Here is a 72,089-nt window from a genome sequence, read left to right as displayed (position 1 = left end):
TCATTGATTCAACGAGCTAGTCAAGTAGAGGCAAACTAGTGACACTCTGTTTGTCTATGTATTCACATATGTACTAAGTTTCCGGTTAATACAATTCTAGCATGAATAATAAACATTTATCATGATATAAGGAAATATAAACAATAACTTTATTATTGTCTCTAGGGCATATTTCCTTCAGAGTCCTCCTCCAATTCCGACCAAGCTAGGGGCACCCTTAATGGGCCTCTAGGCCCATGTGGCTGCCGCCCCTAATAGGCTTTAGGCTATTTGGCCATCCCATGGCACCTACAATAATCCGGAGGTGGGGGTCTCCCAATAAATACCGAAGCCCTCACGTATTATTATTAGGTCCTTCGGAACTTTTCCACCTTCCCTTTATAACTTGGTTTTCTCTAAAACGCTTCCGGTTTTCCTGAAACACTTCCGGTTTTCTCTCGAAACAATCTCTATTATCTCCAAAACTTTTCTGGCGATATAGTGTCAAACTCCTAACTCTAATAGAACTCAACATATCGTAAACCCTTAAGTGTGTGACCCTGCATGTTTGTTGACTATATACATCAACAAAAATACATTTCATTCAGTGATCAATAGCGCAACTGTGGACATCCATATTGATCCCTATACTCATTTGAATAATTACCGAGTGAACATCTGGTTACCATATATTGTTCCTTTTGCTTTGCAATATGTTACAAAACCTGATGTGTGGTATATCGGCTTCCCCATGACTCAAACACATTGTCACTATGCCAGTCCCCTAATTTATGGGTTTGTTCTATTTTCTCGTTCTCGTGTTCCGGCAACCTCGTGAGCAATTCATGTTGTGTCTGGCCAGACGATGATAGATGCAGTCATACCGAGAGGGCCGTAAGAATGTCTCTCCATCCTCGAGGAGCAAATCCCAGTCTCGAGCTCTCTAGTCCCTTGGCCTACATTTCCAATAAACTTGTAAGTCGCCGTTATGATCACCATAGTGTATCATCCAGTATTAAGTGACTCGATACTCTGATGATCTAAGGAATTGTGCATACGTTAACATCCTATGTTATGGAGTATAGACTTGAGGCAAAATCATCTCTAAGTATAACATTCAACATGGGTCAATTCAACACAAGTGTTCTTCTAACTTCGTGCCCGCAATGTTGCCAACAATATAATTACTCTTAACTCATGCCTATGACCAGGAAAACAGAACCATCATGCAACACTTGAGCTACTCCTAGAGGTAATACTAGGAATATATTTTACCATTATAACACGTGCATATGAGTTTCTTGAGCCTCTTGGTTATCACAGACTCAAGAGCCATAGCAGTTATAACATAAAACATAAACATTAATCATATATTTGGAAATAAATATTACAATTATTATTGCCTCTAGGGCATATTTCCAAACAATTCACATGTAGCATTGATAATAACATGATAGACTTTCTTTTCATCCAGATAAGTATATCTAACTGTTTTCGATGGAGGTGTTAAATCAGACATCAACTCTCCGTTTGGAGAAGGTGGTGGCTTCCCCAAAGTACCAGGTGGAATATTTCCAACAATTCACATGTAGCATTGATAATAATAGGATAGACTTTCTTTTCATCCAGATAAGTACATCTAAGTTTCCTTTGGGTAGAGGTGTTAAATCGAACACCATGTCTCCCTTTCGAGGAGGTGGCTTCCCCAAAGTATCGGGTGGAATATTAACTTTCAAGAGTGGTGATTGAAAGTGAAAAATTTCATCAATTTGTCTCCTACCTTTATCAGTAATAAGACTCTCATGATCTATCAAAAATTACTCCAGGTGGTCATCTACAAGAATTCCTATTGAAGCAATTTGCGCAAAATCATCTTTCATATTGGTATCAAGAGTATTTGGTTCCTTAACAAACCTAGAAAAATTGAATTCAACTTGATCACCACATAATTTAGCATCAACCTTTTTCTTGAAACAATCAACTACAACACTAGCAGTACGTAAAAAAGTTTTACCGAATACAACAATACAAAAGTTCTCTTGGTTCAAACCAAGAACAAGGAAATCTTAGGGTACTTAGTTATACCACATAAGACTTCAACATCTTTCAGAATTCTAACAGGGTACACTTAGGATCTATCAGCAAGCTGTATAACAGTGTCAATTTTTCCTATGCTCAAGGGTGTTACGTCCTTAGAAATTAAGTTCTATAAAGAGAAGGGAAAAACATACTCGGCAGCAAATTCCACCTGTTTAACAATGCTCACACAGATTTCTTTCTCAATAAAACTATTACTCTGAGGAACATCTTTAGATTTGCAAACAAGATGCACCACCAGATGTGTTTCATGAGCTTGCCCACAGATCAATAGGAGATCCACCACAGACGCTATCCACTGCCTCCGGTAGCGATAGTAACCCAAATAACCATGTAACGAGATTTACTGGGCATCGGTGTGGATCCGGTCACTAGTATGGCACCACATGTCTACTGATAACCAAGATAAGACCCATACCTCTCACCCACCAAACTCAGCACCATTGTCGTCGCCACAACACCGGCGCAGCTGGCGATGGGAGGAAATGGGTTGGACGGAATGGGAGAAGGAGGCAGTGGATGGCCGTTCGCCCAAGTAGGCGATGAAACATAGAGGCTAAGTTCAGGAGAGACACTAAATATGCCTCTGGTTGATTATAGTTCCCTTTAGAGTGTTGTATAATCCTTTTGTGGAACAAGGCTCCCCCTCTTTTCATTACTTATCATACCGAAAATACAACAGTTTGGCAAAACGTTACATACATACAGGGTGCGGAAAAGGGAAAGAGAACCATCCAGATTACCAAAAAGCCCACTGCGCGCACCCGCAATCGGTATCGGCTCCTTGCACTACCTGGCGAAAACCTGGTAAAGTGTTTCGTATATGCATAAACTCGTGGATCATAGAAATAGAACAAGTTGCACATATTGATCTCAGGATTCACGGTCTTTGCTCGCTCCACATATAATGTCGATCGATCAATCGATGAATCCTCTAGTACGAACTGATGGCATATACAAGGCCTGATCATGGACTCATAGATGGATAGGTCGATCAGGAGGATGCCCTGCCGACGTACTCGACGTCGAAGAGGAGCGTGGAGTTGGGCGGGATGACGCACGAGGTGGGCTCCCACCCCCTGCACCCGGCCCCCTTCTCCCCGTAGGCCAGCTCCGGCGGCAGCCTCAGGCTCCGTTTCCCACCTGAAAAACCACACCAGAGCACCGACTCACACCGGGGAATTCAGTTCAGAGCAGAACGACGTGAGCTCGGCTGAGGCGTCGCGTACCGACTCTCATCGGCGGGATCCCTTCGCCGCCGGCGAGGCACAGGTCCCACCCCTTGATCACCTCCCCCACGCCCACCATGATGGTCAGCGGCCTCCCGCGGCCATAGCTACTGTCGAACACCGTGCCGTCCTCCAGCATCCCCCGGTAGTGCGCCTGCAGTGCGCGCGCCACGCCATGGCCAAACCACGACGAAACCGGTCAGCGTGCAGCCCGCGACTACTACCGGAACTACGCTAAGCCAGCGCGTGCATCAAGAACTTAATTAATCACTGTGGCGGAGGTTGGGCTCGAATTCGACTGACCTTGATGAGCTGGCCTTTGACGGCCTCGGCGCCGGTGCCGACGACGCGGTCGCAGAAGGCGAGGCCCGAGGGGGTCGCCTCGAGCGCGCACTCATCTGCCGCGGCCGCTGCGGGGAGGACGCGTGTGAGGAGAGCGGCGGATAGGACGGCTGCCGCGGCCTCGCGCCGGCGGAGGACGAGGTTCTTGCTGGTGGCGCCCGCGCCGGAGTCCGCGCTCGGCGGATTGGCGCAGAGGGGCGGCTGGGCGTTGGGCTTCGGGAGGCTGAGCAGGAGGCGGGATAGCGGCGAGGTGGAAGTGGCGGGAGCCATGGCTGCTGTGGCTCCTTCGCCTCCTTGCTTCCTCCCGGTCACGGCAGCTCACTCGAACGAGAAGGCGCCGCGTCACTAATGGATAAGGAGGGTCACGTGTTTGTCAACTGCGCTCTGCCGTGTGATTCTCAGACCATGCGCATCTGGGCCGTCAGTGCCAGATCCAATGGTCCTGAAGAGATACCAGTTGCAAGCGTCATTCGGTTGCTTGAAGACATCCTCAGAACCTAGCGGGCGAAATATACACCAGACTGTGTGTGTGTTGTGTAGCAAAAAGAAATATCAGCTTTTTTTTTGTTGTGAAATTACAGAATTTTTTTAGCAGTAAACCACACTTTATTAGATTGCCTCAAGGTTTACAGGGATAATTAGGTGATCATGGGGAGCCCCTAGCCACACATGGCGACCAACATCTAAAGAATTAGAAATTTTTGCTAAATTATGAGTTCCCAATTAAGGGCTCGGCCTTCAAAAATGATATCACATGTGGAGAGCTCCCTTGCCCATAAACTTTGGTTGAGTCATAGTCTTCCAGAAAACCCAGCTTGGTTTATGTTTACCTTCCTTGCTTCCCCATCAGAATTGCCTGGTAAGCTTGTTCAAATATTCACATAACCCTCTTGGTAGCTTAAAACAAGACATTGAGAATACTGACACTACTTGAGTTACAAATTTAACCAAAACTTCCTTACCTTGATAGGAAATGTTTTTCTCAATCCAACATTTTACCTTGTTCCGTAATCTGTCCTTCAAATGTTTGAACGCTCCATATTTGGAAGTACCTATATCAAATGGCATACCTAGCTACTTGTCATTCAAAGACTCACTGGGGACATTCAAAACTCCTTTGATCTCCTCCTTAATATTTGTTGGGCACCCTTTGCTAAAAAACTGATTTGCTTGAGTTAATTCTCTGACCTGAAGCTTGACAGTACTTTTCTAACAGGTTTGATATCTCTCTTGCCCCATCACCACTAGCTTTGAAGAACATTAGGATATCATCCGCAAACAAAAGATGATTAATAGGCGGTGTCGACGGCGCCACTTGTATCCCATAAATTTGAGATGACTGGTCTAAAAATTTTAGGAGGCAGGAAAGGCCCTTCGCTGCCAACAAAAACAAGTAACGAGAAATCGGATCTTCCTGCCGAATGCCTCTGCTCGGCTTAAACTCCTCAAATTTCTACCCATTGAATAAAACATAATAGGAAACAAAAGTGACTAGGTTCATGACATTGTTTACCCACCTCTGAGAAAACCCCATCTTGGTCATAATTGCTATTAGATAGTCCCACTCGACCCTGTCATAGGCCTTCTGAAGGAAATATGCCCTAAAGGAAATAATAAAGTTGTTATTTATATTTCCTTATATCATGATAAATGTTTATTATTCATGCTAGAATTGCATTAATTGGTAACTTAGTACATGTGTGAATATATAGACAAACAGAGCGTCACTAGTATGTCTCTACTTGACTAGCTTGTTAATCAAAGATGGTTAAGTTTCCTAACCATGGACAAGAGTTGTCATTTGATGAACCGGATCACATCATTAGATAATGATGTGATTGACTTGACCCATCCATTAGCTTAGCACGACGATCGTTTAGTTTGTTGATATTGCTTTCTTCATAACTTATACATGTTCCTATGACTATGGGATTATGCAACTTCCGAATACCGAAGGAACACTTAGTGTGCTATCAAACATCACAATGTACCTGGGTGACTATAAAGATGCTCTACAGGTGTCTCCGATAGTGTTTGTTGAGTTGGCATAGATCGAGATTAGGATTTGTCACTCCGTGTACCGAAGAGGTATCTCTGGGCCCTCTCGGTAATGCACATCACTTTAAGCCTTGCAAGCATTGTGACTAATGAGTTAGTTACGGGATGTTTCATTACGGAACGAGTAAAGATACTTGCCGGTAACAGGATTGAACTAGGTATTGAGATACCGATGATCGAATCTCGGGCAAGTAACATACCGATGACAAAGGGAACAATGTATGTTGTTATTCGGTTTGACCGATAAAGATCTTCGTAGAATATGTAGAAACCAATATGAGCATCCAGTTTCCGCTATTGGTTATTGACCGAAAGTGAGTCTCGGTCATGTCTACATAGTTCTCGAACCCGTAGGGTCCGCACGCTTAACGTTCAGTGACGATCGGTATTATGAGTTTATGTGTTTTGATGTACCGAAGGTAGTTCGGAGTCCCAGTTATGATCGCGGACATGAAGAGGAGTCTCGAAATGGTCGAGACATAAAAATCGATATATTGGAAGGCTATGTTTGGACATCGGAATGGTTTCGGGTGAGTTCGGGCATTTACCGGAGTACCAGGGAGTTACCGGAACCCCCCGGGGAGTCATTGGGCCTTAATGGGCCTTAGTGGGAGAGAGGAGAAGGCGGCCAAGGTGGGGGTGCCCCCCCCCAAGCCCAATCCGAATTGGGGTGGTGGGCCGGCCCCCCTTTCCTCCTCCCTCTCCCCCCCTTCCTTCTTCTCCTACTCCTACTAGGAAAGGGGGAATCCTACTCCCACCAGGAGTAGGACTCCCCCCTTGGGCACGTCATGAGAGGGCCAGCCCTCCCCTCCTCCGCTCCTTTATATACGGGGGAGGGGGCACCCCATAGACACACAAGTTGATTGTTTAGCCATGTGCGGTGCCCCCACTCCACAGATTTCCACCTCGGTCATATCGTTGTAGAGCTTAGGCGAAGCCCTGTGCCGGTAACTTCATCATCACCGTCATCACGCTGTCATGGTAACGAAACTCTCCCTCGACCTTAGCTGGATCTAGAGTTCGTGGGACGTCATTGAGCTAAACGTGTGCAGACCGCGGAGGTGTCGTACCTTCGGTGCTAGGATCCGTCGGATCGTGAAGACATACGACTACATCAACCGTGTTGTCATAACGCTTCCGCTTATGGTCTACGAGGGTATGTGTACAACACTCTCCCCTCTCGTTGCTATGCATCACCTAGATGTATCTTGCGTGTGCGTAGGAATTTTTTTGAAATTACTGCGTTCCCCAACAGTGGCATCTGAACCAGGTCTATGCATAGATGTTATATGCACGAGTAGAACACAAAGGAGTTGTGGGCGTGGGTATATACATATTGCTTGCCGTCACTAGTTGATTTTTGATTCAGCGGTATTGCTGGATGAAGCGGCTCAGACCGACATTACGCGTACGCGTACGCGAGGTTGGTTCTACCGACGTGCTTCGCACACAGGTGGCTAGTGGGTGTCTGTTTCTCCAACTTTAGTTGAATCGGATTCAACGAACAGGGTTCTTTCTGAAGATCAAAAAGCAATCACTATACCGCGTTGTGGTTTTTGATGCGTAGGTAAGAACGGTTCTTGCTAAGCCCGTAGTAGCCACGTAAAACTTGCAACAACAAAGTAGAGGACGTCTAACTTGTTTTTGCAGGGCATATTGTGATGTGATATGGTCAAGTTGTGATTATGTAAATTGTTGTATGAGATGATCATGTTTTGTAACACAGTTATCGGCAACTGGCACGAGCCATATGGTTGTCGCTTTATTGTATGAAATGCGATCGCCATGTAATTGTTTTACTTTATCATTAAGAGGTAGTGATAGTCGTAGAAGCAATAGTTGGCGAGACGACAATGATGCTACGATGGAGATCAAGGTGTCAAGCCGGTGACGATGGTGATCATGACGGTGCTTTGGATATGGAGATCAAAGGCACAAGATGATGATGACCATATCATATCACTTATATTGATTGCATGTGATGTTTATCCTTTATGCATCTTGTTTTGCTGAGTTCGGTGGTAGCATTATAAGATGATCTCTCACTAAATTTGAAGGTACAAGTGTTCTCCTTGAGTATGCACCGTTGCTACAGTTCGTCGTGCCGAGACACCACGTGATGATCGGGTGTGATAAGGTCTACGTTCACATACAACGAGTCCAAGCCAGATTTGCACATGCAGAATACTCGGGTTAAACTTGATGAGCTTAGCATATGCAGATATGGCCTCGGAACACTGAGATCGAAAGGTCGAGCGTGAATCATATAGTAGATATGATCAACATAGTGATGTTCACCATTGAAAACTACTCCATCTCACATGATGATCGTGAAGGAAATATGCCCTAGAGGCAATAATAAAGTTGTTATTTATATTTCCTTATATCATGATGAATGTTTATTATTCATGCTAGAATTGTATTAACCGGAAACTTAGTACATGTGTGAATACATACACAAATAGTATGTCACTAGTATGCCTCTACTTGACTAGCTCGTTGAATCAATGATGGTTATGTTTCCTAACCATAGACATGAGTTGTCATTTGATTAACGATATCACATCATTAGAGAATGATGTGATTGACTTGACCCATATGTTAGCTTAGCACGATGATCGTTTAGTTTGTTGCTATTGCTTTCTCGATAACTTATACATGTTCCTATGACTATGAGATCATGCAACTCCCGAATACCGGAGGAACACTTAGTGTGCTATCAAACGTCACAACGTAACTGGGTGACTATAAAGATGCTCTACATGTGTCTCCAATGGTGTTTGTTGAGTTGGCATAGATCGAGATTAGGATTTGTCACTCCGAGTATCGGAGAGGTATCTCTGGGCCCTCTCGGTAATGCACATCACTATAAGCCTTGCAAGCAATGAGACTAATGAGTTAGTTACGAGATGATGCGTTACGGAACGAGTAAAGAGACTTGCCGGTAACGAGATTGAACTAGGTATTGAGATACCGACGATCGAATCTCGGGCAAGTAACATACCGATGACAAACGGAACAACTTATATCGTTATGTGGTCTGACCGATAAAGATCTTCATAGAATATGTGGGAGCCAATATGAACATCCAGGTTCCGCTATTTGTTATTGACCGGAAATGTGTCTCGGTCATGTCTACATAGTTCTCGAACCTGTAGGGTCCGCACGCTTAACGTTCAGTGACAATCGGTATTATGAGTTTATGTGTTTTGATGTACCAAAGGTAGTTCAGAATCCCGAATATGATCATGGACATGACGAGGAGTCTCGAAATGGTAGAGACATAAAGATTGATATATTGGACGGCTATATTCGAACACCGGAAGTGTTTCGGGTGATTTCGGAGAAAACCGGAGTGCCGGAGGGTTACCAGAACCCCCCACCCCCCACCCCCCGCCCAGGGAACTAATGGGCCACATGGGCCTTAGTGGAGAGAGAGAGAGAGGACCGGCCAGGGCCAGCCGCGCGCCCCTCCCCCTCTGGTCCGAATTGGACTAGGGAGGGGGGCGGCGCCCCCCTTTCCTTCTCCCTTCTCTTCCTTCCTTTCCCCCTCCTAGTAGGACTAGGAAAGGGGAGTCCTACTCCTACTAGGAGGAGGAATCCTCCTCTCGAGGCACGCCACAAGGGCTGGCCGGCCTCCCCCCTTGCTCCTTTATATACGGGGGCAAGGGGCACCCTAGGACACACAAGTTGATCATTGATCCCTTAGCCGTGTGCAGTGCCCCCCTCCACCATAATCCACCTCGGTCATATCATCGTAGTGCTTAGGCGAAGCCCTGTGACGGTAGCTTCATCATCACTGTCATCACGCCGTCATGCTGACGAAGCTCTCCCTCGACACTCACCTGGATCGAGAGTTTGTGGGACGTCACCGAACCGAACATGTGCAGATCATGGAGGTGCCGTACTTTCGGTACTAGCATTGTTCGGATCGTGAAGACGTACAACTACATCAACCGCGTTGACATAACGATTCCGCTTACAGTCTACGAGGGTACGTGGACAACACTCTTTCCCTCTCATTGCTATGCATCACCATGATAGATCTTGCGTGTGCATAGGAAGTTTTTTGAAATTACTGCGTTCCCCAACAGTGGAATCCGAGCTAGGTCTATGCGTAGATGTTATATGCATGAGTAGAACACAAAGGGCTTGTGGGCGTGGGTATATACATATTGCTTGCTGTCACTAGTTGATTCTTGATTCGGCGGTATTGTTGGATGAAGCGGCTCATACTAACATTACGCGTACGCTTACGCGAGACTGGTTCTACCGACGTGCTTCGCACACAGGTGTCTAGTGGGTGTCTATTTCTCCAACTTTAGTTGAATCGGTTTCAATGAACAGGGTTCTTTCTAAAGATCAAAAAGCAATCACTATGCCGCGTTGTGGTTTTTGATGCGTAGGTAAGAACGGTTCTTGCTAAGCCCATAGCAGCCACGTAAAACTTGCAACAACAAAGTAGAGGACGTCTAACTTGTTTTTGCGGGGCATGTTGTGATGTGATATGGTCAAGACATGATGAGATATAAATTGTTGTATGAGATGATCATGTTTTGTTGAAGTTATCGGCAACTGGCAGGAGCCTTATGGTTGTCTCTTTATTGCATAAGATGCAAGCGCCATATAATTGTTTTACTTTATCGCTATGCGATAGCAATAGTTGCAAAAGCAATAGTTGGAGAGACAACCATGTGACGACACATTGATAAAGATCAAGATGATGGAGATCATGGTGTCATGCCGGTGATGATGGAGATCATGACAGTACTTTGGAGATGGAGATCAAAGGCACAAAATGATGATGGCCATATCATGTCACATATTTTGATTACATGTGATGTTTATCTTTTATGCTTCTTATTTTGCTTAGTATGGCGGTAGCATTATAAGATGATCTCTCACTAAATTTCGAGGTATAAGTGTTCTCCCTGAGTATGCACCGTTGCTACAGTTCGTCGTGCCAAGACACCACGTGATGATCGGGTGTGATAAGCTCTACGTTCACATACAACGGGTGCAAGCCAGTTTTGCACACGCCGAATACTCCGGTTAAACTTGAGGAGCCTAGCATATGCAGATATGACCTCGGAACACTGAGACCGAAAGGTCGAGCGTGAATCATATAGTAGATATGATCAACATAGTGATGTTCACCATTGAAAACTACTCCATCTCACGTGATGATCGGACATGGTTTAGTTGATATGGATCACGTGATCACTTAGATTATTAGAGGATGTCTATCTAAGTGGGTGTTCTTAAGTAATTTGATTAATTGAACTTTAATTTATCATGAACTTAGTACCCGATAGTATTTTGCATGTCTATGTTGTTGTAGATAGATGGCCCGTGTTGTTGTTCTGTTGAATTTTAATGCGTTCCTAGAGAAAGCTAAGTTGAAAGATGATGGTAGCAACACATGGACTGGGTCTGTAACTTGAGGATTATCCTCATTGATGCACAGAAGAATTATGTCCTAAAAGCACCGCTAGGTGACAAACCCGCTGCGGGAGCAACGCCAGATGTTGTGAACACCTGGCAGAGCAAAGTTGATGACTACTCGATAGTTCAATGTGCCATGCTTTACAGCTTAGAACCGGGACTTCAACGATGTATTGAACGTCATGGAGCATATGAGATGTTTCAGGAGTTGAAGTTAATATTTCAAGAAAATGCCCGGATTGAGAGATATGAAGTCTCCAATAAGTTCTACAGCTGCAAAATGCAGGAGAATAGTTTTGTCAGTGAACATATACTCAGAATGTTTGGGTACCACAACCACTTGACTCAGCTAGGAGTTAATCTTTCTGATGATAGTGTCATTGACCGAGTTCTTCAATCACTGCCACCAAGCTACAAGAGCTTCGTGATGAACTATAATATGCAAGGGATGGATAAGACAATTCATGAGCTCTTCGCAATGCTAAAAGTTGCGGAGGTAGAAATCAAGAAGGAGCATCAAGTGTTGATGGTCAACAAGACCACCAGTTTCAAGAAAAAGGGTATAGGGAAGAAGGGGGACTTCAAGAAGAAAAACAAGCCAGTTGCTGCTCAAGTGAAGAAACCCAAGTCTGGACCTAAGCCTGAGACTGAGTGCTTCTACTACAAAGGGACTGGTCACTGGAAGTGGAACTATCCCAAGTATTTGGCGGAGAAGAAGGATGGCAAAGTGAAAGGTATATTTGATATACATGTTATTAATGTGTACCTTACTAATGCTTGCAATAGTGCCTGGGTATTTGATACTGGTTATGTTGTTAATATTTGCAACTCGAAATAGGGGCTACGGATTAAGAGAATATTGGCTAAGGACGAGGTCATGATGCGCATGGGAAATGGTTCCAAAGTCGATGTGATCGCCGTCGGCACGCTACCTCTACATCTACCTTCGGGGTTAGGTTTAGACCTAAATAATTGTTATTTGGTGCCAGCGTTGAGAATGAACATTATATCTGGATCCTGTTTGATGCGAGACGGTTATTCATTTAAATCAGAGAATAATGGTTGTTCTATTTATATGAGTAATATCATTTATGGTCATGCACCCTTGATGAGTGGTCTGTTTTTACTAAATCTTGATAGTAGTGATACACATGTTCATAGTATTGAAGCGAAAAGATGCAGAGTTGATAATGATAGTGCAACTTATTTGTGGCACTACTGTTTGGGTCATATTGGTGTAAAGCGCATGAAGAAACTCCATTCTGATGGACTTCTGAAATCACTTGATTATGAATCACTTGGTACTTGCAAACTATGCCTCATGGGCAAGATGACTAAAACTTTGTTCTCCGAAACAGTGGAGCGAGCAATGGAGTTATTGGAAATCATACATACTGATGTATGTGGTCCAATGAACATTGAGGCTCGTGGCGGATATCGTTATTTTCTCACCTTCATAGATAATTTGAGCAGATATGGGTATATCTACTTAATGAAACATAAGTCTGAAACATTTGAGAAGTTCAAAGAATTTCAGAGTGAAGTGGAAAATCATCGTAACAAGTAAATAAAGTTTCTACGATCTGGTCGTGGAGGAGAATATTTGAGTTACGAGTTTGGTATTCATTTGAAACAATGCGGAATAGTTTCGCAACTCACGCCTGATACGTCCATTTTGCATCATGCTTTTATATCGATATTTATTGCATTATGGGTTGTTATTACACATTATGTCACAATACTTATGAATATTCTCTCTTATTTTACAAGGTTTACATAAAGAGGGAGAATGCCGGCAGCTGGGATTCTAGGCTGGAAAAGGAGCAAATATTAGAGACCTATCCTGCACAGCTCCAAAAGTCCAAAAACTTCACGGAAGTCATTTTCAGAATATATAAAAAATACTGAGCGCAAGAAGTTCACCAGGGGGGCCACACCCTGCCCACGGGGGTGGGGGCGCACCCTACCCCCCTGGGCGCGCCCCCCTACCTCGTGGGCCCCCTGGTGGCCCTCCGATGTCCATCTTCTGTTATATGGAGTCTTTCAATGAGGAAAAATCATAAGCCATCTTTCCAGATGAGACTCCGCCACCACGAGGCGGAACCTTGGCGGAACCAATCCAGGGCTCTAGCGGAGCTGTTCTGCCAGGGAAACTTCTCTCCGGGAGGGGGAAATCATCGCCATCGTCATCACCAACGCTCCTCTCATCGGGAGAGGGGAATCTCCATCGACATGTTCATCAGCACCATCTCCTCTCAAAACCCTAGTTCATCTCTTGTATCCAATTCTTGTCTCCAAGTCTGGGATTGGTACCTGTGTGTTGCTAGTAGTGTTAATTACTCCTTGTAGTTGATACTAGTTGGTTTATTTGGTGGAAGATCATATGTTCAGATCCTTTATGCATATTAATACCCCTCTGATTATGAACATTAATATGCTTTGTGAGTAGTTACGTTTGTTCCTGAGGACATGGGAGAAGTCTTGCTATTAGTAGTCATGTGAATTTGGTATTCGTTCGATATTTTGATGAGATGTATGTTGTCTCTCCACTAGTGGTGTTATGTGAACGTTGACTACATGACACTTCACCATTCCTTGGGCCTAGAGGAAGGCATTGGGAAGTAATAAGTAGATGATGGGTTGCTAGAGTGACAAAAGCTTAAACCCTAGTTTATGTGTTGCTTTGTAAGGGGCTGATTTGGATCCATATGTTTCATGCTATGGTTAGGTTTACCTTAATACTTTTGTTGTAGTTGCGGATACTTGCAATAGAGGTTAATCATAAGTGGGATGCTTGTCCAAGTAAGGACAGTACCCAAGCACCGGTCCACCCACATACCAAATTATCAAAGTACTGAACGTGAATCATATGAACGTGATGAAAACTAGCTTGACGATATTCCCATATGTCCTCGGGGGCGCTTTACATCATATAAGAGTTTGTCCAGGCTTGTCCTTTGCTACAAAAAGGATTGGTCCACCTTGCTGCACTTTATTTACTTTTGTTACTTGTTACTCATTACAAATTATCCTATTACAAAACTATATGTTACCTATTATTTCAGTGCTTGCAGAGAATACCTTGCTGAAAACCACTTATCATTTCCTTCTGCTCCTCGTTGGGTTCGACACTCTTACTTATCGAAAGGACTACGATAGATCCCCTATATTTGTGGGTCATCAACACCACCCGGAACACCACAGCGTAATGGTGTGTCCGAACGCCGTAATCGTACTTTACTAGATATGGTGCGATCTATGATGTCTCTTACTGATTTACCGTTATCATTTTGGGTTTATGCTTTAGAGATGGCTGCATTCACATTCAATAGGGTACCATCTAAATCCGTTGAGACGACACCTTATGAACTATGGTTTGGCAAGAAACCCAAGTTGTCGTTTCTTAAAGTTTGGGGTTGTGATGCTTATGTGAAAAAGCTTCAACCTGATAAGCTCGAACCCAAATCGGAGAAATGTGTCTTCATAGGATACCCAAAGGAGACTGTTGGGTACACCTTATATCACAGATCCGAAGGCAAGATATTCGTTGCTAACAATGGATCCTATCTAGAGAAGGAGTTTCTCTCGAAAGAAGTGAGTGGGAGGAAAGTATAACTTGATGAGGTAATTGTACCAGCTCCCTTATTGGAAAGTAGTTCGTCACTGATATCAGTTCCAGTGATTCCTACGCCAGTAAGTGAGGAAGCTAATGATGATGATCATGAAACTTCTGATCAAGTTACTACCGAACCTCGTAGGTCAACCAGAGTAAGATCCGCACGAGAGTGGTACGGTAATCCTGTTCTGGAGGTCATGTTACTTGACCATGACGAACCTACGAACTATGAGGAAGCGATGATGAGCCCAGATTCCGCAAAATGGCTTGAGGCCATGAAATCTAAGATGGGATCCATGTATGAGAACAAAGTGTGGACTTTGGTTGACTTGCCCGATGATCGGCAGGCCATAGAGAATAAATGGATCTTCAAGAAGAAGACTGACGCTGACGGTAATGTTATTGTCTACAAAGCTTGACTTGTTGCAAAAGGTTTTCGACAAGTTCAAGGAGTTGACTATGATGAGACCTTCTCACCCATAGCGATGCTTAAGTCCGTCCGAATCATGTTAGCAATTGCTGCATTTTATGATTATAAAATCTGGCAAATGGATGTCAAAACTGCATTCCTTAATGGATATCTTAAAGAAGAGTTGTATATGATGCAACCAGAAGGTTTTGTCGATCCAAAAGGTGCTAACAAAGTGTGCAAGCTCCAGCGATCGATTTATGGACTGGTGCAAGCCTCTCGGAGTTGGAATATACACTTTGATAGTGTGATCAAAGCTTATGGTTTTATAAAGACTTTTGGAGAAGCCTGTATTTACAAGAAAGTGAGTGGGAGCTCTGTAGCATTTCTGATATTATATGTAGATGACATATTGTTGATCGGAAATGATACTGAATTTCTAAATAGCATAAAAGTATACTTGAATAAGAATTTTTCAGTGAAAGACCTCGGTGAAGCTGCTTATATATTGGGCATCAAGATCTATAGAGATAGATCAAGACGCTTAATTGGACTTTCACAAAGCACATACCTTGATAAAGTTTTGAAGAAGTTCAAAATGGATCAGGCAAAGAAAGGGTTCTTACCTGTGTTACAAGGTGTGAAGTTGAGTCAGACTCAATGCCCAACCACTACAGAAGATAGAGAGAAAGTGAAAGTTATTCCCTATGCTTCAGCCATAGGTTCTATCATGTATGCAATGTTGTGTACCAGACCTGATGTGTGCCTTGCTATTAGTTTAGCAGGGAGGTACCAAAGTAATCCAGGAGTGGATCACTGGACAATGGTCAAGAACATCCTGAAATACCTGAAAAGTACTAAGGATATGTTTCTCGTATATGGAGGTGACAAAGAGCTCGTCGTAAATGGCTACGTTCATGCATGCTTTGACACTGATCCGGATGACTCTAAGTCACAAACCGGATACGTGTTTTTATTAAATGGTGGAGCTGTCAGTTGGTACAGTTCCAAGGAGAGTGTCGTGGTGGGATCTTCGTGTGAAGCGGAGTACATAGCTGCTTCGGAAGCAGCAAATGAAGGAGTCTGGATGAAGGAATTCATATCCGATCTAGGTGTCATACCTAGAGCATCGGGTCCAATGAAAATCTTTTGTGACAACACGGGTGCAATTGCCTTGGCAAAGGAATCCAGATTTCACAAAAGAACCAAGCACATCAAGAGACGCTTCAATTCCATTCACGATCAAGTCAAGGAGGGAGACATAGAGATTTGCAAGATATATACGGATCTGAATGTCGCAGATCCGTTGACTAAGCCTCTCTCACGAGCAAAACATGATCAACACGAAGACTCCATGGGTGTTAGAATCATTACAATGTAATCTAGATTATAGACTCTAGTGCAAGTGGGAGCCTGAAGTAAATATGCCCTAGAGGCAATAATAAAGTTGTTATTTATATTTCCTCATATCATGATGAATTTTTATTATTCATGCTAGAATTGTATTAATCGGAAACTTAGTACATGTGTGAATACATAGACAAACAGTATGTCACTAGTATGCATCTACTTGACTAGCTCGTTGAATAAATGATGGTTATGTTTCCTAACCATAGACATGAGTTGTCATTTGATTAACGAGATCACAACATTAGAGAATGATATGATTGACTTGACCCATCCGTTAGCTTAGCACGATGATCGTTTAGTTTGTTGATATTGCTTTCTCCATAACTTATACATGTTCCTATGACTATGAGATCATGCAACTCCCGAATACCGGAGGAACACTTAGTGTGCTATCAGACGTCACAACGTAACTGGGTGACTATAAAGATGCTCTACAGGTGTCTCCAATGGTGTTTGTTGAGTTGGCATAGATCAAGATTAGGATTTGTCACTCCGAGTATCGGAGAGGTATCTCCGGGCCCTCTCGGTAATGCACATCACCATAAGCCTTGCAAGCAATGTGACTAATGAGTTAGTTAGGGGATGATGCATTATGGAACGAGTAAAGAGAATTGCCAGTAACGAGATTGAACTAGGTATTGAGATACCGACGATCGAATCTCGGGCAAATAACATACCGATGACAAAGGGAACAACGTATATCATTATGCGGTTTGACCGATAAAGATCTTCGTAGAATATGTGGGAGCCAATATGAACATCCAGGTTCCGCTATTGGTTATTGACCGGAGACGTGTCTCGGTCATGTCTAGATAGTTCTCGAACCCGTAGGGTCCGCATGGTAAACGTTCGGTGATGATCGGTATTATGAGTTTATGTGTTTTGATGTACCGAAGGTAGTACGGAGACCCGGATATGATCCCGGACATGAAGAGGAGTCTCAAAATGGTCGAGACATAAAGATTCATATATTGGACGGCTATATTCGGACATCGGAAGTGTTCCGGGTGATTTCGGAGAAAACCGGAGTGCCGGAGGGTTACCGGAACCCCCCGGGGAACTAATGGTCCACATGGGCCTTAGTGGACAGAGAGAGGGTCGGCTAGGGCAGGCCGCGCGCCCCCTCCCCCTCTGGTCCGAATTGGACTAGGGAAGGGGGGGCGCCCCCCTTCCCTTCTCCCTTCTCCCTTCTCCTCCTTCCTTTCCCGCTCCTAGTAGGACTAGGAAAAGGGAGTCCTACTCCTACTAGGAGGAGGACTCCTCCTCTCCACACGCGCCACAAGGGCCGGCCGGCCTCCCCCTTGCTCCTTTACATACGGGGGCAAGGGGTCACCCTAGGACACACAAGTTGATCACTGATCCCTTAGCCGTGTGCGGTGCCCCCACCATAATCCACCTCGGTCATATCATCGTAGTGCTTAGGCGAAGCCCTGCGACGGTAGCTTCATCATCACCGTCATCACGCCATCGTGCTGACGAAGCTCTCCCTCGACACTCAGCTGGATCGAGAGTTCGTGGGACGTCACCGAGCCGAACGTGTGCAGATCGCGGAGGTGCCGTACTTTCGGTACTAGGATCGGTCGGATCGTGAAGACGTACGACTACATCAACCGCGTTGTCATGTCTATGTTGTTGTAGATAGATGGCCCGTGCTGTTGTTCCGTTGAATTTTAACGCGTTCCTAGAGAAAGCTAAGTTGAAAGATTATGGTAGCAACTACACGGACTGGGTCCGTAACTTGAGGATTATCCTCATTGCTGCACAGAAGAATTACGTCCTGGAAGCACCGCTGGGTGACAAACCTGTTGCAGATGATGCTGACGACGTTAAGAACGTCTAGCAAAGCAAAGCTGATGAATACTCGATAGTTTAGTGTGCCATGCTTTACGTCTTAGAACCAGGACTTTAAGGACGTTTTGAACGTCATGGAGCATATGAGATGTGCCATGCTTTACTGCTTCATTTTCTTCAACTTATAATTTAAATTTTTTACTATTGTACTAGCGTGTCCCCTACCATGCAAGAGTTTTTGTCTTGGATAAGATAGGTTTCAGTCCTATGAAAACTACTATGGAGGTAAAGAGAGTTTACTTGAAGACCGAGCATGGTTATACTTTCCATGCAAAATTATACAACACAGACACGTACACCTATTTTGAATGCAAAACTTGGCAAGCACTATGTAACACCCTCGATGAGACTATAGCTCCCACGTGTCGAGGCACGACTTAGAGACATAATCGCATTGAAGGCATATGTCGCAAGTTAGGCAATCTTCACAACATCCCATGTAATATGATAATAAAAGGGGAGATAACATAGTTGGCTTACACTCGCCACGTCAATCAAGTACATAAATAACATTGCATCATTCAAACACTCATGGCCCGGCTACGGCGCCAAAACAAAAGAGAACCCAACATGCGACAACGGTCCCGTTCACCCCCAACTGGGCACCACTACTGATCATCGGGAAAGGAAACATAGTATCGCTGAGAATCTTCGTCGAACTCCCACTACAACTCACACGCGTCTCCCGGAGCGGAATCATCAGGCCCTGCATCTGGTGTAATAGTAATCTGTGAGCCACAGGGACTCAGCAATCTCGCACCCTCGCGATCAAGACTATTTAAGCTTATAGGTTTGGCAAGGTAAACATGTAAGTGGAGCTGCAGCAAGCGACTAGCAAGTATGGTGGCTACCTTATTCGCAAAGGAGAGAGAGAAGAGGAGGCAAAGCACGAGCGAGAAACTAGAGTACAACCTGCGCAAACATTACTCCAACACCGTGTCCACTTCCCGGACTCCGCCGAGAAGAGGCCATCACGGTAACACACTCAGTTGATTCATTTTAATTAATTAAGGTTCAAGTTATCTACAACCGGACATTAACAAATTCCCATCTGCCCATAACCGCGGGCACGGCTTTCGAAAGTTCAATCCCTGCAGGGGAGTCCCAACTTAGCCCATGACAAGCTCTCACGGTCAACGAAGGAATAGACCTCCTCCCAAGACGTTCCGATCAGACTCGGTATCTCGGTAATTCAAGACACTTCGACAGGTTAAAACAAGACCAGCAACACCGCCCGAATGTGCCGACAAATCCCGATAGGAGCTGCACATATCTCTTTCTCAGGGCACACTCAGATTGTCCTAGGTACGGGTAGGCCAGCCCAGAGTTGCCCCTGGTGGCCACCGGTAGCTGACAGGTGGACCAACACTCAGAGGAGCACTGGCCCGGGGGGGTTAAAATAAGATGACCCTTGAGTCTGCAGAACCCAAGGGAAAGAAAAAAAAAGGCTAGGTGGAAAATGGTAAAACCAAGGTTGGGCATTGCTGGAAAAGCTTTAATCAAGGCGAACTATCAAGGGGTTCCCATTATAACCCAACCGTGTAAGGAACGCAAATATCCGGGAACATAACACCGATATGACGGAAACTAGGGCGGCAAGAGTGGAACAAAACACTAGGCGAGAGGCCGAGCCTTCCACCCTTTACCAAGTATATAGATGCATTAAGATAACATGGCAATATAATGATAGCCCAACAAGTAAATAAATGATGTTCCAACAAGGAACGGCCTCCAATCTTCACCTGCAACTAGCAACGCTATAAGAGGGGCTGAGCAAAGCGGTAACATAGCCAATCAACGGTTTGCTAGGACAATGGTGGGTTAGAGGTTTGACATGGAAATTTGGGAGGCTTGCAAGCTAGTGGTAGGCATCGTAGCAATGGCATAGCAAAAGAGCGAGCAGACTAGCATAGCAAAGATAGTAGTGATTTCGAGGGTATGATCATCTTGCCTGCACAGTTGTCAGAGTTGACTGGATCCTCGAAAGCAAACTCAACGGGCTCCTCATTAGCGAACTCGTCTCCCGGCTCTACCCAAACAAGACAAACAAGCAACAAGGATACAATCAACCACGTGCAAACTCAAACAACACAATGCAAGGACGATATGCTATGCGGGATGCGATGCGGGATGCAAAATGCAAGATATGATAGGAAATGCATGAACCTGGCCTCAACTTGGAATTCCAAGGGTGCCACTGGAAGGATGGGATGAAATCTCTTGAAAACGATATAAAGAACGCCGGAATCGGAGTTACGGTTTGGAAATGACAAGCGATTCAAAAATGACACTGGTCTGCGGTTTACAGCAAGTAGGTGTCTAAATGCAAAGAGATGAACATGCTACAGCACCCAAACAAGACAACAAAATACATGGCAGGGATGCACACAAGATGCTTAACAAAAGTCTAGCACTGAGCTACGGCCAATTCATCCATTAGGAGGTTCAAACAAGCATGGCAAAAACGCAAATGGTAAAACAGATCTCAGACTTTGTGAAATTAACACTTGTCTGGAATTTCAGATCATATAGCCCTCTTCGGAGCAACAAAACAACATGCCACAGGACCTGAACATGGTAAAGAAAGAGATGGCATGGAGCTACTCAACAAGCTTAACAAAAGTCCCTTAGTGACCTTGAGCCAAAAGGGATCACAAAATATATACTAACAAGCACACGAACATAGCAAAAACATAATCAGTTTTTAGACAGTGAAAACTGGGACATGCTGAAATATAACTCATGAAGGCATGTTTACGAGCTCGATGCACTCACCACGGTGCAAGTCATGGCTATACAAGCATACATCCCTTAAGAAGGCACAAAATGCAAGCTATACATGGCAAGAACAAAGGCATAGCATGCACGGATCAACTACAATAACATCGGCAAAATCGCAAACAAGTTGACGATCTGCCCAGATTCACAACGAAGCAAAAGTAGAGCTCGATTGACTCAAGCTAGGGTGCTCCATAATTGCAAAAAAAGACATTGATGGATAGATCACTACAAGATTAACAAAACTCCCTTATTGATCATCCTCAAAAGAGGCACGGATCACTAGGAAACAACACAAACATATGGCATCGTGAACTAAACAATCCCAGGACTTAGTGAAATTACTAAGTCCCTGAAAACAGAATTACCGGGTGCCTCACTTTGCAAGCTTGCACAAGTCACCACACACACCCTGAAAATGCATGGGTTGCACCTCTGGATAGATGGCAAAACCCTTAACAAAACATATGAAGAACTCACGGGCATAGCATGCACACATTAATCATGGCAAAAAAGACAAAAGTGCTAAATGAAGTAACAGATCTGACAATTAACTCAAGTAGCCCTCTTCTGACAGCATTTCGGGCATCAAGATGAGCTCAAATGAAAATGATGCAATGGAATGAAATGATGTACTCTCTAAGATGAACATTTTGATATGCTATATGCATGAATCGGAGCTATGGATGCAAAGTTATGGAGCCGCGAACATGAGCATATGGATCAAGAATTCTGGGACTTGGTGAAAAAAACGACCTAGGGTTAGGATTTCAGATCTGAGATCCGGGCACGGATCCCGAGGCGGCGCTGCACTGTAGCTGTTCATCGGGGAAGAAGAAGAACAGCGGCCGGCGGGAGGAGGCGGTGGCCGGCGGCCGGGTCCGGTGGCCGGCGGCCGGATCTGGCCGGGCTGGAGTCGCCGGGCGGCGAGGTGGCCGCGGGCGGCCGGTGGCTCCCCGGGGCGGCTCGGGCGGCGCCAAGGCGTGCGGCAGCGGGGGCGGGGGCCCGCGGTGGCGTGCGGCGGCGGGCGCGGTGGCGGCGGGCGGCGGGGCGCGGGGCGGAGCAGGCGGCGGCGCGGGGCGGAGCAGGCGGCGAGGCGGCTTCGGGCCGGGGAGGGCCCGCGGCGGGCTTGCGGGCCGGCGGCGGGGAGATGCGGCCGGACCAGTGGGAGGCGGACACGTGGCGGCGGCGGGCCGTCCGGACAATGTCCGTCGGTGCAAAATTTGTCCGGCGGGCGCGGTGAGAGTGGATCTAGGGTTTCGGGGAGGGGGATCCGGAATTTGGAATGGGGGTGTATATATAGGCATAGAGGGAGCTAGGAGAGTCCAAATGAGGTGCGGTTTTCGGCCACGCGATCGTGATCGAACGCTCTAGGACATGGAGCAGAGTTTGGTGGGTTTTGGGCCAAATTGGAGGGGTGTTGGGCTGCAACACACACGAGGCCTTTTCGGTCCCTCGGTTAACCGTTGGAGTATCAAACGAAGTCCAAATGATACGAAACTTGACAGGCGGTCTACCGGTAGTAAACCAAGGCTGCTTGACAAGTCTCGGTCCAATCCGGAAATTTTTAATCCCCACACACGAAAGAAATCTAGAAATGACCATCGGAGGAGAACGAAGCGCCGGAATGCAAAACGGACAACGGGGAAAATGCTCGAATGCACGAGACGAACACGTATGCAAATGCAATGCACATGATGACATGATATGAGATGCATGACAAAGACAACAACACACAGAGACAAAGACCCGAACCCGAGGAAATAAAATAACTTAACGCCGGAAACGGCAAGAGTTGGAGTACAAATAGGGAAAGTTACATCCGGGGTGTTACAACACTCCACCACTACGAAAGGATCTCGTCCTGAGATCTAGGACTGAAAGAACTCCGGGTACTCAGAACGGAGGTGATCCTCGCGTTCCCAGGTAGCTTCACAGTCGGAATGGTGTGACCACTTGACTTTGAGAAATTTGATTGACTTGTTGCGAGTCTTGCGTTCAGTCTCTTCAAGAATAGCAACTGGGTGCTCACGATAAGAGAGATCTTCTTGGAGCTCAATGTCCTCGAAGTTGACGGTGCGGTCAGGAGTCTTGAAGCACTTTCGAAGCTGAGAGACATGGAACACGTCATGAACATTTGCAAAGTTTGAAGGAAGCTCGAGTTGATAGGCGAGGTCGCCTCTCTTGCTGACAATCTTGAAAGGTCCCACGTATCTGGGGGCAAGCTTCCCTTTGATACCGAAGCGACGAGTACCTTTCATAGGAGAGACGCGGAGGTAAACATGATCTCTGATCTCAAAAGCCAAATCACGGTGCTTACTATCATAGTAGCTCTTCTGACGGGATTGAGCTTCTTTGAGGTTATCACGAATGACTTTGCACATTTCTTCTGCTTCTGTGATTAAGTCATTACCCAAAAGCTGACGTTCACCGGTTTCAGACCAGTTGAGAGGGGTACGGCACTTCCTGCCATACAGAATTTCAAAAGGGGCCTTGCCCGAACTTGCTTGAAAACTGTTGTTGTATGAGAATTCAGCATAAGGAAGACAATCCTCCCACTTCATGCCGAAGGAGATCACACAAGCCCTGAGCATATCTTCAAGAATCTGGTTGACACGCTCGACTTAACCGCTTGTTTGAGGATGGAAAGCTGTGCTGAAGCGGATGTTGGTGCCCATGGCCTTCTGAAAAGAATCCCAAAACTTCGAGGTAAAGATGCTGCCACGGTCTGAAGAGATCACTTGAGGAACACCGTGCAGAGAGACAATGCGAGAGGTATAGAGTTCCGCCAATTGAGCTGCAGTGATCGACTCTTTGATAGGCAGAAAATGAGCCACTTTGGTGAGTTTGTCGATGAGAACGAATATAGCATCATTGCCATGCTTGGACTTTGGAAACCCAGTCACGAAGTCCATTTCAATGTGGTCAAACTTCCATTCTGGAATGGCAAGAGGTTGGAGGAGACCTGCTGGCCTTTGGTGTTCTGCCTTCACTCTTCTGCAGACATCACATTCATTCACGAATTGAGCGATCTCGCGCTTCATTCGAGTCCACCAATAAGCTTGCTTAAGGTCCTGATACATCTTCGTGCTCCCAGGGTGGATGGAGAGGAGAGAATTGTGAGCCTCGTTCATGATCACTTTACGAAGTTCACCTTTGGGCACAACAATACGATCCTCGAAGAAGAGAGTGTCCTTGTCATCAAGGCGGTAGCACTTGTACTTGGACTGACTCTTGGCAATCCCAATCTTCACCTTTTTCACCATAGCATCAAGAAGCTGGGGTTGGCGAATCTGGTCTTCTAAGGTAAGAGACTTGAAGGTTGGCGAGGAAACCTTGAGGAACAACTTGCAGATTAAGTTTGCGGAAAGCTTCACAAAGCTCGGGTTGATAAGGCTTAAGAATCAGACTGTTGCAGTAAGCTTTCCTGCTCAAAACGTCAGCAATCACATTAGCCTTGCCTGGAGTGTACTCGATACTCGGATTATACTCTTGAATCATTTTGACCCATCGAGTTTGCCTGAGGTTGAGATTAGGCTGAGTGAAGATGTACTTGAGACTCTTGTGATCAGTGAAAATGTCCACTTTTCTTCCCAATAGAAGATGTCTCCAAGTCAAAAGAGCATGCACAACTGCCGCCAACTCGAGATCATGAGTGGGTAGTTCTTCTCATTAGGCTTCAACTGGCGAGATGTATAAGCAACAACTTTCTTCTCTTGCATCAATACTGCGCCAAGACCTTGGAGAGAGGCATCACAAAAGACCTCGTACGGTTTAGATTCATCAGGCGGAGTAAGAACTGGAGCAGTGATCAATTTCTCTTTCAAAGTGTTGAAAGCAATATCACACTCCGGAGACCAAACGTACTTGACGTGCTTCTGGAGAAGATTAGAGAGAGGCTTCGCAATCTTAGAAAAGTTTTCAATGAATCTTCGGCAATAGCTTGCGAGACCGAGAAAACTGCGGAGTTGCTTCACGTTCTGAGGAGGTTCCCAATTCACAATTGCGGACACCTTCTCGGGATTCATGGCAATGCCCTTGGTAGAGATGATATGACCAAGATAAAGAACCTCATCAAGCCAAAATTCACACTTGGAGAACTTGGCGTAGAACTGATGTTCTCTGAGCTTATCGAGAACCAAACGCAAATGCTTGGCATGATCTTCCTTGTTCTTGGAGAAAACCAGAATGTCGTCGAGATAGACCAAAACGAAGTCATTGGTGTAGGCATTGAAGATGAAGTTCATCATGCGAGAGAACGTCGGAGGAGCGTTGGCGAGGCCAAAAGACATGACAGTGTATTCATATGAACCAAAGCTTGTTCTGAATGCTGTCTTGGGAATATCTTCTTCACGAATGTGAATCTGGTGATAACCCATACGGAGATCAAGCTTGGAGAATAATTGAGCACCTTTGAGTTGTTCGACCAGCTCATTGATGTTGGGAAGTGGGTATTTGTTCTTGATGGTCTTCTTGTTCACTGGACGGTAATCAACACAAAGTCGGTCCGTTCCATCCTTCTTCTTCACAAAAAGAACACCACAACCCCACGGAGAAGAACTAGGCCGGATGAGACCCATTCTCTCTTGCTCATCGAGTTGCTTCTTCAGCTCCTTCAACTCTTCAGGTCCGAGCTTGTAAGGACGTTTGCACACAGGTTCCGTGCCAGGCTCAAGATCAATAACGAATTCAACTGGCCGGTGCAGAGGCATTCCTGGGAGCTCTTCTGGAAAGACGCCTTGATATTCGCAAACGACTGGAATTTGAGAGATGGCATCCAATTCACCCTTCTCATTGAGAGAAAATAGACGAATGGTATCATCACGAGCGGCAAAGACAATTACATCCTCAGACGAATGAGTCAATTGAATCTGCCTGGCCGCACAATCAAGCTGAGCCTTGTGCTTAGAAAGCCAATCCATTCCAAGAATAAGATCAATATCCGAGTCACCGAGAACCGTAGGAGAAGCCAAGAACTTGTAGTCCCCCAAAGTGATAGAAACATCCGGAACGATGGAGTTAGCCTGCATGCGCTTACCGGGAGAGACAACTGCTAAAGGACTAGGCAAAACTTGCGAAACCAATTCATGCCTATTTGTAAACGGTCTCGAGATGAAGCAATGCGATGCACTAGTGTCAAAAAGAACTTTTGCAGGAATATCATTAACAGGAAGGTTACCCATGATCACATCTGACGAGTCCTCTGCCTGAGCTGCATTCATCAAATTGACCTTGGCATGCTTGGGGTTATGCTTGACCACAGCTGTACTTGCCGATCTCACAGGAGGAGGAGGAGGAAGACGCCTCTGGTTGAGACACTTGTTGGCATAGTGACCCTTCTGTTGGCACTTGTTGCACGTGACCTCTGAAAGCAGACGGTGATATGGAGCACTCGATCTTGGAGCTTGAGACGAAGTCTTGTTCTGAAAGCCAGGGTTGGGTGGGTGGGAAGAACCACTGCCACCTTTGCTCTTCTGCTGATACGGCTAACGGAACGGAGGAGGAGGAAGCCAAAACTTCTGCTGCTTGGCCACTTGAGTAGAGGAAGAAGGAGTGACATCTCTGACTCGCTTCTTGGAAGCATCACACCTCAACTGAGCAGCCTCTTGCTTCAGTGCCATGTTGTCGAACTCATCGTATCTCAAGGGCTCGAAGAGAACAAGAGCGAGCTGAATTTCTTCTCTGAGACCACCCCTGAACTGATATATCATGCTCTTCTCATCAGGGACGTCCTGCTTGGCAAAGCGGGCGAGCTTCTAAAACAACTTGTTGTAGTCATAGACAGACAAAGAGCCTTGTTTCAGATTGCGGAATTCCTCACGCTTGCTTTCAACCACGCTCTGCGGAATATGATGAGCCCGGAAATCTCGACGGAAATCATCCCAAGTGATAACACGTCCACCTCTGGAATCCTTGTACTGCTGGAACCATTCTGCAGCTTGATCTTTGAGTTGGAAGGAAGCGAACTTAACAAAGTCCTCAGGCCTGACGTTACTGCACTCGAAATGCTTATACAGATCCACAAGCCAATCGTCAGCATCGGTTGCCTCAACACAATTGCTGAAAGTCTTTGGCCCGTTAGCAAGGAACTGGTTGAGTGTAGCAAAGTGACTCTGATTGCTGCCTTGATTCCCATGACTGCCTTGATTGCGCTCTTGAAGAATTTGCATGATTAGCTGAGTGTTTGCATTGGTTGCGGCCATCACAGCTTTCCAAGCCTCTGGAGGAGGTGGAGGTGGTGGCGGATCAGGATTCGGAGTCGTGCGCGTTGGAGGAGCCATCCTGAAGAGGTTGCCCACCATTAGCACATTGACAGATAAATATTGAAGATGAATCCAACGGAATGAAAATTGCAACATATAGTCTTCACATCCGAACAAAATGAACGAATGCATTCCTCTTAAAATGGTCGCATATCCATAAATTGAGAAGCCACGCAGAATTAAGGTAGAGAAATAAATCAACAAGGTACGGATCAAGAACGAATAATCAGTAAGAAATCCCAATCTCAAACCAATATCCGTGGAAGAAGAACTAGAGCTACTAGAATTCACACCTATGAAACTTCCGAATCTTTTCGGTTATGCAATCAGGTGTTGGGGATACAGGGGAAGCATAATATCTCACCCAAACTAGCAAATCCTACATCCAACTGTATCCATCCTTCAACACATAACCAAGAAACCTTCGGAAACCATCTACCTCAACCTTCGAAAAGCATCCGTTATACAAGTCATGGCGATACTCCCGAACTCCCACCCCAGTACTGGGTGGCGTCGAGGTTATCTCACCAACGAACTGCATAAAAGAGATTTTCGATGTCGGCGTACTAGACTCAGGTATTCCAGAACTGCAACGATAAAATTATGATGACAACACCTCAGAGCTCAACTCCCCGGGACACTTCCACTAAACCCCTGACAGGAGGCACCAAGACAGTGTTCTCATCATAAAACCATCGGAACGATTCCAAGATACCCGCGTGATCCTAAAAAAAATTTAGTGAAATTTGAGAAGAGAAGAGTCAAAACTCTACGTCAGGATGCCTTACCAGAGCGATGAGGAGACTGGGAAGTAAAAAGAATTCCTAATCTCTCCGATATATAATTCCTAAATGACTCAAAACATTTTTTTCTAGACACAACTCGGCCGCTAAAAACGATCAAGCAATGGGGCTCCTAAGGTCGGGGAAGGCTCTGATTACCAACTTGTAACACCCTCGATGCGACTATAGCTCCCACGTGTCGAGGCACGACTTAGAGACATAATCGCATTGAAGGCATATGTCGCAAGTTAGGCAATCTTCACAACATCCCATGTAATATGATAATAAAAGGGGAGATAACATAGTTGGCTTACACTCGCCACGTCAATCAAGTACATAAATAACATTACATCATCCAAACACTCATGGCCCGGCTATGGCGCCAAAATAAAAGAGAACCCAACATGCGACAACGGTCCCGTTCACCCCCAACTGGGCACCACTACTGATCGTCGGGAAAGGAAACATAGTATCGTTGAGAATCTTCGTCGAACTCCCACTTGAGCTCACACGCGTCTCCCGGAGCGGAATCATCAGGCCCTGCATCTGGTGTAATAGTAATCTGTGAGCCACAGGGACTCAGCAATCTCGCACCCTCGCGATCAAGACTATTTAAGCTTATAGGTTTGGCAAGGTAAACATGTAAGTGGAGCTGCAGCAAGCGACTAGCAAGTATGGTGGCTACCTTATTCGCAAAGGAGAGAGAGAAGAGGAGGCAAAGCACGAGCGAGAAACTAGAGTACAACCTGCGCAAACATTACTCCAACACCGTGTCCACTTCCCGGACTCCGCCGAGAAGAGGCCATCACGGTAACACACTCAGTTGATTCATTTTAATTAATTAAGGTTCAAGTTATCTACAACCGGACATTAACAAATTCCCATCTGCCCATAACCGCGGGCACGGCTTTCGAAAGTTCAATCCCTGCAGGGGAGTCCCAACTTAGCCCATGACAAGCTCTCACGGTCAACGAAGGAATAGACCTCCTCCCAAGACGTTCCGATCAGACTCGGTATCTCGGTAATTCAAGACACTTCGACAGGTTAAAACAAGACCAGCAACACCGCCCGAATGTGCCGACAAATCCCGATAGGAGCTGCACATATCTCTTTCTCAGGGCACACTCAGATTGTCCTAGGTACGGGTAGGCCAGCCCAGAGTTGCCCCTGGTGGCCACCGGTAGCTGACAGGTGGACCAACACTCAGAGGAGCACTGGCCCGGGGGGGTTAAAATAAGATGACCCTTGAGTCTGCAGAACCCAAGGGAAAGAAAAAAAAAGGCTAGGTGGAAAATGGTAAAACCAAGGTTGGGCATTGCTGGAAAAGCTTTAATCAAGGCGAACTATCAAGGGGTTCCCATTATAACCCAACCGTGTAAGGAACGCAAATATCCGGGAACATAACACCGATATGACGGAAACTAGGGCGGCAAGAGTGGAACAAAACACTAGGCGAGAGGCCGAGCCTTCCACCCTTTACCAAGTATATAGATGCATTAAGATAACATGGCAATATAATGATAGCCCAACAAGTAAATAAATGATGTTCCAACAAGGAACGGCCTCCAATCTTCACCTGCAACTAGCAACGCTATAAGAGGGGCTGAGCAAAGCGGTAACATAGCCAATCAACGGTTTGCTAGGACAATGGTGGGTTAGAGGTTTGACATGGAAATTTGGGAGGCTTGCAAGCAAGTGGTAGGCATCGTAGCAATGGCATAGCAAAAGAGCGAGCAGACTAGCATAGCAAAGATAGTAGTGATTTCGAGGGTATGATCATCTTGCCTGCACAGTTGTCAGAGTTGACTGGATCCTCGAAAGCAAACTCAACGGGCTCCTCATTAGCGAACTCGTCTCCCGGCTCTACCCAAACAAGACAAACAAGCAACAAGGATACAATCAACCACGTGCAAACTCAAACAACACAATGCAAGGACGATATGCTATGCGGGATGCGATGCGGGATGCAAAATGCAAGATATGATAGGAAATGCATGAACCTGGCCTCAACTTGGAATTCCAAGGGTGCCACTGGAAGGATGGGATGAAATCTCTTGAAAACGATATAAAGAACGCCGGAATCGGAGTTACGGTTTGGAAATGACAAGCGATTCAAAAATGACACTGGTCTGCGGTTTACAGCAAGTAGGTGTCTAAATGCAAAGAGATGAACATGCTACAGCACCCAAACAAGACAACAAAATACATGGCAGGGATGCACACAAGATGCTTAACAAAAGTCTAGCACTGAGCTACGGCCAATTCATCCATTAGGAGGTTCAAACAAGCATGGCAAAAACGCAAATGGTAAAACAGATCTCAGACTTTGTGAAATTAACACTTGTCTGGAATTTCAGATCATATAGCCCTCTTCGGAGCAACAAAACAACATGCCACAGGACCTGAACATGGTAAAGAAAGAGATGGCATGGAGCTACTCAACAAGCTTAACAAAAGTCCCTTAGTGACCTTGAGCCAAAAGGGATCACAAAATATATACTAACAAGCACACGAACATAGCAAAAACATAATCAGTTTTTAGACAGTGAAAACTGGGACATGCTGAAATATAACTCATGAAGGCATGTTTACGAGCTCGATGCACTCACCACGGTGCAAGTCATGGCTATACAAGCATACATCCCTTAAGAAGGCACAAAATGCAAGCTATACATGGCAAGAACAAAGGCATAGCATGCACGGATCAACTACAATAACATCGGCAAAATCGCAAACAAGTTGACGATCTGCCCAGATTCACAACGAAGCAAAAGTAGAGCTCGATTGACTCAAGCTAGGGTGCTCCATAATTGCAAAAAAAGACATGGATGGATAGATCACTACAAGATTAACAAAACTCCCTTATTGATCATCCTCAAAAGAGGCACGGATCACTAGGAAACAACACAAACATATGGCATCGTGAACTAAACAATCCCAGGACTTAGTGAAATTACTAAGTCCCTGAAAACAGAATTACCGGGTGCCTCACTTTGCAAGCTTGCACAAGTCACCACACACCCTAAAAATGCATGGGTTGTACCTCTGGATAGATGGCAAAACCCTTAACAAAACATATGAAGAACTCACGGGCATAGCATGCACACAATAATCATGGCAAAAAAGACAAAAGTGCTAAATGAAGTAACAGATCTGACAATTAACTCAAGTAGCCCTCTTCTGACAGCATTTCGGGCATCAAGATGAGCTCAAATGAAAATGATGCAATGGAATGAAATGATGTACTCTCTAAGATGAACATTCTGATATGCTATATGCATGAATCGGAGCTATGGATGCAAAGTTATGGAGCCGCGAACATGAGCATATGGATCAAGAATTCTAGGACTTGGTGAAAAAAACGACCTAGGGTTAGGATTTCAGATCTGAGATCCGGGCACGGATCCCGAGGCGGCGCTGCACTGTAGCTGTTCATCGGGGAAGAAGAAGAACAGCGGCCGGCGGGAGGAGGCGGTGGCCGGCGGCCGGGTCCGGTGGCCGGCGGCCGGGTCCGGTGGCCGGCGGCCGGATCTGGCCGGGCTGGAGTCGCCGGGCGGCAAGGTGGCCGCGGGCGGCCGGTGGCTCCCCGGGGCGGCGAGGGCGGCGCCAAGGCGTGCGGCGGCGGGGGCGCGCGGTGGCGTGTGGCGGCGGCGGGGGCCCGCAGTGGCGCGCGGCGGCCGGCGCGGTGGCGGCGGGCGGCGGGGCGCGGGGTGGAGCAGGCGGCGGCGCGGGGCGGAGCAGGCGGCGAGGCGGCTTCGGGCCGGGGAGGGCCCGCGGCGGGCTTGCGGCGGGCTTGCGGGCCGGCGGCGGGGAGATGTGGCCGGACCAGTGGGAGGCGGACACATGGCGGCGGCGGGGCGTCCGGACAATGTCCGTCGGTGCAAAATTTGTCCGGCGGGTGCGGTGAGAGTGGATCTAGGGTTTCGGGGAGGGGGATCCGGAATTTGGAATGGGGGTGTATATATAGGCATAGAGGGAGCTAGGAGAGTCCAAATGAGGTGCGGTTTTCGGCCATGCGATCGTGATCGAACGCTCTAGGACATGGAGCAGAGTTTGGTGGGTTTTGGGCCAAATTGGAGGGGTGTTGGGCTGCAACACACACGAGGCCTTTTCGGTCCCTCGGTTAACCGTTGGAGTATCAAACGAAGTCCAAATGATACGAAACTTGACAGGCGGTCTACCGGTAGTAAACCAAGGCCGCTTGACAAGTCTCGGTCCAATCCGGAAATTTTTAATCCCCACACATGAAAGAAAGCTAGAAATGACCACCGGAGGAGAACGAAGCGCCGGAATGCAAAACGGACAACGGGAAAAATGCTCGAATGCACGAGACGAACACGTATGCAAATGCAATGCACATGATGATATGATATGAGATGCATGACAAAGACAACAACACACGGAGACAAAGACCCGAACCCGAGGAAATAAAATAACTTAACACCGGAAACGGCAAGAGTTGGAGTACAAATAGGGAAAGTTACATCCGGGGTGTTACACACTATGCAAGACTTATGCATTTGAGCCTGATATGGTTATCACCTTTGATATTCGTCCGGAAGATGATATTGAAGGTAATATCGACATCTAGGTCGATGTGCAGACGCCTCCAGTTATACCATTATGTGAGTTTCTCAACCATATTTATGTCTTCGATATTGTTTATTCAAAAATAGTTGACAACTAATTTTCTATTAACAGCTTATTTCCGTTCAAGCAAACATGTCCAGCGCTTGCTAGACAGGACCTACTATTGTCCCAGGGCTGAACTAAATTGCGAGGAGATAAGTCATTATGTTTCATGGCTTGAGGATCTTCATACTGTCAAGACAAATTGTTTTTCTGGACTTAAAAATCTTAGTACTCAAAACGTGCGACCAATAGTGTTCCTACTGAACTACGGTCACATCTATTTAGGAAAGATTCTAAGATTTTTACTATTTGACATCAGTGCATCTTTTGCATACACTATTTTTAAGCTAAACTTCATTGCCAAGTATGTTACTATACGATGTTCTTCAATATGGACTCCCGATGAATGTTGTGCCTCATTGGATCGAGACTAAAGGCCGCATGAGAATTGTTAGCTTAAGGCCAAGACATCCTACAATGCACTTTAGTGCATTCCAGATTTCTAATAGCAAGGAATGCTTAATAGTGAAAGACTGGAGCAAAATTGTGAACGATCGCAGAGAAGTACTAGGGGGAAGCAATCAGAAGCGAAGCCCACGATTAGGAGACAGGTTCATCTTCATGCTCCAACTTGATGAAGCGGGAGTGCTACACATGTTTTATGCTATTTTACCTGAGAGAGAGCAGCAGGAGTGATTAGCTAGCTAGAAATGAGTTATGATGATCAAATAGCTAGTGTTGGTGGTAATGACTATGATTATTATTATTACCTAGTGTTGGTGGAGATTAGATATAGCTACCGCAGCTAGTGTTGGTGGTGATTAGCTAGCTAGAATAAGTTTGAAGATGATGATGTGTTCTACACTATGACTATGATGATTAAATAGCTACTGTTGGTGGTAATGACTATGATGATGATTAAATAGCTTGTGTTGGCGGATTAGATTCATGTGGAGGCAACATGTGGTGCACATCGAAAGTACTACTAGTCCAAACTAGATCAAGTTTGGATTAGTAGTATACTTTTGACATGCACCACATGTTGCCTCCACTTAAACCTAATCCACCTTTATTTGACACACTGTTATGGACATACTGATATAACAACCTCATAATTGGTATTATACCAAAATTTATATAACGGCGTATAAATACACTAAAAATAAAAAAATACTAGTAGCGATGAACAGGAAACACGCTACTACTAGTTAGATTAGCAATAGCGCCAGGATAACACGCGATGCGGCTATATGTCTTAGCAGTAGCGTGTGCCACACGCGCTACTACTAAGTAATAGTTGTAGCGCCTTACTAGTAGTGCGGTTCCACGCGCTACTAATAGGCATGAAACTCACGCTACTACTAGGTTTTTCCCTAATAGTGTATGATTGAAATAACAAAACTCAAAGCTGACAAAATATATTCAATATTGACCTTGTTTTAAAGATCTCCGCGCCAGGAGTTCAAATATATAAGAAGTTTCAAAATTGAATTTTTATTTAAAAGATATAAATAAATGATTCAAAATAACAAAGATAAATAAAAAGGTGAATTTTTTGTGTAAGAGAGGAGAGAGACTGCACCAGTACTTTTGCTGTCATGCATGTGTACTGTTGTACGTGAGAGAGGGAAGAGCATGCATGCATCTGATTAAACAATAGTTTCAGTGGGGTCCATTCACTGTATTTGGCCAGGTATAGATGTTGTATAGCAGAAACTGAAAATTAATGTGTGGCGCTACCATCCCCATCTCCCTCCCGGGTCGCCCCCGCTCGGGCGGCTCCGAAGGCTCCCCAAACCCCAGCCAAAAAGCACCCCAGTGCTAGAGATCTCCGGCCGCTGCCGCCGCCGACCTCGGCGGCGGTGGCGGCACCCTGCCTGTCAAAGACGGAGGGCTGAGGGCGGGCCGGCGGGGCAGGGACGCTCGTCTCAGTCGCCGGTCGCGCGGAGCGGAGCTGCGCCTAGCGGCGGGATCCTAGGAGCGGTGGGGCGCCGTCGGCATGGAAGAGCAGGGCTAGGCGGAGGGGCTGCGGCACCAAGAACACCGGCGGCGGCGCCCTGGATCTGGGCATGAGGCGGCGCATCTGGGCCTGATCTGGGCTCAGCGGGCCTGCTCGTCCAAGATGCCGACCGAGCTTTGCCGCTGCTCGGCAGGGCACGCTCGGCGCAGGTGGTTGTGCTGCTGCTTCAAGGGAGCAGAGGGTTCGAGGTGGTGGTGGTCGGTGGGGTGAGGATTGGTGCCACCGTCTGGTGGTCATTGCATCCTCCGGTTGTTAGGCCGGCACGACGTGCTGTGGTAGGTGATGACGCGAGGGAATGGTGGTCGGCGGGTGACGAATGGCGCCGTCGATGGGCGTTGCATCTTCCCGTCCGATGTGGGGAAGCGGAAGTAGGATTGGCAGCATGTCAGTCTGTCCTGGGTGTTGCTTGAGGTGGCCAACGTCCCCCTGCCGGCGGCATGGAATGGCCTCTCGTCGGTGGTGTGCTCTCGCTACTGGCTCTCAATGGCCTGTGTGTGGATGTGGGAATGGTGTTGGGCTGGGAGAAATCCCGTGTTGTTGCGGACGACGGCGACGCTTACGGGCGCCGTCACCTTCTTGAAGGCGTCGTTTAGGCCCTTATCACATCCCCTCCCGTGCAACGGGGGAAACCTCAGATCCAGCTTACTGGTTCAGGCAGTGACGGCGCTATGGCGTCGTTACCTCCTTGGAGGCGCTGTTCAGGTTGCTCGAGTCCTACAACAGTGCTTGGTGCTAGGATTGGCCTCCATTTGGAGCGTGGGCCCTTAGGGCGCAATGTACACTGATGCGGCATCTCTTTGACGACGCTCTCCTCAGGTCCAGTCGGGTCCTGTTGTCCACTCGCAACTTTCCTTTTGGCGTAAGGGTGGGCTGTACGTTGACACGTGCTTACCTTGAGTTTGGGTTGTGCTTCGAGTTGTTTGCTTCGGTTGTGAAGCGGTCTTGAGGCTCTGTGTCCTGACCTCTCGCCATCTTGGCATGTGTTAGGCAAGGCGTGCCATTGTTGTTGTGCGTGTGGTTGTGCGTTGTAAGCCGATTAGCATCACTTGTATGGTTTTCGGGTTCGGTTTTCCTCATAAACTGGACCAACCTTCTATCTATTCAATGAATTTAGCACTGATCCTGCTAACATTCAAAAAAAATGCGTGACAGTCACATGGATCTTGGCATAGTCAATGGACGATGGATTCCTGACCGGTAGGTACCGGCTCCGGTAAAAAAGCTTTGCGAGTGGGGGTGGGCCTTTTCTCATGCATATTATGCGATGTGGCATGCATGTTGTGTGAAGATTTCTTCCAATCTGAATCCCACCTCCAGCTCCATCCGCATCGAGGACCAGGCGGCCCAGATTCATATAGAGGAAAGCACACCAAGCATGAGAAGGAGGTGGCTAGATCCACCACAACCCGCATCACCTGCCGCCGCCAGGATCCAGATCCAGCCACCACCTGATCTGAAGCCGTCCCACCACCTTACCCGGCGCCCCTGCTGGCTAGCAGCAACCCGCGCCACCGCCACCTGGCGAGGAGGGCAAAAGAGCCCGCCGACGCCCACACCAGTCGGGCTCTGCCCGGCGACGCGCCCAGGCGACAACGGGGGAGGGGGAGGGGATCGAGGGGAGGAGTGGAAGGAGGCCGGGGGAGAGAGGCCCGTCCAGCCACCGCGCGGGGGCGGCGCGGACGAGCAGGAGGAGAGCGGTCGTTGGTCGTAAGTTCATATAGCAGCACCGATGCATTGATGGCCTAACTTGCCAGGAGGGCCTGGCTTTGGACGAAGACCTACATCTTAGGGCATCTCCAGGCAGCCCCCCAAGACGCCCTCCCAGGCCACTTTTTTTGCGTCGGTGGTAAAAAATCGCCCCAGCCATGCACCCCAAGACCACATTTTTCGCCGGATTTGAGGAAAGTTACGGCCAGCGCTGGCATGAGAAACCCAACGCGCTGGGGGCGAGCTGGGGGCGCCGGCACTACTTTTTGGCATGCATCTGGCCCACAGTCAGCCACCTTTTCCCTCTCTCTCCTCTCTTTCCACCTACCCCACGCCTCCCTGCTCCCCTCTCGATCCTCGCAGCGCCCCACCTTCTCCTCGCAACGCCCCACCTTCTCGTTTCTCCTCACCGAGCTCTCCCGCGCCGCCGCCGAGCTCTCTCCTTTGCCTGCTCCGGGTGGCCGGCCGGCCATCCCGCCTCCGCACGCCAGTCCGCGCCACTGCGACTGCTGGAGGGCGCGCGCGCGCGCCTACACCATGGAGACGGCGGGCCGAGGACCAGGAGGGCGGCAGTCGACGGGGGCGGAGGTCGGATGGGCCTGGTCGTGGGCGTGCTGCGCCGTGGCGGCGTGCGTGGCGGCGGTGGGGCTGGCGGGCGCCGGCGTGCTGGTGTGGTGGGCGGTGGCGTTCCACCCGGCGCGGGAGCAGCTCTGGATGGTGCCCGTCGGGCTCGTCCTCCTCGGCACGCCGCTCGTCGCCTGGCTCTCCCTCTTCGCCTCCGGCGCATGCCGCCGCCTCGGAACCAGCCTCCTCTGCACGCCGAGCTGCACGGGGAGGAGCCATGGCCGGAGCTCGCAGTCGCCGCGCGTGGCCGGGGCGGAGCTCGCCTGCGCCCGCCTGTGCGTGGCCAGGGCGGCCCGCACCCGCGCCCGCCTGTGCTTGGCCAGGGCGGCCCGCACCCGCGCCCTCCTGTGCGTGGCGGAGCTCGGCCGCGCCTGTCCGCCTGGGAGCCGCCCTACTCCGGGTTGCGGACGACGTCTCCGTTAAGGCCGAAGCTGAACGCAACAAGGCCCGGCGCGGAGCTCGCGCTTGCGCGGCCTGAGCGAGCACGCATGGCTCGGTGCGGAGAGTGCGCGTGCCCGGCGCGGAGCTCGAGCTCGCGCGGCCATGGCGGAGCTCGCGCTCGCGCGAAGTTGGAGCGGAGCTCGCGCTTGCGCGAAGTTGGAGCGGAGCACGCATGGCTGGCGCGGAGCGGAGAGCGTGCACGGCCGTGGCGGAGCTGGCTCGCGTGGAGGAGGGAGGTGGACGGAGGACACGAGGACGGAGGGCTGGTGGTGCGTGGCGGACGGTGGCGGGCGTTCTCGATGGTGCTAGAGACGGTGTGGGGGGGCCGGAACGAGTGGATATTTTCTCGATCGCAGGCAAAAAAATTCGCCGGCAGCCCCCCAAGGGGCGATAAAAATGCCTCCTGGAGGGCTCTATGGTTGGAGATGCCCTTAGTAGCGTGGATATTGCATTCAACATCTCAGTTGTTGTGAAAGATATCAACCAACGATCCCAAGGAGACTATGGTGCAATTATCAAGCATATCGTCAAACATAAATCCTTGTTACATAGTTGCTTTTTCATTCATGAACTTAGGAACTTTAATTTTAAGGCTCATAGCTTTGCGAAGCACGCGACAACTCTAGGTATAGGACGCAAAATCTGGCTTGGTCATCCTTATGGCCATATATATGTATCTGTAAATATTCCTTTTTTAACATTAGTACAGACACAAGCGCTCATATACATGTACATATACTCATCTTTATGAACGCACACATGCACACCCTACCCTTATGAGCACCTCCGAAAGATTGAGCCTGGATATCATCTTGAGATTTACGAAGTCACCGTAGGCGTCTCGTCGTCAACGAGAACATCTCCTCCCACTGAATAGGCATCGTTGAAAATTCTGAAATAAATCCAAAAATAAATGTGAGCACCAGGATTTGAACCCTGATGGGCTAAGATATCAAATATTCTTGAGCAATAAAGTTTCGTGTGATTGCCTCAAAAAAAAAAAGCACCCAGGGTGGTACATCATGTGCTATTTGAGGTGTGGTCCGTTGCCTATATGTGTTTGGTTTACGTGTAAATCTTTATCTTTTCTTTACCTAATAATAAAAGGACTATTGCTTCTTACCATCGTAATTTTGTCTGTTTTTGATCTGTCCGGCGTTCGTCCACCTATCATTTTCTATATTCAAGATGGTACTAATATATAAACAAAAGTTTCGTCTCTTTGTTCCATGTTTGTTCCGCTGCCTGCATGCATGCCTGGCTCGTGTGTGTGCGGTGCGCGTGCATGCTGTTGACGCTGATTGCTACTCCTCCGGCTGGCTGCTGCTTAGTACTTCCCAATACAATAGCTTGATAGAATATGATCCGTATTTTAAAGTTCTTACAAATTGAACTGGCTATTTGTTATTTCTTCTGTACAATAGAAGAGATATCGATATGTTTTTCTAGAAAAAGGAGAGTATGAATTCAAGGACTGTGCTTCATCTATTCTGTGATACGCCGTCGTACAACACGAGTACTTTTTTTTTGAAATGGTGGAAAAAGATTTACCTCATCGATTAATTACAACATGAGTACTATATTCTATGCGATCATATTATAAATAACTTTGAAGTAGCATGCTCTGTTGTAACTCTCAACATGGACTTTTACCATTGTACTTTCTGTTCAACTGTAGTGTGCTAGCAGCCTCACTGTTATGATTTTTATGTGACTTGTGCATCCATGGCCACTTCTTTCAATGTTCTTTAGTTCTTTCATGGTTTTCTTTTGGAAGTCTGGGATTTAGGACAACTTATTTCAGGAGCACTAAACCGTTGTTTGGACATCATTCATGGCCCTTGATACTTTTGAGTGCTTTTAATATTCTTTTGCTTCTTGCGAAATTGTTTGAATGATAAATTATTTTTCAGGTTACTCGGCATATATTTATTTATTTTCTTTCGTTGTAATGCACAGATATGTTTGCTTTGTTTTAATAATAAATGGAGCCGAGTTTCTCTTTTTTTTTCATCTGTCATGGTATTTACCCAACACAAATGAATTAATGTCCAGTGAAGTGAGAGAGGGGCTAAAACACATTATTTAGCCCAACCCTTTTAGCTAGATTTTTTCAGACTCGGTGCAACATCTGGAGAAAAAATTGCTGCTCGGTGCGAACCTTGAAATTTTTTTCACGCCGTAGTGCAAACACCAAAGAGTACCCCAACTTTCCAAAATAGTACCTTATATGGAAGATTTGAATCCTTTAATATCAGAACCGTCATGCAAAATTCATAACAAAAGTATTGTATGTGTAGCATGGTTTTTTATGTATGACTTATATGCATTTTTGCTAGCTTTCGGCATGCGCCTCCCTGCAGCCACCAGCCACCAGATGACACTGTTTAGTTATTGTTGCGTTGTGCTTATTCTATGGACACGTCAAGTATCTCTCCTGTTTCAACGCACGGACATTTGTGCTAGTTTCCCCTAAAGCACATGCCGTATATAACTAACACTCCATTTCCCTTGCGCATATATCCCTTCTCAAATACCAAGTCTCCCCCCTTGTTACACGGGCTTATACATAGCCAGCGCGCGCACGGCGCACACGTTTTGGATACTAACGAACTAACTACACTCACGCACTAACTAAACTGACTATCAGGCATGCATTGCAACCCACATGCATCGCCTAACAAATTGTCAGATGTTTCGTGAGGAGAGAACACAAGATATGGATCGACCCCAACAGAAAACATCTCTATCTCCTTATCCCAACGCATCATACTTCACCTGCATCCTCCTGTATATAAGTTGATCAAAAACCACAAGTTCGTAGTACCACAATTCACACCTTGCAAGAGCCCAAACTAGTTCCATTCCATGGGGCCATCCGAGTCCCAGCATCTCGCCTTGTTCCTCGCCATCGTCATCACCGCCGCCATGCCGTTCCCCTCGGCGGCCGCCGTCCCTGCCAAGGCCCCTGCTCCCTCCGCTAGCAACGATGCAGTAGCAAAACCATTGGCATGGTGTATGATTCCTTGCCTTCCGATCCTGCCACCCATATTATGTGTACCACCGATATTCTGTCCCCCAACGCCAAGTGCGCCGCCGCCGCCATCCCCTTTCAAGCCGCACCCCAAGGAGTGCCTACCGTCGCTGATGGGGCTGATGCCATGTAAGGATTTCCTCACCAACAGCACCGCGCCCAAGCCTCCACGCCAAGGCAAGTGTTGTGACGGCGTCCGGTCACTCTTCCAAAATTTTCCCATCTGCCTTTGCCACGTGTTCAACGGCGGCGACCTAGACAAACTCATGTCGGCACCCATGGATGGAGGCCAACTCTTTGGCCTCTCGTCTGCTTGTAACACCAGTCCGAGTGACTTTGTACCCTGCTACGGTAAGTCGTTATTGCTCTTGTTGTGTACAAATTGTTCAGTGTATTACCGTGCTCGGTTTTTAAGATATATATTGTGCCCATCTCCAATTATGAACCATGTGAATCTTTTTTCATGGATCGGAGAGCAGGTGTGCCACCGATGAGGGCCGCACCTACCCCTAAAGCTGCTCCATAATCGGCTCAATATCAGGTAACTGGTTTGTTTCCGGTTAAATTGAATCATATTTTTCGTGGGTGATAGTTCATTCATGGCTGCATCCATGAACTAGTATGCCTATTTCTGTATTGTAATTTAACTTGTGTTTATCCGCGTTTTGCAGAACCATTGCCGTAGTAGCATTACAGATGGAAGCTAAAGATGTCGTATGCCTAGATTTGTTAGTATCATTCTTAGAAGATATATAGTGCGAGTTTTTAGTTCGATTAGGGATGATATGTAGCTTCATTTGTGTCAATCTCCGAGTCGTCTTTAGAAAATTTGTTCGTTGCGATTGTGAACTATATATGTGTCTGTTCTTTATGAATGTCCGTGGTATGCAATCATCAAACGTGCACCCAGTTATCGAATTATTTAATTACTTGTACTACTCTGCATGCTCTCCTGACTATCCAACGCTCCTAATTAATCTATCTAGCACTGATAGACTGTGAAAAGAAATATGATTTCTCGCAAAAAAGAAAAAAGATCATCGCCGCAAGTTGTACTCTACGATCGTTCCTTAATGCCGCAAAGTAAGCACACATCGTGTGCATCTTCAACTCATTTGCTATTTCTCTTAAGGAATCTCCAACTTGAAATGTTTTACTTTTTGAGAGAGAGGACCAAAAATGTGGTCAAGTCCTGCTATCTTGTGTGTCGCGCTGGCGCGTTCCTCCAAGGCCAACAGGTACGAGCATGTGCTTTCGAGTGCTCCCGAAAACATGGGGCGAGGGCGAGGCCAATGGCGCGAGCCTCGCATGATCGCGCTCACCATGCCGCGGCCCAGCAACGGTTCCCTTGCATGAAGTTTAGTGCAAAGAACTGACTAAACAGGAGTAGATTACAACTTTGGTCGTATAGTAGCCAGTTGGCACGTAACACAATTATTCTCGTACTCAAGAAATGTTCCAATATGATCGGTGCACATGAAAGGTGGGTTGTAGACAAAACCTGTGAATAGTTTGTAATCTAAACCAAACCTAGATCAGTCCATACATGTACAAGTCTATCAATCAAACCAAACTAATCCAAACTATCTATCTATCTATCTATCTATCTATCTTCTATACCTATACCTACCTATACTAATTACAGACTCCCAAGTAATTACCACGTTAATTAGAAATTAGGAGCCATTCATCTGGTGGGACCGAGTTATTACGGTGTAGATCTTCTGAAAAACCTAGGTTAGTTAGAATCGAAAAAAAAACTATATTAAGCATCTGATTTTCCTAGGAAACATCTCTGGCTATTAGACATGCCCACGCATAACCTAGGTTAGTTAGAATCGAATAAAAAAACTATATTAAGCATCTGATTTTCCTAGGAAACATCTCTGGCTATTAGACATGCCCACGCATCCTCTCCACCTCTCACACGATCTCTCACGTGTGGGTCATCTTAGTCAGGACCTCATAAAACTATTAACCATCAGATCTTCCTAGGAATCATCTCAAGCCATTAGAATACATAGTCCCACGTGCATACCTCCTCTTCACCTCTCCTAAAATATTTCACGTGCAGGCCATCTCTCCGTCTGAGCGATCTCTATTGGCCGCCTCTTCGACTTGCTGCCGTCGTCCACCCATCTCCGTCACCCTGATCGTGCCTCCTACCGGCGTCAACGATGCCGCAGGTCAGCACGTCCTCTTCTGCCTTCTTTATCCATTATCTCCATCCCCAGGCCAGTTATAGGGGTAGTCTCCTCTTTCTGTGATTGCTATTGGCCTGTTACAATCATTACTCTCCTCATCTCCTCCACACCGCCTTATGTTTCTTCTTCGATTATCAATTTCCCTTCAATTGTAGAAGAGACAACCACCTTTCTCCATGCTCTCTGTATTGGCTTCAGTCCTCTCTGTATTGGCTTCAGTCCTTTGCCGCAAAACTTTCTAGAACATGTAAACGTCACAGTTATGATATATGTGCTTCGATGATCTTGAAGCTATGTATGCTTATACCTGCGTTAAAAACTTCTTCCATGATCTCCTTGATGTGTAAGCTTAGTTTTTAATGTTCCAATAGCTGGCAAAATATTCTATGAAATTTGCAGCCTACTCAAGAATGACGACTTCACCATTGTGCTCAACTTCTTGGTCGGCTTTCTCATCATCTTAACCTCCCCTCATCGACTCCTTCCGTCCAGGAGCTACACACACTACAGTTTTCTCTCCCTCCTATCTGATTCACCCTCGCTGAAGACCTCAATCTTTCTTCCATGTGCACTTATGTATTAGCCATGGTTTACCCATCACTTGAACCAATCAATGGTTGCATAGGAAATTAGCACGGCACCATTGCCATTGCTAGACATCGCTTGCATCTGTCAATCCTATAAGGTCTGCAAGGAGCAATGATTGAGTAGGTTTTTCATTTTAAGGGATTTTTTTGTTGTGCATCCTGCAGTATGAGACTTGGTCTCTAATGAGCGTGCACATTCTAGGTTTTCACTTTGGGGAGATTTTGATGACATGAGTCCAGTAGTTCCAGGCATATCTTAGATACGTATTACTGCAATGGGTAAGATTAGGTGATATACAATTCAATTATGGCATTCAGTTCACCAAAGTGGATGTTCCGCACAGTGAACTCAAACATCTGTTCTAATTTTGTAGGAAAGCCGCTAAGTTGTTTTGGAGCATTATTTGGTTTGTAAAATCTACTTCTCTAAATTACAAGCGAAATACTACAGTTTTGTTAACTTGGATATGATCTTTCAATTTTATGCTCACAGCTCACGCCATGATCCAACAAGATACGTGCATCTTAGAAGCATAAAATAGGCTCTGTTCTGCTGGAGTTCTTTTTTGTAGTGCTATGGAATTCTTTTTTGTAGTGCTATGTACATTTATACATGGAGTAGATATGCATTCAGGAGGTCAAGGGCCGACACCTCAGCAGTATTTATTCCAAGCAGCAAGGGAGATCAGAAAAAGACGCTCAAGTTAACCTCTAGGTAGTTCTTCCTCATAGTTATTACTACTTTGTTAATCTAATGATGTTCCTTTGCTAAATTAAGAACATCCATGTGTCAGTTTACTTTCGTACAGTACGTATTCTACTTTGTATGGTGCTCGATCGCACTAGCTGCTATGTAATAAAGATCTGATTAGTAACACAAAGAAACTTCCAGTAAGTTTGTATGTATAGACATATTCAATGATACTAAACTATATGTTGTTGTAGTTGACTATGTTATACGTAAATGTGCAGACTTTATCGTGCTGACAAAGTTCAGTCTCTATTTCTTTCTTTACACAGAAAATATGCCTTTGCACTCATGTATTTCCATTCACATATAATCGATAGAATCATTGTATGATCAAATATTATATATAAATAGAAGGGAAGATGGTATGCCCTGATTAATTCTGACATCATATTCGTTAACATATGTCCTCTTTTACAGAGACAGGATGATAATGAATACATCCTTGGTACGTACACTTTGGACGCTCTTAAGTTCATGTATGGCAGATTTATCTCAATTGTTTCTTTTGCATGACACATTTAATGCAAATTCAGTTTGATCAAATCATCGAAAGCACAGCAGGAAAGTCAATTTTAATTCCGGTGATATTTTTAGTAAAGCCATACTAGGCAGAATTCGGTGCAGCGGTTCATTATTCATGGCCGCTCTTATTTATTTTCTATTTTCAGGTGAGGTAAATTAATTAATTGATGGACAAATATGATGTTTGTCTACACAGATGGTTCCACTTGAAATTATTATATGTTAGTATGAAATGATATTCTTTCGATGTAAAATTACATGCTAGATTATGCATCAATTCAAGAATAACTGAAATTCTTTGTTAGTACACAAAATTATTTTGGTTCAAACCACCACCGGAGCCTCTTTGTTTTTACAAGCTTTTTTGTTCTGTTTTTACAAGCTTGGCATAATGTTCTCCTTCTACACTTCCGTAAGAATGCTAAGATAATGTATTGTACTTCGGAAATATTCATTTATGCAAAAGATAGTTTTGTTCTACTTATATACGAGATCATGGATCATATATTTCAAAACCGTACTGTCTTTGCTAATTGGTTGGTATAGAATTTTTGGTCTTCCAAATAAATATTTGCTTTCGCGCATTACTTGGGCTGAATAAACTAATGGGCTTTTTCGCAAAAAAATAATAAACTAATGGGTTCCACCATATGTGCTAGATTTTCTAAATGGAAAACGAAGTATCAACATATTAGGTGAATGTGTGAATGTTGTTTCAAAAACTGATCAATACCAAAATTTTCATGCCGAACGATTGCTTCTCATTATATTAGAACTACATTTTATATTGTTGTCCTTTTATGCATATATATATATATATATATATATCGTAAATGATGTAATATTTTTGTTTCTTCTTTCTAACATTGAATGAGTGTATTAGCAAAAAAACAAAAACATTGAATGAGTGTATTTGGCTGTTTCATGTTTGCACCCTTTTTTGCCTGCTATTTGGATCTCTAACTATTTTCTGCAGAGCTTTGTATTGTATTTCACTGGTGTCTTGGGTTGTTTTGCATGCTATTAAGTATTTTTTTTAGTCATGCAATATTATCATGATCGTGCAAGGATCAAAATCATAGTTTGTCCCCTATTCATTGCAACTATCCCTTTTTCATGATATTAGCTATAACATGGTCCAAGACTAGACAACTATAACGTGGATTGATTAGACGTAGATAGTGATTTGATAAATTGGTGTGCCGTGTGCAGGGGTGTTTGTGTTGACAGGATCAAGGTGAAAGATACATGGGCAGCGTAATCATGTCGCATGGTCTTCCTCCAGATAATTAAATTGTTCTGGTTTCTCTAAAAAAATTGAATTGTCTTGGTTTAGCTTTACTATTTGCTTATACCGAGTTCCTTATTAATCCGTTCTTTAATTTTATTGCAAGTGCATGTGCGAGTCCAATGTTCAAATTTTCCATCCCGTTCAATGCAAAATGTGCAAAGTTACATGATAATTCTTGAAGTACCAAATAAGTTAAATGATTTGATTGATTAATTAATCTATTGTCTAGGTAATACATATAGTTGGTAACAGATAGTGGAATACTTGACAGAGCAACATTTTTCATACATTCTCACTTAACCAATACTATAATTTACATCATTAATGGAGGCTTACATATAGCACCGAAATTATAAAAAACTAGCCCTGCGAATGCACGGGTTGGCGACTAGTTAGTGCTAATTACCAAACTGAACTGCTTGTGTTTTCAAACCAAACCAATCCAGCCCATTTCCTAAAATCGGTTTGTGCCCAAAATTTGAAACTATGGACTGCACATGCGCACGTGGATAGCTACTGAGTCTATCATACTCATTTCCATAATTGAACACCCAGTCTATTGATGCACCTTGTTGCAGCCAGCGAAGTAGTGGCCGGACATGCCGGCTAGCCTCGGGTGCACAGCTGCGTAACACCAATGCGTATGTACGCGACTTGGTCGCCGGCAGCAGCGTCTTCGTTCGTAGCAACATCGCACCTGTAGAGAGAGAGAGGGAGAGAGAGAGATTGGCCGGAGCTCCAGCCAACGGTAGCCTAGCAGCCCTTAGCCTAGCGGCGGCTGCCCGTCGAGGCTGCATGGACGATTTGGTCGCTCGATTTAGTTTCAGACCGTGAGTTGAAACTGTTTGAGACCAAGCAGCCTATGTCCAGACCAAACCAATCCAGCCCAAAAAAAAGTATAGCCCAGACCAAACTAAATTAACGTAGTGTCCAATCCAATGACAGCCCAATAGGAAACCAAACTGAGACTGTAGTTTGAATCCAAATTATTCCCAGGTTCTTGTAGTCTCAGACACAGTTAACCAGCGAAGCAAAACCGTTATAATCGAACCAACAACCGACTTCTAACCATGACATATCAGGAGCCTCGATTTAAAAGAAGCTTAATAACTTAACAGATTAGCCCAACCTGGCACCAAATCTTAAATCCACCCCTGACAATAGATCATGCATGTAACACTATGTAGCGGTCAGAGCCGGCCCTAAGCCATGGCGAGGAGTGCAGCCTCCTAGGGCCCAGCATGTCCAAGGGCCCACCATACACTCTCTGTGCACATGTATTGACACATTTGAAGGAAAAAAATAAACTGAGGAAGGTAGCACTCGCAGCCCATTGACGGTGGAGCCAGCCAATATATCCTAATTGCTTCGTTTTGTGTGAGACAGCGCCGCCGGTTCGTTCTTCTTCCCGTCCAATCTTCTTCCTCTCCCAATTAATTGCACCAAGTGCCCAGGGGGCCGGCACCCAAGCGACGCTCATGAATGGATTGTCAGCTGTATCATCTCCTTAATTTCTTTGCCAGTGAGTTCTGTACTAGTAGTAGATAGGTTCTTCTGAAAGTACCCAAGGCGACAAGGCCCTGGTGGTGACCTCCTTGGCACCGGCGACGAACTGAAGATGCACCACATTCGGCTTGCCGCTAAGGCATTGACACTAGCACCGGTCCACAAGTAAATTGTTCATCCTATGGATTGTCCGTCTTTTCTTGTTTATTGCGAATTATGTGACGATTCTCTTGCATGGAACTCTCACACAAGTAATTGTTTCATGTTAAAGATGATCGACCATCACCACATTACCACATGACGATTATATGTTGCTGGGGGTTTATCTTGTGACATTTCTCTACTGTTCTTGTATGGAAGGTGTTTCTGTTTTTGTTCAAATTTCAAATTGCTACTTCTAGATATATCATAAAATATTTGTTTAAAATTACTGTTGTGTCATATGGATAGTTTGAACGGACTTGCGGCTGCGACGTGCAGCAGCGAACATGGAGATGTAAGGTGCGATGTAGGGCCCATTGTACCATGTTCGCACTAGGGCCTCCGAGATGCTAGGGCCGGCCCTGGTAGCGGTGTACTCAATGCCTGGTATTTATTATTTGCTCTCTGGTGTCCGGACTGCCTCTTGATCCATCACACACTCATATGCCTAACAGTTTACCAAGCATGTTCGCTAGCACTGCTTTGTTCCGGTCGGCCACCACCATGGGGTACAGCGGCGTTTTCACCAGAGTCGGCGTCAACAGCCGGTCCCTACACTTCTCCACACTATTTATCACACGCGTGTACTCGTCGGCGAGGCCCGTGAAGCGGCAGCTAGGGAGCGTCTCGTCGGCGATGCGGTCGATGGAGCTGTCGGCCGGTGCGTAGTCGTTCATGCACCCCTCATAGGCGTCTCTCTGCTTGCCGGAGAGCGAGGAGTTGTGGCTGAGCTGGTTGCTCGCGGCGAGCTTTGTGTCGTCGAAGGAATTCGCAGCGGAGTGCGCCGCAAGGATCGCGTATGCGGTGGCCCTCTCCTTGTGCGACGGGGACATGTCGGCACCGCCTTGGCGCATCATGCGGATGCAGAGGTCGTACATGAGCTTCGTGCCGCAAGCCTTCTGGCAGGCGGCCACTGCGCCCAGTAACGGGACGTTGGGGCAATCCGTCCGAGCGGCTGCCATGCGAATGGGTACTAGAACGAGGAGCAAGGGAATGATCTTGGCCATAGCCATAGAGCACCCCGCGTCTCTTTGTGGGGTGATATGCTTGTTGTCCGAGCTAGCAAGCACAACATTGCACTATATGTAGTATATATGTGCATTTAAAATCTTTCAAAAAAGATTTTGTACATTTAATTAACTGATTTGATTTTATAATAAATGATATGGAGTAACGATGAAGATGTGATGCACCGCATGGTCAACACATGTACATGATGACAAGTGAGAAAAAGAAACGAGTAAGATTTATTTATTTGACATTAATACCCAATATACTCTACATCAATGATAAAATCTTTACTATTAAAGGGAAATTGACACGTTGTTGTTTGGCACACATATATTAGTGCAAAAAATAATCAAATCAATCTAAAAATCAAGTCATTAATGCAATTAGTTAGTCAGACAATTAATTATGTGCGGAATTAGTTAGGTCCATATAAATAGGCAATATTTTCAAGCCTAATCAATTTAAAACCAAATCATTAATGCAATTAATTAATTAGGCGGGTAGTTAATTAAGCCCTCGTACAATTAGAAAGAGAGGTTTTTTCCAATTAGGCAGGCAATTAATTAATTGGGCCAACAGATAATTAGTCCATAGACAGCTAACTACACTCCCATATAATTAGACAGACAATTAATTAGGCATGCAATTAATTAATAAGGCACATAGTTAATCATGCCAAAACAATTTTTAATTAGGCATGTGATTAATTAATTAGGCACACGGTTAATCACGCCGAATCAATTTGAAAGCGCTTACGAGTGAGGACAGCCAGCAGACTCTCGCCGAGGTTGGCGACTGCCAGCAGGCTCTCAGCAACATGGACGACCAACACTTGCCAACATGGACAACAACCACTATGCACTCGCGACAAGGGTAACCAAGCGCCCGCCAATATGTATGATGACTGTGCTCTATAGGACGTCCACATGCTGACGGTTTTTGAAACGATCGCAGGTGAGGGCAACAGGGGCTTGAGGATGATAATAGTCGAGGGCTCCGACCGCGCCTTTGAGGATGAGAGGTGATGACTAAGGACAAACGGTCACAGGCCACCACTCTTCAAATATTGTATCATTTTGTAGCAACACCGAGGTGTTTAACTAGTAAAGTGTAAATGATTTGTCCAGCGTTGGGATGCCAACACGCGTATTGTGGTACCATGAATACATTTTTTTTTGAGGCAGAGGAGAGAAAATCTTGCATTCGGTTCCATTTTTTCTCTATGAAGAATAGCCTTTCATTCGAATTTATAGATAAAACCGCATGGCCAAAAAATACAAGGCATTGAGGTAACCCTCATAGAAAGCTAGACAGGGCAAACATCATCTATTGTGCACGAGGAGCACACGGTTGGTTGCTAACAAATTGTTCTCGAGCAGAAGCACATGACTGGCAGAACCACAAATATAAGCGACCTCAATTGTCGTGGAGAAACGTTCTAGCGCCTCCTGGATGAAACCAGTAGACTGCGCTACCGAGTCCTACCGAATTGCCATCAGAGAGCCTTCTGCCTATCGCTCTGACCATGGAGCACTACCGAGCTACCTGACGACGCAATCACTTGGAAATTTGAAGAAGCAAACAATCCTCCAAACATCGGAACCAATAATGCTACGAGCAGCGATCCAAACCAGACCAAGAAACGCTGCTGCAACCAGAAGAAATCTTCACCAACAATCCCCCCATGAGGATTACAGCACAAATATGTCATTGTGGTGTCCCTCACAATGGACAAGGGTTTCAATACGGTGCAGAGACAAGAGGACAAAAGGGTACTGTGATGCACCCCATGAGGGATGCGACTGAAGAAATATGCCCTAGAGGCAATAATAAAGTTATTATTTATTTCCTTATATCATGATAAATGTTTATTATTCATGTTAGAATTGTATTAACCGGAAACATGATACATGTGTGAATACGTAGACAAACAGAATGTCACTAGTATGCCTCTACTTGACTAGCTCGTTGATCAAATATGGTTATGTTTCCTGACCATAGACAAAGAGTTGTCATTTGATTAACGGGGTCACATCATTAGGAAAATGATGTGATTGACTTGACCCTTCCGTTAGCTTAGCACTTGATCGTTTAATTTGTTGCTATTGCTTTCTTCATGACTTATACATGTTTCTATGACTATGAGATTATGAAACTCCCGTTTACCAGAGGAACACTTTGTGTGCTACCAAACATCACAACGTAACTGGGTGATTATAAAGGTGCTCTACAGGTGTCTCCAAAGGTACTTTTTGGGTTGGCGTATTTCGAGATTAGGATTTGTCACTCCGATTGTCGGAAAGGTATCTCTGGCCCACTCGGTAATGCACATCACTATAAGCCTTGCAAGCAATGCAACTAATGAGTTAGTTGCGGGATGATGTATTACGGAACGAGTAAATAGACTTGCTGGTAACGATATTGAACTAGGTATTGAGATACCGACGATCGAATCTCGGGCAAGTAACATACCGATGACAAAGGGAACAACGTATGTTGTTATGCGGTTTGACCAATAAAGATCTTCGTAGACTATGTAGGAGCCAATATAAGCATCCAGGTTCCCCTATTGGTTATTGACCTGAGACGTGTCTCGGTCATGTCTACATAGTTCTCGAACCCGTAGGGTCCGCACGCTTAAAGTTAGATGACAGTTATATTATGAGTTTATATGTTTTGCTGTACCGAAGGTAGTTTGGAGTCCCGGATGTGATCACGGACATAACGAGGAGTCTCGAAATGGTTGAGACATCAAGATCGATATATTGGACGACTATGTTTGGACACCGGAAAGGTTCCAGAAGGTTTCGGACATTTGTCAGAGTACCGGGGGTTACGGGACCCCCCCCCCCCCCGGGAACTAATGGGCCTTGTTGGGCCTTAGTGGAGAGAGAGAGAGAGGGGCTGGCCAGGGCAAGAGGCGCGCCCCCTCCCCTTGAGTCCGAATAGGACAAGGAAAGGGGGAGGGCGGCGCCCCCCTTGCCTTTCCCCTCTCCCACTCCTTCCTTCCCCCTCCTTCTTGGATTAGGAAAGGGAGGGGCAACCCTACTTGGAGTTGGTTTCCCCCTCCTAGGGCGCGCCACCCCCTTGGCCGGCCCTCTCCTCCTCACCCCCCTTTATATATGGAGGAGGGGGGCACCCCATAGACACAACAATTGATCTCTTGATCTCTTAGCCATGTGCGGTGCCCCCCTCCACCATAATCCACCTCGATTATATCGTAGTGGTGCTTAGGCGAAGCCCTGCGTCGGTAGAACATCATCATCGTCACCACGCCGTCGTGCTGATGAAACTCTCCCTCAACACTCGGCTGGATCGGAGTTCGAGGGACGTCATCGAGTTGAACGTGTGCAGAACTCGGAGGTGACGTGCGTTCGGTACTTGATCGGTCGGATCGTGAAGACGTACGACTACATCAACCGCGTTGTGCTAACGCTTCCGCTTTCGGTCTACGAGGGTACGTGGACACACTCTCCCCTCTCGTTGCTATGCGTCACCATGATCTTGCGTGTGCGTAGGAAAATTTTGAAATTACTACGTTTCACAACAGTGGTATCAGAGCCAGGTTTTATGCGTAGATGTCATATGCACGAGTAGAACACAAGTGAGTTGTGGGCGATACAAGTCATACTGCTTACCAGCATGTCATACTTTGGTTCTGCGGTATTGTTGGATGAAGCGGCCTGGTCCGACATTACGCGTACGTTTACGCGAGACTGGTTCTACCGGCGTGCTTTGCACACAGGTGGCTGGCAGGTGTCAGTTTCTCCAACTTTAGTTGAACCAAGTGTGTCTATGCCCGGTCCTTGAGAAGGTTAAAACATCACTAACTTGACGAACTATCGTTGTGGGTTTGATGCGTAGGTAAGAACAGTTTTTGCTCAGCCCGTAGCGGCCACGTAAAAACTTTGCAACAACAAAGTACAGGGCGTCTAACTTGTTTTTGCAGGGCATGTTGTGATGTGATATGGTCAAGGCATGATGCTATGTTTTATTGTATGAGATGATCATGTTTTGTAACCGAGTTATCGGCAACTGGCAGGAGCCATATTGTTGTGGCTTTATTGTATGCAATGCAATCGCCCTGTAATGATTTACTTTATCACTAAGCGGTAGCGATGGTCGTAGAAGCATAAGTTGGCGAGACGACAACGATGCTACGATGGAGATCCAGGTGTCGCGCCGGTGACGATGGTGATCATGACGGTGCTTCGGAGATGGGGATCACAAGCACAAGATGATGGTGGCCATATCATATCACTTATATTGATTGCATGTGATGTTTATCTTTTATGGATCTTATCCTGCTTTGATTGACGGTAGCATTATAAGATGATCTCTCACTAAATTATCAAGATATAAGTGTTCTTCGTGCTGAGACACCACGTGATGATCGGGTGTGATAGGCTCTACGTTCAAATACAACGGGTGCAAAACAGTTGCACACGCGGAATACTCAGGTTAAACTTGACGAGCCTAGCATATAATAGATATGGCCTCGGAACACTAAGACCGAAAGGTCGAGCGTGAATCATATAGTAGATATGATCAACATAGTGATGTTCACCATTGAAACTACTCCATCTCACGTGATGATCAGACATGGTTTAGTTGATTTGGATCACGTGATCACTTAGAGGATTAGAGGGATGTCTATCTAAGTGGGAGTTCTTAAGTAATATGATTAATTGAACTAAAATTTATCATGAACTTAGTACCTGATAGTTTCTTGCTTGTCTATGTTGATTGTAGATAGATGGCACGTGTTGTTGTTCCGTTAAATTTTAATGCGTTCCTTGAGAAAGCGAAGTTGAAAGATAATGGTAGCAATTACACAGAGTGGGTCCATAACTTGAGGATTATCCTCATTGCTGCACAGAAGAATTACGTCCTGGAAGCACCGCTAGGTGTACCACCTGTGCCAGCAACTGCAAACATTGTGAATGCCTGGCAGTCACGTGTTGATGACTACTCGATAGTTCAGCGTGCCATGCTTTACGGCTTAGAACCGGGACTTCAACGATGTTTTGAACATCATGGAGCATATGAGATGTTCCAGGAGTTGAAGTTAATATTTCAAGCAAATGCCCGGATTGACAGATATGAAGTCTCCAATAAGTTCTACAGCTGCAAGATGGAGGAGAATAGTTCTATCAGTGAGCATATACTCAGAATGTCTGGGTACTGCAATCACTTGATTCAACTGGGAGTTAATCTTCCGGATGATAGCATCATTGACAGAATTCTTCAATCACTGTCACCAAGCTACAAGAGCTTCGTGATGAACTATAACATGCAAGGGATGGATAAGACGATTCCTGAGCTCTTCGCAATGCTAAAGGTTGCAGAGGTAGAAATCAAGAAGGAGCATCAAGTGTTGATGGTCAATAAGACCACCAAAAAAAGGGCAAAGGGAAGAAGGGAAACTTCAAGAAGAATGGCAAACAAGTTGCTGCTCAAAAGAAGAAACCCAAGTCTGGACCTAAGCCTGAGACTGAGTGCTTCTACTGCAAGCAGACTGGTCACTGGAAGCGGAACTGCCCCAAGTATTTGGCGGATGAGAAGGATGGCAAGGTGAACAAAGGTATATGTGATATACATGTTATTGATGTGTACCTTACTAATGCTCGCAGTAGCACCTGGGTATTTGATACTGGTTCTGTTGCTAATATTTGCAACTCGAAACAGGGGCTACGGATTAAGGGAAGATTGGCTAAGGACGAGGTGACAATGCACGTGGGAAATGGTTCCAAAGTCGATGTGATCGCAGTCGGCACGCTACCTCTACATCTACCTTCGGGATTAGTTTTAGACCTGAATAATTGTTATTTGGTGCCAGCATTGAGCATGAACATTATATCTGGATCTTGTTTAATGTGAGACGGTTATTCATTTAAATCAGAGAATAATGCTTGTTCTATTTATATGAGTAATATCTTTTATGGTCATTGTCGGTGTCAAAACCGGCGGATCTCGGGTAGGTGGTCCCGAACTGTGCGTCTAAGCCGGATGGTAACAGGAGGCAGGGGACACAATGTTTTACCCAGGTTTGGGCCCTCTTGATGGAGGTAAAACCCTACGTCCTGCTTGATTAATATTGATGATATGGGTAGTACAAGAGTAGATCTACTACGAGATCAGAGAGGCTAAACCCTAGAAGCTAGCCTATGGTATGATTGTATGCTGTGGTTGTTGTCCTACGGACTAAAACCCTCCGGTTTATATAGACACCGGAGAGGGTTAGGGTTACACAAGGTCGGTTACAAAGGAGGAGATATACATATCTGTATTGCCTAGCTTGCCTTCCACGCCAACTAGAGTCCTATCCGGACACGAGACGAAGTCTTCAATCTTGTATCTTCATAGTCTAACAGTCCGGCCAAAGGATATAGTCCGGCTGTCCGAAGACCCCCTAATCCAGGACTCCCTCAGTAGCCCCTGAACCAAGCTTCAATGATGACGAGTCCGGCGCGCAGTATTGTCTTCGGCATTGCAAGGCGGGTTCCTTCTCCAAATACAACACAGAAGAATTTGAATACGAGGATAGTGCACGACCATGCAAAATAAGTTCCACATACCACCGTAGAGAGAATAATATTTTCGCAAATCTAATTTGCTAACTTGTTTTGGCAGCATGACGTTATGTCATGGCCCGGTGATTATTCGAACCGTTTTTCTTCAACCAGCTCCACACATAACGCGAGGCGGTTTCTTGACACTTTTTTTTCAAAACAAAGATCGTGTTCCCCCAATTACGGGATTCTCGTTACTACGGTCATGGGTAACCCAACCGTGTCTAGGACTCCTAGATTATAGGCAGGTCCCAAACGGCTATGGAGAGGGCGCTTGATATTCACCCTCTTTATAAAGGGACAAGGTTTTTGCTTTTTCCCTCTCGTGCTTAATCGAACCCCTCCCCCTCCTCGAGTTCTAACACCCAAAGCCCAGGTCAGGTGCTCCGGATCTTCAATCATGTCCGGATCCAACCTTCAAGGCTGGTGGATGCCCTCCTCCGTCACGGAAGAGGATATCAAGAAGTTGAGGGAGGCCAGATACCTGACCGCCGAGGTTTCGCATCGGCTGCCTGCTCGAGGGCAGGTCGTCCCTACTCCCGAACCCAACGAGAACGTCGTGTTCGTCTCCCACTTCCTCCGAGGCCTAGGCCTCACTCTGGATCCCTTCGTCAGGGGTTTGATGTTCTATTACGGGCTAGATTTCCACGATCTAGCTCCGGACTCCTTTCTCCACATCTCGACATTTATTGTCGTGTGTGAGGCCTTCCTCCGCATTACCCCCCACTTCGGCCTGTGGCTCAAGACCTTTGAAGTGAAGCCAAAGAAGATCGAGGGGCAACATATAGCATGCGGAGGCGCGTCAATAGGCAAGATGGCAGGAGCTCCGTGGCCGAAAGGTTCCTTTCCAGAGGTGTCCGAATTATGGCAACGGGAGTGGTTTTACGTCACGGCTCCCAGAAGTGCCAAGTGGGCGGCTGCCCCCACTTTCCGCTCGGGCCCCCCACCACAACTGATGTCATCGATTAGCAGAGGTCTGAGCTGGGGTCCAGCCAAGGACATGCCTATACTGCAAAGCCGCATTCAAGATCTCTTTGAGGGAGATTTTAATTTGGTTGTGGTAATGCAAGTTATGCTGGTTCGTCGAGTCCAGCCTTGCAAACGCCAGCCCCTTCGCTTGTGGGAGTTCAACCCAGAAGGACCGCGCGCCATTCAAAGTTTCCTCGGCCTGACACACGAGGAGATGTACAAGTCATTCTTTGGACCTCAAATAGAGTGTCCGGATACTACCGAGGACGTGGGCCTGAGCAGTAATCGCGCCGCCGAACAAGTAAGAAATCCTCTAGCCGAACACACTGTCCTTTATTCATCATGAAGTTATTTCTGAGAGATCGCTCTTTGACCAGGACTGGCTAACAAAGGCGAAGATGATTCGGTGTTCGGCCCCCCTCCCTGAGGGTTTGGAAAATCCGGTATTAGAAAAGATGCTCGAGCTCGCACCTTGCCCGGGGCCCTCGAAGGAAGCTATAGGGGGAATAATATGGGCGGAAGCGGGCCCCCATCGCTGCCAGTTCCAACCGAGGGAATGAGCGCCTCCATGAAGGAGGATAACCGCGGGAGGAAGAGGACTACTTCCGAGGATCTGGAAGCCGAGGCCTCCAAACGGGAGAAGAAGTCCCCAACAGAGGGTCCTGCCTCGGGGGGTGCTCTTGCCGCACAAAGTCCGCGGGGGGATCAGCCCTCCAACGAGTCGTAAGTGATCCAAAAAATACTTTAATGGTGAAGGTATACTATCTTTCTTCTGAGAAAATAAACGCCGCATATATCTTGCAGTTCGGGTCTTAGCCCTTCTCAGCTGAGCTCGCCTTAGGGGGATCTTCTTCCGAAGATGATGGAGAGCGAAACGCCTCCCCCGGACTCCTCTGCTCAAGAAGCGGGTGACTCCGAAGTGTCGTCACGGAGGGCCTCTCCGGATCCGGTGAGGCCAGAAGATAATCCCATAGACCCCCGAAGTCCGCAGCGTCCGGCTCTCGAAGAGAGCGAACAAAAGAGTCCGGCACCGTCTGGTATGCGGTCGGACGTTCTGAGGGAGCTGTTGGGGCGAGCGGCCATCTCAGAAGAACACCGTACAATGATGGGTACGGTGATGGAAAGTATCTCATCCGCCGAAAGCAGGTTGCATGATGCCTTTATGAGTCTACTAACGGGCTTTGAGGTACGTAAAATGATATACATTTGTGATGGTACCACACATTTTTAGGTGTGCCCTGTGTAGATAGTAGCCCCTGAGACTCTGGCTGAGAACGGCGGCGAACAGAGGATCATAGTCCCAGGCAATAACCAGACTGCCTTTGTGTGCAGGTGGTGGAAGCTCCGGTGGCTAGTCGGACTAGTGAGTTTGCCGAATTAAAACGGCAACTGGATGCGGCAGACGCCGACATCGAGCTTGTTAACAAGCGGTTTGACGAATCACAGGGTAAGTAATGTTTTCTGGTGAATGTCACACAATAAGAGCAGCATGATGCCAGTATCTTTAATATGTTGTGACTGCAGACGGAGCTGCCACCGTGGAGACCCTTCGGGCGGAGCTCGCCCGAGCCAAGGAACAAGCGAGGATTAGTAATGCGGCTGCTTTGAAGGCGGCCGAAGAGTTGAAAGCCGAGAAGTCCGCACATTGCGAGAGCCAAGAGAAGATGGCCGTAGAATTAAAAGACACTTCCGACCGTTGTCGGCTCCTTGAAAAAGAAAACCGAGCGAAGGCAACGGACCTTGAGAAGGCCACGATGGCGGACAAAGACACCCGCTCTGCTATGAGAGCGAAGAAGGAGGAGCTGCGGGAAGCCGGGGATATTGCGGCTGGGAAGCCCTTCATGCTACGGAGGAAGTTCGGAGATCCACGGTATGCCCCTCTGGATCGGCTGTCGAGTTCGGCAGATGCGTATATGGACTTGGCGGCGAGCGCTGCCGATGCGGCCAAATACTTCCAAGGTCAAACAGATCGTGAAGTGTACAAGCTGTTCTAGTCGCAATTCAACGTTCCAGAGCATCCGCTTCCATTGACTGATCAGCTAGCCGAATGGGCCGAACTAAATAGGTTGTCCGGACTCGCCATGAGGTCTGTCGTGGATCAGCTATGGCCGGAAAAGCCAAAGCCGAACAACTATTTCAGCTTAGTGCAACAGTTCCTTGGTGCGGTGCCGCGCATTAATGCGATGAAGAGGTCGGCGTGCATAGAAGGCTCGCGGATGGCCCTTGCCCGTGTTAAAGCATACTGGGCGGAGATGGACGCTACCACTGTTGCGGCGTAGGGTTCGGCCATAGGCTGAGTGGCTGCCGAGCACTATTTCGAGGAGGTTCTCGAGGGTGCTCGTTTGATAGAGGCCCAGTGCTCGAAAAATATTATGTTTGAGTGATATGTATTCCCATTGTAAACACAATGTTTTTATGAAATTTATTAAGGCTGTGTTTATACTTTTGCCTGAAAGTAATATGATGCCTCATGTGCGGCCGTTTATGTATACATGTGTATAACCTGAAAGATTGCAGTCGTCGGCTTCAGCCCCCACGCATATAATGCGGAGGTGCTCGCAAAAAATGCGTGTTCACACTTAACCCAACGTCTTGGTCCTATTAAGGAGGTGATAGCACAGCGAACGAGGCAACCGGACTATAATGCTTTAACACTTTCACTTAGCCATAGGAGTTTGACAGTGGGGCTACTAGATAGCCCCTGGTGGCTCCGCACTCTCCTGATCTCGGGGTGCGTACATGCCTGGCCGGAAAACGGCCCTTCGTTAAGGCGGAGGAATTCTATCATTCCGATAGGTCATCGAGTGGTTGACCAGTCTCACGCTATATCATGACAGTCAGTTTTCGGCTTTCTCTACTGAGGTGCTCGTCCGGATGAACCAAGGCACAATCGCAGTAGTTCTCCTGGTGCTGCCTTAGCCGATAAAGCAGAACGTAAGGCACCAAAACACAGGAGCCGGGAAAACCCAACATTTGACCAAAGACAATGATTCGGAGCTGATGCATATAAGGCCAAACTCGCGACGCCGAACACTCCCTAAGGTATTCGGTCTTTATGGTATAAACCGGGCCTAAATAGTGCCCTTTGTAAGAAGCCCCTTGTGTCTAGGTACGTGCATTATTCTGACATGGCCACATGCCAAGACGTCAGCATCCTTCTCAATTGTACTGAGAATTTGAGGGATGTGTATCAACAAGAGACAGTAAAAAAGGTTTACGCGGGGTCTTAATCTAAAAAGAATCCTTGGAGCGGGTCCCTGTTGCACGTCTGCGCCTGTGTCTCCGTTGTGCCGTATCCTGGACGGGTGTAGCACGATGATCATATGTAAAAGAGAGGAACTTAGGTGAAAAAGTTGTCGTGCAAAAAGACAGTTTTTAAAGAAACCATGTATAACTAGAAATGAGTAGAAATTGCCACTTGTCTGCGCGCGTTGAGCCCCTTGTATTTGTAATAGGGGTGTGGACATCAATCCAGTACAAATTACATATAGCAGCGCCGGGCTCGTCTAACCGCGTCCGTGGTCTTGACGACCTATCAAATGCTTTTAGTTGGTGAGGCCGTTTTTAGTGTGCGGCTACCAAGGCAGTCGCATTCTTTTCGGTGCGCAAAGATCGCTTAATACTTCCGTTCACTGTAATGATGCCACGTGGACCGGGCATCTTGAGCGTGAGGGAAGCGTAATGCAGTATTGCATTAAAGCGAGCAAAAGCTTCGCGTCCAAGTAGTGCTTGATAACCGCATTGGAACGGAGCAATGTGGAAGGTTAAATGTTCGCTACGGGGGTTATCGGGGAAGCCGAATATAACCTTTAGTAGCAGGGAGCCCGTGCAGTGAGCCCCTGGGCCTGGCGTTACTCCGTTAAAGGTAGTGTTGCTATGGCAAATTTTCGTTGGGTCTATCACCATTTCGCGGATTGTATCCTGGTATATCAGGTTTAAACTGCTGCCACTGTCCATCAGGACTCGTGCAAAGTGGTATCCGTCAATTATTGGGTCTAATACCAGGGGAGCCCATCCTGCCCGCCGGATACTTGCTGAGTAATCACGATGGTCGAAGGTGATCGGTTGAGACGACCAGTGGCAGGGTTTCGCAGTGATAGGCCCTTGGGCATATTTATCTGGGAGGGCCGCTTTGCTTCCCTTGATCACGTGTAATACATTGACTGTTTTGACTTCTGATGGAAACTTCTTTTGTTCCCCAGTGTCTTGCTTGAGAGGCTCATCCTCATCTTCGCTTGGTGTATCCTCCCCCTTGTGTACGGCGCTGAGCTTGCCGGACTGCTTGAAGACCCAACATTCTCTGTGGGTATGATTAGTGGGTTTACCAGGGGTGCTATGGATCTGACATACTTGGTCCAGAATTTTTTTCAGGATGGACAGTTCATCTCTGGCGCCTTTAGAGGGCGGCTTTTGCTGACCTGGCCGAGAGTTTCGGAATCCGGCGTGTACCACCGTGCTCTTCAGGTTGTCTTCTTTATTCTGACGCTTATTATTTTTGCTACGCCGTGATTTCCCATTTTCATCTCTAACTTCGGATGTGCTTGGGTCGCTGGTGCTGCATCTGGCTAGCCAGCTGTCCTAACCCGCGCAAAAGCGGGTCATGAGGCTTGTTAATGCTGCCATTGTTCTCGGCTTTTCTTGGCCGAGGTGTCTGGCAAGCCATTCGTCGCGGACGCTATGCTTAAAAGCTGCCAAGGGTTCGGCGTCCGGGCAGTCAACTATTTGGTTCTTCTTAGTAAGAAACCTGTTCCAAAGCTTTCAGGCTGACTCTCTGGGCTGTTGAGTTATATGACTCAAATTGTCCGCATCCGGGGGTCAGACATAAGTCCGTTGAAAATTTGCCCGAAAAGCGTCTTCGAGCTCTTCCCAGCTTCCAATGGAGTTTTTGGGAAGGCTTTTAAGCCAGTGCCGAGCTGGCCCTTTGAGCTTGAGGGGTAAGTACTTGATGGCGTGGAGATCATCTCCTCAAGCCATATGGATATGGAGGATATTGTCCTCAATCCAGACCCCAGGGTCTGTTGTTCCGTCGTATGCCTCTATGTTTACGGGTTTGAATCCCTCTGGAAATTCATGGTCCAGCACCTCATCAGTGAAACATAGGGGGTGTGCGGCACCCCTGTATCTGGGTGTACCGCGTTGTTCTGATGTTTGTTGTGTTACATCATATGCTGGGGCGCGCTTGCGTGGTCCATAGATGGATCTGGTTGCGTCGTCCTTTTGGTGCGAGCCCTCATGTGGATCGTGTATCGGCTTGTGAGTGGCGTTGTTTGCCGCTCCATGCTGGCCGTGAGGTCGTCTATCCGGCCAGGTGGCCGTTTTGATTTTGGTTGTGGGGTATCTAGGGCCTCCTCATCGAACTCGGGTAGCAATTTCCGCTTCGGGTAGCTCTTGGTGGGGCGATTACCACCATACTTCGCTGCTGTGTTGAGTACTTTACTCCATCTGATTTGGAGTGTGTCCTGCGCAGCCTTGAGCCTTTGCTTCTGCTTTTTTAGACTCCTCGCGGTGGCAACAAGCCTTTGACGGGCATTCTGCTGCTCCGGGTGCCTGTCCGGCGTTATGTCATCCGGACTATTATCTTTGACAGAATTGGTTTGTTCGGTTTGATTCTCCGTATTGCCGTGGTCCGGCAGTGGTTCGCCCTGCTCCAACGCTGGGTCTGTATGATCGTTATTTCTGCCGAGGCGGGATTTGGGGCGGTGCTTACGCCGCCGCTTTGACTGCTTCTCGAGGGGACAAGCCTTCGTTGCGTCCTTCCGTTCCTCGTCGTCGTCTTCTTTTGGTGTGTCCACCATGTATACGTCATATGATGAGGTGGACGTCCAGCGCCCTGTGGGCGGTGGTTCCTCTTCGCCTCCCGCATCATCGTCCATACCGTCGATGTCTTTGGAGTCGAAGTCGAGCATGTCGGTTGAGTCATCGACAGTGGCTACTAAGTGGGTGGTGGGTGGGCCTCGAATTTCTTTGTCGTCTGCGTCCCAGTCCTGCTGGACATAGTTCGGCCAGGATTCTCCTGACAAGGAGAGAGACCTTAATGAGTTCAGTATGTCGCCAAAGGGCAAGTGCTGAAAAATATCCGTGGAGGTAAAATTCATGATCGGCGCTCAATCGGATTCAATGAAAGCACCAATGTCGGTGTCAAAACCGGCGGATCTCGGGTAGGGGGTCCCGAACTATGCGTCTAAGCCGGATGGTAACAGGAGGCAGGGGACACAATGTTTTACCCAGGTTCGGGCCCTCTTGATGGAGGTAAAACCCTACGTCCTGCTTGATTAATATTGATGATATGGGTAGTACAAGAGCAGATCTACCACGAGATCAGAGAGGCTAAACCCTAGAAGCTAGCCTATGGTATGATTGTATGTTGTGGTTGTTGTCCTACGGACTAAAACCCTCCGGTTTATATAGACAGCGGAGAGGGTTAGGGTTACACAAGGTCGGTTACAAAGGAGGAGATATCCATATCCGTATTGCCTAGCTTGCCTTCCACGCCAAGTAGAGTCCTATCCGGACACGAGACAAAGTCTTCAATCTTGTATCTTCATAGTCTAACAGTCCGGCCAAAGGATATAGTCCGGCTGTCCGGAGACCCCCTAATCCAGGACTCCCTCAGTCATGCACCCTCGAAGAGTGGTCTATTTCTATTGAATCTCGATAGTAGTGATACACATATTCATAATATTGAAGCCAAAAGATGCAGAGTTGATAATGATAGTGCAACTTATTTGTGGCACTGCCGTTTAGGTCATATCGGTATAAAGCGCATGAAGAAACTCAATACTGATGGACTTTTGGAACCACTTGATTATGAATCACTTGGTACTTGCCAACCGTGCCTCATGGGCAAGATGACTAAAATGCCGTTCTTCGGAACTATGGAGCGAGCAATAGATTTGTTGGAAATCATACATACAGATATGTGTGGTCCAATGAATATTGAGGCTCGTGACGGGTATCATTATTTTCTCATCTTCACAGATGATTTAAGCAGATATGGGTATATCTACTTAATGAAACATAAGTCTGGAACATTTAAAAAGTTCAAAGAATTTCAGAGTGAAGTTGAAAATCATCATAACAAGAAAATAAAGATTCTATGATCTGATCGTGCAGGAGAATATTTGAGTTACGAGTCTGGTCTTCATTTGAAACAATGCGGAATAGTTTCGCAACTCACGCCACCCAGAACACCACAGCGTAATGGTGTGTCCAAACGTCATAATCAAACTTTACTAGATATGGTGCGATCTATGATGTCTCTTACTGATTTACCGCTATCATTTTGTGGTTATGCTCTAGAGATAGCTGCATTCACATTAAATAGGGCACCATCAAAATCCGTTGAGACAACGCCTTATGAACTATGGTTTGGCAAGAAACCGAAGTTGTCGTTTCTTAAAGTTTGGGGCTGCGATGCTTATGTGAAAAAGCTTCAACCTGATAAGCTCGAACCCAAATCGGAGAAATGTGTCTTCATAGGATACCCAAAAGAGACTGTTGGGTACACCTTCTATCACAGATCCGAAGGCAAGACTTTTGTTGCTAAATTTGGAATCTTTCTACAGAAGGAGTTTCTCTCGAAAGAAGTGAGTGGGAGGAAAGTAGAACTTGATGAGGTAACTATACCTGCTCCCTTATTGGAAAGTAGTTCATCACAAAAACTGGTTCCTGTGACACCTACACCAATTAGTGAGGAAGTTAATGATGATGATCATGAAACTTCAGATCAAGTTGTTATTGAACCTCGTAGGTCAACCAGAGTGAGATCCGCACAAGAGTGGTACAGTAATCCTGTTCTGGAGGTTATGTTGCTAGACCATGACGAACCTACGAACTATGAAGAAGCGATGGTGAGCCCAGATTCCGCAAAATGGCTTGAAGCCATGAAATCTGAGATGGGATCCATGTATGAGAATAAAGTGTGGACTTTGGTTGACTTGCCCGTTGATCGGCAAGCCATCGAGAATAAATGGATCTTCAAGAAGAAGACTGACGCTGATGGTAATGTTACTGTCTATAAAGCTCGACTTGTTGCAAAAGGTTTTTGACAAGTTCAAGGGATTTACTACGATGAGGCCTTCTCACCCGTAGCGATGCTAAAGTCTGTCCGAATCATGTTAGCAATTGCCGCATTTTATGATTATGAAATTTGGCGAATGGATGTCAAAACTGCATTCCTGAATGGATTTCTGGAAGAAGAGTTGTATATGATGCAACCGGAAGGTTTTGTCAATCCAAAGGGAGCTAACAAAGTGTGCAAGCTCCAGCGATCCATTTATGGACTGGTGCAAGCCTCTCGGAGTTGGAATAAACGTTTTGATAGTGTGATCAAAGCATATGGTTTTATACAGACTTTTGGAGAAGTATGTATTTACAAGAAAGTGAGTGGGAGCTCTGTAGCATTTCTAATTTTATATGTGGATGACATATTGTTGATTGGAAATGATATAGAATTTCTGGATAGCATAAAAGGATATTTGAATAAAAGTTTTTCAATGAAAGACCTCGGTGAAGCTGCTTATATATTGGGCATCAAGATCTATAGTGATAGATTGAGATGCTTAATTGGACTTTCACAAAGCACATACCTTGACAAAGTTTTGAAGAAGTTCAAAATGGATCAAGCAAAGAAAGGGTTCTTGCTTGTGTTACAAGGTGTGAAGTTGAGTAAGACTCAATGCCCGACCACTGCAGAAGATAGAGAGAAAATGAAAGATGTTCCCTATGCTTCAGCCATAGGCTCTATCATCTATGCAATGCTATGTACTAGACCTGATGTGTGCCTTGCTATTAGTTTAGCAGGGAAGTACCAAAGTAATTCAGGAGTGGATCACTGGACAACGGTCAAGAACATCCTAAAATACCTGAAAAGGACGAATGATATGTTTCTCGTTTATGGAGGTGACAAAGAGCTCGTCGTAAATGGTTACGTCGATGCAAGCTTTGACACTGATCCGAACGATTCTAAATCGCAAACCGGATACGTGTTTTTATTAAACGGTGGGGCTGTCAGTTGGTGCAGTTCAAACAAAGCGACGTAGCAGGATCTACATGTGAAACGGAGTACATAGCTGCTTCGGAAGCAGCAAATGAAGGAGTTCATATCCGATCTAGGTGTCATACCTAGTGCATCGGGTCCAATGAAAATCTTTTGTAACAATACTGGTGCAATTGCTTTGGCAAAGGAATCCAGATTTCACAAGAGAACCAAGCACATCAAGAGACGCTTCAACTCCATCCGGGATCAAGTCCAGGTGGGAGACATAGAGATTTGCAAGATACATACGGATCTAAATGTTGCAGACCCATTGACTAAGCCTCTTCCACGAGCAAAACATGATCAGCACAAAGGCTCCATGGGTGTTAGAATCATTACTGTGTAATCTAGATTATTGACTCTAGTGCAAGTGGGAGACTGAAGGAAATATGCCCTAGAGGCAATAATAAAGTTATTATTTATTTCCTTATATCATGATAAATGTTTATTATTCATGCTAGAATTGTATTAACCGGAAACATGATACATGTGTGAATACATAGACAAACAGAATGTCACTAGTATGCCTCTACTTGACTAGCTCGTTGATCAAATATGGTTATGTTTCCTGACCATAGACAAAGAGTTGTCATTTGATTAACGGGGTCACATCATTAGGAGAATGATGTGATTGACTTGACCCATTCTGTTAGCTTAGCACTTGATTGTTACTTTGTTGCTATTGCTTTCTTCATGACTTATACATGTTTCTATGACTATGAGATTATGCAACTCCCGTTTACCGGAGGAACACTTTGTGTGCTACCAAACGTCACAACGTAACTGGGTGATTATAAAGGTGCTCTACAGGTGTCTCCAAAGGTACTTGTTGGGTTGGCGTATTTCGAGATTAGGATTTGTCACTCCGATTGTCGGAAAGGTATCTCGGGCCCACTCGGTAATGCACATCACTATAAGCCTTGAAAGCAATGCAACTAATGAGTTAGTTGCGGGATGATGTATTACGGAACGAGTAAAGAGACTTGCCGGTAACGAGATTGAACTAGGTATTGAGATACCGACGATCGAATCTCGGGCAAGTAACATACCGATGACAAAGGGAACAACGTATGTTGTTATGCGGTTTGACCGATAAAGATCTTCGTAGAATATGTAGGAGCCAATATGAGCATCCAGGTTCTGCTATTGGTTATTGACCGGAGACGTGTCTCGGTCATGTCTACATAGTTCTCGAACCCGTAGGATCCGCACGCTTAAAGTTAGATGACGGTTATATTATGAGTTTATATGTTTTGATGTACCGAAGGTAGTTAGGAGTTCCGGATGTGATCACGGACATAACGAGGAGTCTTGAAATGGTCGAGACATCAAGATCGATATATTGGACGAATATGTTTGGACACCGGAAAGGTTTCGGACATTTATCAGAGTACCGGGGGTTACGGGAACACCCCCCCCCCCCCCCCCGGGAAATAATGGGCCTTGTTGGGCCTTAGTGGAGAGAGAGGGGGGGCCGGCCAGGGCAAGAGGCGCGCCCCCTCCCCTTGAGTCCGAATAGGACAAGGAAAGGGGGGGCGCCCCCCTTGCCTTTCCCCTCTCCCACTCCTTCCTTCCCCCTCCTTCTTGGATTAGGAAAGGGAGGGGCAAACCTACTTGGAGTAGGTTTCCCCCTCCTAGGGCGCGCCACCCCCTTGGCCGGCCCTCTCCTCCTCACCCCCCTTTATATACGGAAGAGGGGGGCACCCCATAGACACAACAATTGATCTCTTGATCTCTTAGCCATGTGCGGTGCCCCCCCCCCTCCACCATAATCCACCTCGATCATATCGTAGCGGTGCTTAGGCAAAGCCCTGCGTCGGTAGAACATCATCATTGTCACCACGCCGTCATGCTGAGGAAACTCTCCCTTAACACTCGGCTGGATCGGAGTTCGAGGGACGTCATCGAGTTGAACGTGTGCAGAACTCAGAGGTGACGTGCGTTCGGTACTTGATCGGTCGGATCGTGAAGACGTACGACTACATCAACTGCGTTGTGCTAACGCTTCCGCTTTCGGTCTATGAGGGTACGTGGACACACTCTCCCCTCTCGTTGCTATGCATCACCATGATCTTGCGTGTGCGTAGGAAAATTTTGAAATTACTACGTTTCCCAACAGCGACACCCATGGGTCTCTGGGCAACGGCCCAATCGCAAGCTTTGCCCACTATTAAAAGTTCTAGGCCTCCTTATCCAGATCAGAGCCTAGTCTCCACCGAGGACAAAGACCGTGCCAAGACCACCCATCTCCGTTCCCCTCGCCATCCAACAAACCAAGGGGAGAACGAAACACTATCGCCTCAAGGCTTGCCGAAGAACCTACTTGGACATTCTTCCAAGTAGTTGCCCTAGCATTCGATAAAATAACCCCATGCACAATTGCCATTATATAGGGTCAATGACTGTCGTAGGAGGCCACCACGACTCTATGGAAGTCCAATAATGGCACTAGCTCATAATATCATCAATATATGGTTGTGGGTCGAGCTCAATGGGCACCCCCACCGATCCACGCTCGGATCTGGGCTGGCAAGGAACCCACCGGTGGCATGGCCCAACACACGAGGGGGTCAAGCATCCACAACACACCTAACCATAACCACCCCAACCCAGGTTGGTGGTCCTCATCAAGCCTCATAACTACACATTACAGGCTCCAGGCAGTGCTCCCAATCACCTCGCAGTCACAGTCGAGATGAACACCGCCCCCTCCTCCCCCTCCCCCCGACCATGGCCACCCTAAACAAGTTTGTCGACCACCAACATTAGTGGAGGACAACCATCCCGCGGAGGCACATCAACCTAGGGTTCGAGTTGTGGGCGTCTCCCCCAGGTAGCACACGTGGAACAAGGAAAGGGGGATGACAACCATGTCGCAATGGTCAGTGACACAAGGTTTTGTCTATTGCCTTCAATTTCTTTTCGCTCGAAGGAGTATATACTTGTACCGTACCCAACGTACACATACCTGGGAGGGTGGCCCTGACGTTTGGGGGCCTGGGGCGGCCCAACCGTGGTTCTTATCAAGATATCTTAGGTTTTTTGTGTTCTAGAATGCATCACTTTGTTAGATAGAGTCTTACACAAATATTCAAAATGTTTATAAAGTAAACTCTGGTTCAAAGATAAAAGGGATTCAAACATGGAAATCATATGAAAAAAACATGGGGGTAGAGCATGGCATAGAATAATCTCTGTCACAAAGCTAGGTAAGGAAAGTTGTGGAAATGGGGACGCATATGCATGTAACCAAATCCCAACTCCTGAATTATGCATGGGATATCCCCTACATGGTAGATATGCTTTTCTCGTAAATCTCCCTTTTATTGAAAAGAAAATTAACGAGACGTCGCCGGCGCCATCGAGTCAATCACGTTGCCTACTCCGACGGGCCTTAAGGTCGTCCACCAGCCGTCCAACGTCACCGTACGACGAGCCACCCTTCTCCACCGCGTCTCTTGCCTTGACGCCAAGATCTTCCACCTTCTTCCGCATTACGTCGCCCTGCACCTCCATCAGTCTCGTGACACACTTGGCAATCACGCCGCCTCCGATCACCTGGTGGGCCTCCGCAGACGACGCGTTGTCCCTGGCGCCCACGCTGACGCCCACTTTGAGCACGTCCACGACGAGCTTCTCGTTAAAGAACTGGTCAGCGTACCGTGGCCAGGTCATCATCGGTACGCCGGCGCTCACCGCCTCCAGCGTCGAGTTCCACCCGCAGTGCGTCACGAAGCAGGCCATGGCTGGGTGGTTTAGAATGAGCACCTGCGGCGCCCAGCCACAGATGATGTACCCACGCAAAGCTGTCTGGAAGCCTTCTGGCATCCATAGGTCCGACGATGCTGCGTCGGCGCCGGAGATGACCCACACAAAGTTCTTGCCTGAGATGTCAAGGCCGCAGGCGAGCTCCCGTAGCTGCTCCGGCGAGAAGCTGGTCAGCGTACCAAATGCGACGTATGCCACCGAGCCAGCCGGCTTGGAGTCCAGCCACCGGAGACAGCCGTCCGCGTCCAGCGAGAGCGCGTCGGTGCCCCTTGACGCCACGTCCTTGCTACCGCTGGCGAGCGCGACTGGCCCAACGAACCACGCGCGGCCGCCGAGCGTCGTGCGGTAGTGCTCGGCGCTGTCCCGCTCCAGCTCTTGGAAGCTGTTGAACAGCTCGCCGTAGCTCCTCCGGCCTGCGGCATAGACGCACCGGAAGAACTCCAGGTAGTGCGGCTCCTTCATCATCTGGCTCCGCCTCAGCTCCACGCCGTGCGGTAGACCCGGCAGCGACACGACGGCATCAGGATCGTCGCCGTCGGGGTTGTGCCTATGCTCCTGCGACAACACGTGCTCGGAGCAGGACCGGGCGAACACACCCATGCCGAGGAACATGAGACGCGGCACGCCGTATTCAGCCGCGACGTCCACGGACCAGTGGTAGAAGCCGTCGGAGACCACGGCGTCGAGGTCGGCATGGCTGTCAGCCAGGAACCGTTCGAAGGGCTCCCGGAGCAGCTGCACCGCCCGGCCGAACTTCACTTTATCTTCCTGGGATACAAGGCCCGTGCCGCGCTGGCCAGCCGGCGGGAGCCCGACGTCGGGGAAAGGCACGACGGCGACATGGACCGACTGGGAAGAGAGGTCGTCGTTGCTGTTGGCGCGGTCGACGATGGAGCGGATGATGGAAGCCTGAACGGGGGTGGTGAGGATGGTGCACCTGACGCCGCGAGCCGCGAAGACCACGGCGATGTCGGCCATCGGAATGAGGTGGCCCGGGATGAGGAAGGGGAAGAAGAGGATGTGTAGCGGCTGCTGCTGCTGCTGCTCCTCGTCCTTGTCCGCCATGGCTGCCTTCCCACGCCACGCCGGTCTCAATTTGTCTCTCTTCTTAACCTTATGCGGTGGTATTTGACGACCAGAGCAGAGTGCAAAGCTGGATGCCAATCAATTGAGGTGGGGGCACTGTGAACCATGGCAGACAGGTGACACTGCTGCTGCTGCTGCTGCTCATGATCATGATCGATCATCGCACAGAATAGCAACGTTGATAAGTCGCCACTCGCCAATCATCTTCATTTGTTACGGTGATAAGTCGGGTAGGTACGCCCTTGTAAAAGATGCACCTTTTGGTCCTATGATGAATTATTAGCAGTTTCAGTAACAGTCGAGAACAAGCAGGATAGTAGCAGCTTGGTCTTTGGATCGATCTCTGATTCACTTGACAAAACACAGTGATGCCAAGTCACGGTGTCCCTCCTATTTTTTCTACAAAGGGTGAATTTTATTAGCTTAAAATAAAACATCAAGAGGATGCAAACATTATAAGCACACACCTGGTCTCTGCACATAGCCAACACCAACACATACAGAAACACATCGGCAACTAGCAAAATCATAAAACACCAAAGCTATGTGTGTGGACAAGGAAAAATAACCAAAGCGTTCAGATCCAATCGGCAAACTATAGCAATGACAATGTCTCCACCAACCATCTAATGACACGAGAGCGGAAGTACCGTGTAACGCGGTATTACCGTGTAACAACCGTTCAGCTGCCGTGAGAGCTGAGTAGGCAACAGAGGCTTGCCCATTCCTCAAAAATAAGCGGATGTAGCGGCGGTAGTAAAAAGCAGGAGTAACACACAAGCAGTACTACCATGTCACTGCCGCTAATTATCCAGAGGGCAATAGAAGACATTTCCCAAGTGGTAGGACGCGTGGTAGCTCGTAGCGGAAGTACTGCACAAGTGGCACTACCGTGCCACTTCAACTAATAGACCAAAGAGTAAAAGAAGCTCCAGCACGGGTGGGAGTTGGAGCGGCACCAGTCTGCTGAAGTACCACCGAAGCGATGCTACCATGGACCTGTGTGGTACTACCGCCTGGGTGCTGCAAATAAGTTTAGTCATGTTTGAATGTATTTACAAGAAACATTCAATCACGTTTCCATAAACTTTAGATATATTCGACATGCATTTCATAAATTCCGTGTAGATTGACAAATGCATGAGATAGTTCACTAAGCTTCCATAGTACTGAAGCATATTTAAAAACATCCCAGAAAATTCTTGAAACTTACCCTATGTCAAGTCCCATTACAGAAAAGTTTCACAAAGTTTTTTCAAATTTTGAACCAAGTTTTGCTGGAAAAATCAAACCTTTCAAATTTCAGCTAACTTTGGATATATTCAGCGGACAGTTCATGCAATTTTCAATCAACTAAGGCATATTTCGACAAATGTGAGAATTACTCAACATGCATTCCACACAACTCCAGATTTTTTTTAGCAAAAGAGAGGCCACCCTCTCTGATTTCACATAATGAAACCACCTGGTCTGCTCTGCTACAAAGATGCTAAAAAAAGAACTAAAACATTACAAACCAAAAGGCCCGAAGAACTCACCAACCAAAGAAAGGATCATGCAAGATCCGACATCTATATATATACATAAACGGCCGCACAGGAGGCATCATAATACTTTCAGGCAAAAGTCTAAACACAACCTTTATAATTCAATAAAACATCTATTATATAATTAAAATAAGAGTCAAACAAGCCATCACATTCATCCACATATGCTAATATCTTTTACACCGTTTGATTAGAATAACAATGGCTGAGATTTAAACATTTTTACGTAACATGTAAATATATTTGTACTAAAGGCCGGATAAGAACGGAAAAACCTTTAGACTTAAAAGGCAAATCTCCTGTTACTAATCAAAGTCTCG

At 46.6% G+C, this 72,089-nt stretch overlaps 4 protein-coding genes across 4 annotated transcripts; 1 reads left to right on the top strand and 3 right to left on the bottom strand.

Moving 5' to 3' along the window:
• Window positions 1–2,884: 2,884 nt before the first annotated feature.
• On the bottom strand, window positions 2,885–4,005 carry LOC125521341 (peptidyl-prolyl cis-trans isomerase FKBP13, chloroplastic). The gene is made up of 3 exons (XM_048686398.2): window positions 3,609–4,005; window positions 3,306–3,459; window positions 2,885–3,219 (listed from the first exon to the last, which is right to left on the bottom strand). Exons 1-3 carry the CDS (start codon window positions 3,915–3,917, stop codon window positions 3,071–3,073), a joined length of 612 nt encoding a protein of 203 aa, XP_048542355.1. The 5' UTR covers window positions 3,918–4,005; the 3' UTR covers window positions 2,885–3,070.
• Window positions 4,006–40,529: 36,524 nt separating this feature from the next.
• On the top strand, window positions 40,530–41,570 carry LOC147961409 (non-specific lipid-transfer protein C6-like). Its single transcript, XM_087536618.1, has 3 exons — window positions 40,530–41,068; window positions 41,197–41,258; window positions 41,389–41,570. Exons 1-2 carry the CDS (start codon window positions 40,552–40,554, stop codon window positions 41,241–41,243), a joined length of 564 nt encoding a protein of 187 aa, XP_087392744.1. The 5' UTR covers window positions 40,530–40,551; the 3' UTR covers window positions 41,244–41,258; window positions 41,389–41,570.
• Window positions 41,571–48,153: 6,583 nt separating this feature from the next.
• LOC125525936 (uncharacterized) lies at window positions 48,154–48,825 on the bottom strand. The gene has a single exon (XM_048690939.2). It carries the CDS (start codon window positions 48,790–48,792, stop codon window positions 48,220–48,222), a length of 573 nt encoding a protein of 190 aa, XP_048546896.1. The 5' UTR covers window positions 48,793–48,825; the 3' UTR covers window positions 48,154–48,219.
• A 19,669-nt stretch (window positions 48,826–68,494) lies between these two features.
• LOC125531142 (scopoletin glucosyltransferase-like) lies at window positions 68,495–70,228 on the bottom strand. The gene has a single exon (XM_048695551.2). The coding sequence runs from the start codon at window positions 70,199–70,201 to the stop codon at window positions 68,735–68,737; it is 1,467 nt and encodes a 488-aa protein (XP_048551508.2). The 5' UTR covers window positions 70,202–70,228; the 3' UTR covers window positions 68,495–68,734.
• Between the last annotated feature and the right edge of the window lie 1,861 nt (window positions 70,229–72,089).

The sequence above is a fragment of the Triticum urartu genome, chromosome 7A (assembly GCF_056163025.1).
Source record: "Triticum urartu cultivar PI428250 chromosome 7A, HENAU_Tu73, whole genome shotgun sequence".
NCBI lineage: Eukaryota > Viridiplantae > Streptophyta > Magnoliopsida > Poales > Poaceae > Triticum > Triticum urartu.
Note: the sequence above shows the minus strand (reverse complement) of the source record. Positions and strands in the feature narration are given on the sequence as shown.

Excerpts from the sequence above, each read along its gene's own strand:
- LOC125521341 (XM_048686398.2), bottom strand. The coding sequence starts at position 3,917 with ATGGCTCCCGCCACTTCCACCTCGCCGCTATCCCGCCTCCTGCTCAGC. Across the intron at positions 3,460-3,608 it reads TCAAAGGCCAGCTCATCAAG|GCGCACTACCGGGGGATGCT; the intron begins GTCAGTCGAATT and ends CGCGCACTGCAG. Across the intron at positions 3,220-3,305 it reads GATCCCGCCGATGAGAGTCG|GTGGGAAACGGAGCCTGAGG; the intron begins GTACGCGACGCC and ends GTGGTTTTTCAG.
- LOC147961409 (XM_087536618.1), top strand. The coding sequence starts at position 40,552 with ATGGGGCCATCCGAGTCCCAGCATCTCGCCTTGTTCCTCGCCATCGTC. Across the intron at positions 41,069-41,196 it reads TGACTTTGTACCCTGCTACG|GTGTGCCACCGATGAGGGCC; the intron begins GTAAGTCGTTAT and ends ATCGGAGAGCAG.
- LOC125525936 (XM_048690939.2), bottom strand. The coding sequence starts at position 48,792 with ATGGCTATGGCCAAGATCATTCCCTTGCTCCTCGTTCTAGTACCCATT.
- LOC125531142 (XM_048695551.2), bottom strand. The coding sequence starts at position 70,201 with ATGGCGGACAAGGACGAGGAGCAGCAGCAGCAGCAGCCGCTACACATC.